The sequence below is a fragment of the Pithys albifrons genome, chromosome 21, assembly GCF_047495875.1.
Source record: "Pithys albifrons albifrons isolate INPA30051 chromosome 21, PitAlb_v1, whole genome shotgun sequence".
Taxonomy (NCBI): Eukaryota; Metazoa; Chordata; class Aves; order Passeriformes; family Thamnophilidae; genus Pithys; species Pithys albifrons.
Genome location: NC_092478.1, coordinates 11,900,057 through 11,957,936, shown reverse-complemented (window position 1 = coordinate 11,957,936; position 57,880 = coordinate 11,900,057). Strand labels below are relative to the sequence as shown.

Here is a 57,880-nt window from a genome sequence, read left to right as displayed (position 1 = left end):
CTGGAGGTTTTTAAACTGAGATTTGCCGTGGCACTGAGTGCCATGATCTGGTAAAGGGACTGGAGTTGGACCAAGGGTCGAACTTGATGATCTTGGAGGTCTTTTCTAACCCAATCAACTCTATGATTTTATGATTCTATGATTAAGTCATGGTGTAGGTGTTGAAGGGAGACATTTTGAAGAGTGAGTTCCACATGAGAGTGTCAGGGGAGATCTCATCCACGTGTACAAATAGCTGATGGGGGACTGTGGAGAAGATGGACCCAAGATCTTCTCATTTTTTGCCCACTGATATGACAACAGGCATTTGAAACAAAGTAATACAATGGACCTTCTGTTGTGACAGCAGAAATGAATGTCTGACTGTGAGAGTGAGGAAGCACTGACACAGGATGTGCAGAGTGGTTGTGGATTCTCCAGCCTTGAAGACAGTCAAAAACCATCTCACATCATCGAGGTAATCAGCTTTTCTGAGCAGGGGATTGGACCAGTTGACTCGCAGAGGTCCCTTCCAAATGAAACAATGCTCTGACTCCACAGTGGCAGAAATGAGGAAAGGCTAAGAGAAATGACACTTCTCAGTCTTCAAAGAAGAACCTAAAATTTCAGCTGTTTAATCTCAGAACACTTGACTTGAGGATAAAGTGAGGAGGAAGGCAGAGTAAACAAAATTCTTCCAGAATATAATGATAGAAAAAATGTCAATGGACATCATCTGCAACAAAGGAAATTTTTGCTGAAAATTAGGAATTGCTTTTAATTTTATTTCTCTGTTTTGCATATGAGGTTGGAGCAGGGATGTACATGGATCCCAGTATGAATGACACTCTGGGTGAAAAAACTGTTGATTAAAATACAACTCATTGATAGTGACACTGGAAGGAAAAGGGGGATAGCACAGGTATTGTCATGATCCTTCAGAGGCTGAAAAATTCTGTTTTGGATCATGAAGTGGATCTCGAGTTGGGGTTTGTCACAATCTCTGACACATCATGCTTGGGGTTTTCAGGGGATTTTCTTAGAAACAGGCAACTTTATTCATTGTTTCTATGTTGAGCAAAGTAACTTCTCTATTAAAAAGGGGTGTTTGCAGGCTCGGAGATCGACAGTTCATGAGGTGCTTTTGTTTGGGCAGGAGGAGAATTTTGCCCCTGACTGGGCTGTTGAAAAGGCAAAGTCAGGATCTGCAGGGCTTTAAGTGTGACTCATCGGGGATACAAGTACTGCATTTCAGAGGTGTGCTGAAGTCCAAGGACACTCCACTTCTCTAAGGCTCAGATCAAATACCTTTTTCTTTCCAAGAGAAGAACAAAGAAAAAGGAAAGATAAAAAAAGAACACACTGAAACCACTCTGGGAGTAAGGGATAAAGGAGACCAGGAGGGAGCTCTGAGCCCTTCAGCCTCTGTGCACAGGTCCTGCCAGAAAACCTGCTGCAGAACGTGGTCCTGCCAGGACTTTTTTCTAGTGTGGGCTCTCCACGGTGTCTCACCTTCCTTATAGGTTACATTCACTGGCTGTGGCTTGGAATCATCAAAGAATTATGGTGTGAATATTTACTCCACCATGAGCCTCCACAGGCTCTAGAAGACAACCTGCCTCACCATGGACTTCACCACAGCCCACAGAAATATATGAACTTTGGCACCTGGGGCAGCTCCTCTGCCTCCTTCATTACGGACCTTCCTGACTGCACAGTTGTTTCTCTCACATATTCCCCTGTCTCTCTTTCTGCCAATATTGCACAGCAGTTTTCCCCGTTTTTAAATCTCTGCCAGCATGGATGGTCTCTATGACAAGCAGTGAGCCCAGAGTGTCAAACCAAATGAGTCCTCTGGCTGTCGTGCCCCTTGCCCATTCTTGCAACCACGTGCCCTGAAGGAAAGTTCTGGAGTGCCCACGTGCCAGTGAAGGGGAAACGTGAGGGAACAGATGATGGGAACGAAGAGAGAAAACCGTGTGTCAGTGCAGCGAAACGCGCTGCAAAGCACTCCTGCTCCGGCCACCCAGGCCCGCAGCCTCGGCGGTGCAGAGCTCCGGCCACCGCCCCGCTCCCGCCGATCTCGTCTCCTCTCCGCATCCAGCCCGGACCGGGCGAGAGCCCGAGCGGCGCCGGCGCAGAGCTCAGCCCCGTGGCGGAGCTGGCGTGGCAGGAGGGGAGGGGAGAGGAGGCGGCGCGTCCGGAGCAGAGAGCCGGGGCTGGCGGGGACAGCGAGGAGCGGGCGGCGGAGCGGCGGGATGCGGCGGTGGCGGGGTGCGGGGCTGACGGCGCTGGCCGCGGTGCTGCTCGGTGCGCGGGCTGGTGGCGAGGGAGGGCAGAGGCCAGGGCTGGGGCTGGAATGGCCACGCATACCTTAGAGACTGACGTCCTATCTGGCTTCTTCACAGACCCCTGCCCCCGAACTGTCCTCGTGTCCACCTCCCCCCTCTTCTCCATAGAACATTTCGTCAGAAAACTCATCACTCCTCTTTGTCCAAAAGTCCCAGTTTCCTTGCTTTACTCTCTGTCTTGTACAAACTCGTGCAGTCAGTCCTTCCCCCTCCCTACTTTTCTCTGTCTTTCTTTGCTTTGTCCCACAGCCTTCCATTCTTCAGTGACTCCACCACTTATCCTGTCGTTCCCGCACTCATCTCTCCACCAAATACCAATGGCCACTTCCACTGCTACACACGTTGGTATCCTCTTACAGTTCTTCTCTGTACGATCCTGACAGTGTACATTGTCTCTGGATGGTCCTCGCTGCTTCTGTGGGATTTGTTCTGGGAAACAACACAGAGTGTAAAAAGCAATTCTTGTCTGTTTTTCCTCTTTATCTCCCCGGCAGTGTCTGCAGGCAGAGCCCAGGTACAGCAGGAGCCATCGGTGGAGGCCACTGAGGGCACCGGCATCTCCATCAAGTGATCACACCCCAATATACGAATCGGAGACTTCATCCATTTCTACCGTCAGCTCCCGGGCCGAAGCCCCGAACTCCTCGCATGGGCTGCTAAAGAGTCCAGAGAGGTGCGGGACCCAGCGGAGCTGATGTCGGTCTCGGCTGACCATCGTTGGACCATCCTATGGCTCTCTGAGCCCCGTGCTGGGGATGCGGCAGTGTATTACTGTGCTGTAGGAGACACGGGCAGAGGAGCCGGGGCTGCGGTCGGGCACGAACCGCCGCAGGCGGGGCCGGGCGGTGGGCGGGGGCACAGCGCGGGCCGGGCCAGCACGGTGCAAATCCTACCTGTGCTGACATTCACTGACACCATCGCCTCTGGAGCTTTCAGGGGATTTGCTTAGAAACAGACAGCTCTGTTTACTGTTTCTACGGCTGAGCAATGTAACCCCTCTATGAAAAGAGGGTGGGTGTTTCACTCCTACATAAAGCACAGGCTTGTGACAGCATTGCTGAGTGCCGGGTGACATATACAACACAACCCAGGTCTGGATATACTCAAGTCATCTGCACTGTGTATCCCTTACTGCTTCATAGTTCTCTGATCCACTTTGGCAAGGCACAGAGATCCACTGTTCATGAGGTGCTTTTGTTTGGGCAATAGGAGAATAATGTACCTGTCTGGAATGTTGAAAAGGACAGTCAGGGTCTGCAGGGCGTTGAGTGCCACTCACCTGGGATCTGAGCACTGCATCTCAGAGGAGTGCTGAAGAAGGTGTCAAGGCAGACACGGAAATGAAACCAAGTGCAGCCTATACAGAGAAAGTGTAACTGATGATGAGAGAGGAGACAAAAGCATCCAGGACAGACTTTCAGCGATGGGGTCAGCAAGGATCGTTGCACGATTCTCCTCTCAGTAGAAATGCAGAATCCTCATCTTCCTGGAAATGTCTTATTTCTGTTTGGAAGTTTAAAAAGAAAGCACCAGGTCAGTAGCCCATAGGAAGGTAAGCTAGATCCTGGTCTTATAGCTGGGAAGAATGTGACAATCTCAGGACCCTCCACTTCCATAGAAACCTTCTTTTACACTATGAGTAGATGCAGCACTTCCATGAGAATGCTCTTAGAAGAACCATAATTACTTACACCACTACTTACCTCATTGTAGATGTTTTGTAGTGAAAAAGCCATTTTAGAGGTAACCAAAATAAACAGCATGTTTTCTGTCTTGTCATGGGTGCCTGGAATCACTCTGGAGCTGATCTAGAGAAGGGGGTGGGAGGAAGGGTCTCCATCTGCCAAGACACCACCCCTTCATCTGCCCTTTCAGGTCGGTGGTGTGGAGATGTCCCAAGCCACACCTCTCGCAGGCAGCACTCTGCAGGATGCCCCCTGTGCTCCCTGGTTGTGTGTGGTGTTAACTACTGACCTCTCACCCTGTTCCTTGCTCATCCCTCAGCCCTTTTCCTATGGAATATGTTGTCCTTGCCACCTCCGGGTTTGGGACATCAGTAGCTCTGCTGGAGCCCCGTTCCTCTCACCTCGTGCATTTTTCCATGAGAGCAAGACACAGCCAGAGACCCTGAGCTGGTGCACAGCATGGCTCATCTCCTGTTCCTGGGGAGCTGGGAGAGAGGTGTTTGTTCCAGGCAGATGAAGAATGACAGATGAGAAGTGACAGAGACAGAGGAGTTTTCTGATCCCGACGAAAAATAACAATTTGCCCAGAGAGTTAAGGACACCACATGAAGATGGGAAACCTCAGAGGGGAAGCAGCCCCTGAGCTCCAAAAAGCCCAGCAGTGAGTGTGCAGCAGAGCAGGTGATTCGATCTGTGGAGGTGAGGAGTCCACATCAGGATGACCAGGAACAGACCCTTCTCATGAGTGAGGCCACAGAGTCAGGGAATGTTCAGAATGCCATTGGCTGAGGGAGACACAGGTGCTGCTACTGTGGGAGGGAGAAGCCTGGAAGGAATATGTCAGGCACCAAAACCCAAGTCGTTTCCCTGGCCCACTTCTTCCTTTCTTCCCCCAAGAGAGTCATTTTCAACAGCTCTGTTATCTCGAGGCTGGGAGGTGTTTTCTGACTCTCTCAGCAAACAACCAGGTTGGTCTCTCATGCAGCTTGAATATCCTACCCTTACTGTCTTCCTGGGCCAGCTGGTTACGTCCTGGCTTTTCATCAATGCACCCTTCTTCCACCCTGGAAATCCTCAACAGCCTTGACATACCCATGTGGGGAAACACCATTGAATAGAAGGAAAATGTTGTGAATTATCTGCTCATATTTATAGGTTTGCAAGGGTTCACTAAGAAGCTCTGACTTATCTAAAGGAAAAGGGAGGAGAGAAAAAGCAAACCTCCGGGATGGATGAGCAGGAGCATGGACACAACACAGCTCTCCTCGCAATCATGCTGTGCTGGAAGTTCTAAACTCCTGTCCAAAACCACTCTCACCTTACTGTCTCCAGATCTTAGGACTTAGCGACAGGGCAGGCAGCCTTCTCCACCATTGGTTTGTAGCCTGTTCAGTTTTGCTTCCCACAGTGTTTCGCTGTGGAGATGCTGACCTTCACTTTCTTCCAGGCATCATGGGGCAGACCACTGTCAGCCAGGAAGATGGACAAGTCATAGTGAAGGAGAGAGACGAGCCCCGGACCACCTGTACCTACCAAGACCAATGACTTTAATGCCTTACTCTGGTAGCAGCAGAGGCAAGGACGAGCCCCACAGCTGGTCTCGTATCAGGCAGCGCCTGGCCCCAGGCAGAGTGGCCGTATCCTACGTTGCTGAACACGTCGGGGAAATACAGTGTCCTGCAGGTGGAGGAAGTGGAGGTCTCTGACAGTGCCTTGTACCTCTGTGCTGTGCAAGACACCCTGGCACAGAGGGCTTCCTGGGCTGTGCAAGAAAACAGGGAAGGGAGGCGATGTGTCTGTGCAAGGCTCGGCTTGGGGGAAGGGACCCTCAGCTGCTCCCTGGCAGCGCTGCTTCGTCTGTACACTCAGAGATCTACAAGCTGAGATCCGGTTCCAGGAGAGGACAGTGTCAGTGATTGAGAGGAAGGAGAAGATGGCGAAAGTGTCTCAGGTTCACTCAGGTGCGGCCAATTCCTGAGTGGATCTTCTTGCCATGCCTTGTCGGTGGTGTCTGGCATAGGACAGAGCTGTCCATTGTTCCTGGCAATACAAAAGGATTGCGCCCGTCATGGGGGCGGAGCTGGTGACGCAGGAGAGGAGAGAAGGGAGAAAAGGAGAATCAGTGGAGAGGAGTGGTCCGTAGCAGCGTGCCGGGGTTGGCGGCGTGAGCGGCAGGATGCAGCGGTGGCGGGGCTCGGGGCTGGCGGCTCTGGCCGCGGTGCTGCTCGGTGCGCGGGGCTGGCGGCGAGAGAGGATGGGGGCTGGGGCCAGGTGTTCCCCAGGGACCCCTGTGCCAATCCTTCTTTCTCCTTCTTTAACGTCTCTTTCCCGCCTCCCTAACTCTCTACCATCTCTTGTTCCCCTTTCCAAATCCTCTGAGGCCTCACCCTCTGTTAGTAAGAACCTGCTTTTTTGTGTGCCTGTTTTCATACATCTTTCTTCTTCCCCTTCCATTTTTTTCATTACCCTGATCAGAACCCTCTGCTCTTCATCGTAAAAACTCTTCTCCCTGCCTACTCCTCATCCATCCGACCACATATCTGGACCCTTCTCTTCCTCTGATTGTTTCATATCTGTAGGGACAAGTTTAATAACCTGCATGTCTCCATTATTTCATACATCCCTCCATCCATACATCCAGTTATTGTTTTTATCAGTTCATCCCTCCATCCTTCACTGTAACACAACCAATCCTCCTGTCCCTTTTCCCTCTTGCTGTCCACCCCTCCATTCACTTGCCATGTCTAATCCTTCATGTATCAGTTTCAAATTCCCAGCTTCACCAGATTCCCTGTTCATCCCTCCCCAATTATTTCCCTCTGGCTCTGTCTCACTGACCCTGCTCCTGACTGTCTCTGTGGGAAAAGAGACATCAGAGCTGGGCAATCACTCTTGGCCTTTGGCTTTGTTTCTCCTTTCTCGGCAGTGGCTGCAAACCGAGCCCAGGTACAGCAGGAGCCCTCAGCAGAGACCACTGAGGGCATCAGCATCAATATCAACTGCTCCCACTCAAACACAGGGAAGACCGAATTGATCCAATGGTACCGTCAGCTCCCGGGCCGAGGTCCCGAATTCCTCGTGAGCGTTCACACAGGATCCAGAGAGCTGCCGGACAAATCGGGACACGTGTCAGTGTCACCAGACCGTCGCTGGAGCTCGCTGCGGCTGTACGGGCCCCGCTTTCGGGACGCGGCAGTGTATTTCTGTGCCCTGGGAGACACGGGCAGAGGAGCCGGGGCTGCGGCCGGGCACGAACCGCCGCGGGCGGGGCCGGGCGGGGGGCGGGGGCACAGCGCCGGCCGGGCCAGCAGGGGGCGCTGCCACCCCGCCCGCCGGGCCCGAAGCGGCTCCGCACCTCGTTCCGCGGCACAACCCGCGCAGACACCGCGGCCACCGAGTCCTCCCGCTGCAGCTCCCGCAGCGCTGGCACAGCGCGCCTCGCAGCGCCACAGAGGCGTCCCGCACGGCCCGGGGCTCCCCGGGTCCCGCTGCCTTCTCTGCCTCACACGGAACTGCTGCTGTCTGCCCTTGTGCCATCCATCGGCTTTGGGCCTCCGGCCGCGTGTATTGATGCTCTCGGCCTGGCTGGCAAAGCAAAGAGATGGTGCTTGAGAGCATCACTTGTGGGAGCTGCCAAAGCAGCTGCAGTGACCAGCCAGCATGGTCTACTGAATGGAGTGCTGTCAGCTCATGAGCAGTTTGTAGTGAGGCTTTCAGAGGTGACAAAGGAATCTCCATTTCTGTCCCTGCAGAAATGCCTCTGCCACGTACTGAAATGTGAATGAGAACGTCCAATCTCACTTGCACTGGTAAAGAGTGTATGGTTTGGATCCAGCCCGGGAATGGAATTCAGTTCTCTGAATGCTGTCCTCATCCTCGGATGTTCACAAACACCTGTGAGAGAGGATTCAGCAACTTGCAGGAGCAGTAGGACATCTGGGAGGGCAAATAATAAATATGTTTGAATACAGGAGCCTCTGAAATGTCTCCAGTGCTTTTCACACCCACCATCCATCTGAAACTGCTTGGTCCCACTTCCTTCATGTTTTTCACTTCTCCGACATCCTGAAAAGCAGATGCCAGGATTAAGCCATGGTGGCAGGAGGGAGACATGTCAAAAGCTGAGCTCCACATGAGGTTTACCTCCAGAGCCTTAACTCCAGAGACACGAATATCTCTCGGGACATGAGACTTTCAGCATCTTCAAGAACTCACTCACCTGGGCAAGTTCAGCACAGGCCACTGTCAAGGCATGTGAAAGGGGAGAGCGGCTGATTGTCTAAGGCTCAGAGTACGAACGTCCCTCTTCCTTTCCAAGGCAAGAACAAGGAAAAGAGAAAGTTACAAAGAAAGCGCCCGATGACGCCAGTGGGGGAGGGGAGTAAGCGATAAGGGACACAAGGAGGGAGCTCAGAGCTACTCAGTCTCTAATATTGATGGGTCATTAGGAAGCTGAGTTTGTAAATGAAAAGAAGTGACAAGAGGAAGGAGAGGAGAAAAAAAATGGAGGAGGATTCTGGCAGATTGGGGAACACTTCTCTAGGAATGCTGTGGGGGTGGGAATAAGGTGGGGTTGCGGTGGGGCAGTGACGGGGAGAAAAGAGGTGACTGCGGAGGAGGAAGGGGCGGCGACAGAGGGGGGAAAGGAAATAAGGGGGCACCTACACCAAGAGAAGGGCTAGTCAGTGCTCTTGTTGGGATGAGCCCTGTGCCTGAGCACTGCAGTTCCCTTCCCTTGCAATCTTACAAAATCCTTTCTTAACCATCCTTTTTTATCCATCCTTCCTTAATCATTTTTCTTTTGCATCCTTTCTTAACCATATGTTTTGCGGAATAAAACCCCTATAATCCAGTGAGGTTATAGAGAGGTACATTTATTCTGGCCCAGGACGCATGGGGGATAACTCCTCCAAAACATGCGCCCCTGGTTGTGTTAACAATGGGTTTATATGCAAGTGAGTTATACATATTTATTTTTCTTTCATGCATAAACATTATTTTCTTAGAGAAGGCAGGGTTATTATAATGAGTCTCAAGAACTGATTTCCATTTTCTCCACCTCAAGCCACTCCTTCTTGCACCTGTGCTGTTCATCCTGGTAATTTAGGGCAGTGGTCTTTGGGGGTCTTTAGGGATGAAGTAAGTCATCTCCCTCTTGTGAACTTTTTACCTTTTGTCCAGAACTGGTTCAAACCAGTCTTGTTGGCAACTTTGGCTGGTCTAATTGGACTTATCTTGTTCTTTTGACATGTTTTCTGATTTATCACGGAGTATCCTGGCTCTTTTAATTGGTTTGGGCCCCTTGGAATTGCACCTTCAAGGACAGTGAGTCAGTTTTGCTACATGTTACAGAGTGAACTAAGCAAATTCCATGATAAGTATAAAAGCATAAGTAAAATAAGAAAATAAGTATTATCATTAGTCCGAGGTAAATAAGCATAAGTAAAATAGGCATAAAGAAAATGAGCATAAGTAGAATAAGCATAAACAAAATAAGCGACATAAGCCCTAAGTAAAATAAACATAAGCTCCCCCTTCACCTCCCCCGCCATCAATATCTCCCTGGAGAAGTGTCTCTGCCACAGAATGGAAGGTGGGTGAGAATTCTCATTCCCAGCTGATTGGGTCAGGACTTCTTGATTTTGATCCCACCTGGGGTTGGAATTCAGCTGCAAAGCACCTGTGAGAGAGGATTCAGTGCCTTGCAGGAATACAAAACCTCTCTGAGATGGAACAATAAATACGTTGGAATACAGGGACATGTCCAATGACCTGAGTGCTTTTTTCCTTCCACCTTCCCTCTGAAACTGGTTGGTCCTTTGGCCAGTCTTTTCCTTTTCCATCCTGTTTGTCACCCCTCAGACATCACGAAATGCAGATGCCAGGATTTAACAACGATGCAGGATTTGCAGGGAGATGCTTCAAAATTGATCTCAACAGGTCGTTTCCCTCCAGAACCTTAACTAAAGAGATCAAATTCTCTCCTTGGACAGGAGACTTTCAGACCGTCCCAGAACTCATACAGCTGAGCACGTTCAGCAGAGGCCACTGTCAGGACATGTGAAAGAGGAGAGTGGCTGGTTCTCTATGACTCAGAACAAGTCCTGTTTCCTTCCAATGGCAAGAACAAGAGAAGGGGACAGGTATAAAGAAATGATTTCTGAGGGTGGCCTTGGTCACAGACACAGTGGAGAGAGTTAAGTGAGGGGCCACTGAGATGATGGAGAGACCGGAACAGCTCTTGTGTGGTGATGCCAGAGGAGTGACCTGGGACTGTTTAGCACAGAGGTGTGGCAGGGGAGGTCTTGTCCAGGTGTACAAATAGCTGATGGGAGACTCTAAAGAAAATGGATTCAAGATCTTCTCCTTAGTTCTCATTGACAGAACTACAGGAATCTGGAACAAAGTGAAACACAGGAGACTCTGTCTGAACATCAGGGGGAGAATGACTGACTGTCAGTGTGAGGAAGCACTGGGACAGGATGCCCGAAGTGGTTGTGGAGTTTTCAGCCTTGGAGGCATTCAAAAGCCATCTGGGCGTGGTCTGGGCAACCAGCTCTATGTGAGCCTTTCTGAGCAGGGGATTGGACCAGGTGACACCCAGGGGTCTCTTCCAAATTAAGCAATGCTCTGATTCTATGTTGTGAGACCTGAGGAGAGTCTGAGAGCAATGACCTTCCTCAGCCTTCATGTGTATGGCTAGGCTTCACGAACTAAGGTTTTTGGGAAGGGCTCTCCGCACGTGGGTGTGTCCTCCAAGCATGTACAGTGGATTCTTTAGGTGAGGCACAGCATGCACAGAACTGGCCCCACCCTTTACTCCTAAGGATCATCTGCCACGACCAAGCAAGCTTGGATGGTGACAGTGAAGCCCTCAGGACTAGAACCTACAGCACCCGGTATTCCCAGGAGATCTGCCATCCAAGCACTAACAGGGCCTGACCCTGCTTAGCTTCCGAGATCTGACAGGATCGGGTGTCAGGGTGGCATTTAACTGCCTTCCTCAGCCTTCAAATGAGAAGCTAAATGGAGAGTTGTTTAATCTTCTAACGGTTGATGAGGGAACGAGCAGAGGGAGAAAAATTCTTCCTCAATATAGTGGTAGAAGAAAAGTCAATGGACACAGTCTGGAACAAAGAAAATTTTTTCAGGAAATTGGGATTTACTCATTTTTGGACATGTTTTGTGCATTCTATTGGAGCATGGATGTAGAGGGAAACCAATATGAATGACACTCTGGCTGCATAAAGCATTGATTAAAATTCATTTCAGTTAGGGTGACACAAAAGGAAAAGGTGGATAGTACAGGTATTGCTATGAGCCTTGAGATGCTGAGAAATTCTAATTTTGGATCATGAGCTGGGGTTTGTCACATGGTGCAAATCCCACCTGTGCTGACATTCACTGTCATGTCTTCTTTGAAGCTTTCAGGGGATTTTCTTAGATATAGACTACTCTGTGTTCATCGTTTCTGTGTTGAGCAATGTAATTTCTCTGTTAAAAAGGGCGATTCCCTTCTAGACAAAGCACAAAAATCTGAAAGCCTTGCTGAGTGCCAAGTGGCATACACAGCACAGCAGCTCCTCTGCCTCCTTCCTTAAAGACCTCCCTGACTGCAGAGCTGTTCCTCTGACATATTCCCCTGTCTCTCTTTCTGCCAATATTGCACAGCAGTTTCCCCCGTTTTTAAATCTCTGCCAGCATGGATGGTCTCTATGACAAGCAGTGAGCCCAGAGTGTCAAACCAAATGAGTCCTCTGGCTGTCGTGCCCCTTGACCATTCTTGCATCCACGTGCCCTGAAGGAAAATTCTGGAGTGCCCACGTGCCAGTGAAGGGGAAACGTGAGGGAACAGATGATGGGGCCGAAGAGAGGAAACCGTGTGTCAGTGAAGCGAAACGCGCTGCAAAGCACTCCTGCTCCGGCCACCCAGGCCCGCAGCCTCGGCGGTGCAGAGCCCCGACCACCGCCCCGCTCCCGCCGATCGCGTCTCCTCTCCGCATCCAGCCCGGACCGGGCGAGAGGCCGAGCGGCGCCGGCGCAGGGCTCAGCCCCGTGGCGGAGCTGGCGTGGCAAGAGGGGAGGGGAGAGGAGGCGGCGCGTCCGGAGCAGAGAGCCGGGGCTGGCGGGGACAGCGAGGAGCGGGCGGCGGAGCGGCGGGATGCGGCGGTGGCGGGGCGCGGGACTGGCGGCGCTGGCCGCGGTGCTGCTCGGTGCGCGGGGCTGGCAGTGGGAGAAGGATGGGGGTCGCGGTCTTCGTGGGACGGGGACTGGGCTCGAGACTCGTGTCTGAACCTCCTGCGTCTTCTCGATCTTTACTTTTCGTTTGTCCCCACCTTCGCTGTCATAATTCCTTCCCTCCATGAAATCGTTCCCTCTCAGCTTTCCTGTCTTGCTTACTCCATTTATTTATGCATGCGTGCATCCATCTATCCATCCATCTATCCATCCACTTTTCACAGCCAATGTTTTCCTCACTCTCCTTTGCCCATCTTAACTCTGACTTTCCTTTGAAAGATTCCTTGTATTCTTGTCCACAATGAACCACTCGCCGAGAAAAATCTTTTCCCGTACTTTATTCTCAGAACATATCCCCTTCATCTCTGATCTCTTCTCCTCTCTCCACTGACATGGACTTTTCTGCAATGGAAATGTAATTCTTTCTCTCCCTGGCAGTGGCTGTGGGCAGAGCCCGGGTGCAACAGGAACCGTCCGCAGAGACCACCGAGGGCACCGCTATCACCATCAACTGCTCACATCCTGAAATCCAGACCAGCGATTGGATCATGTGGTACCATCAGCGCCCAGGCAGAGGTCCCGAATTCCTCGTGAGCGTTCGCACAGGATCCAGAGAGCTTCCGGACAAGTCGGGACAGGTGTCGGTGCCACCAGACCGTCGCTGGAGCTCGCTGCGGCTGTACGGGCCCCGCTTTCGGGACGCGGCAGTGTATTTCTGTGCCCTGGGAGACACGGGCAGAGGAGCCGGGGCTGCGGCCGGGCACGAACCGCCGCGGGCGGGGCCGGGCGGGGGCGGGGGCACAGCGCGGCCCGGGCCAGCAGGGGGCGCTGCCGCCGCCCCCCCCCCCCGTCGGGTCCGTTCAGGCCCTGCAGCCCCCGCGGCCCCACCCGTTCCCTCGCCCTGTCCCTGCTCCTCTCGGTCTGGCTTGTACCGGGAGAAATGTCTCAGCCACTGACTGGAAGCTTGATGAGAAGCTCCATTACCACCTGGATGGGTAAGGACTTAATTGTTTGGATCCCACCTGGGGCTGAAATTCTGTTCTCTGAATGCTGTTCCTCATCCTCAGCTGTCCATAAACACATGGGAGAGAGGATTCAGCAACTTGCAGGAGCAGTAGGACATCTAGGAGGGCAAAGAATAAATAGGTTGGAATATAGGAGTATTCCAAATGACCCGAGTGCTTTTTCACACCTCCATTCCATCTGAAACTGCCTGGTCCCTTTTCCTTCATGTTTGTCACTGCTCAGTCATCCTGAGAAATAGATGTCAGGATTTAGTGATGATGTAGGATTTGCAGATAGGCACTTCAAAAACTGAGCTCCTCATGAGGTTTCCCTGCAGACCCTTGATTCTAGCTCCTGTATAGGGACAGGAGCCTTTCGTGAGCAACTTTAGCAGAGTCCAGTGTCAGGGCATGGAAAAAGAGAGAGCAGCTCGTTATCTAATGCTCAGATCAAGTCCCTGTTCCTTTGAAAGAGAAAGAAAAAGAAAAGAGAAAGTTGTAAGCACAGCACACCATGACACCAATCTGGGAGTAAGTGATAAGGGACACAAGGAGAGAGCTCAGATCTCCTCAGCCCCTAATCGATGGGCCATTAGGAAGCTGCAGGTGCAGCTGTGAAGTGGCTGAGGATGAGCTTTGAAAATGGCAGGCAGTGACAAGAGGGTCATGAGGACAGGAGCTCTGAACAGGGTCCTGAGGCATCAGGGAATATTTATGACGTAATGCTCATGGGGTTGGTAGAAGGTGGGGCAAAGACGGTGTCCTAGCTCAGCAGGTGGACCAGCTATCACTGTGTGGGGGTGATCAAAGCTGTGTATTCTACCCCCTCTATTCATTCCCCAAGGACAATGGACCATTTGCAGCAGCTGCCCAGGGAGCCATTAGCAGCTTCACACCCAGCCTGGGGGGACATGGCTGCTAGTGGGTCATCAACAGTTCAACAATACCCCATGACTCCCAGAGTTAATTACCCATTGCGTGAGTCCCCGACCTGGGGAAGGGACTGGGTGCTCCCTGAGGGTACATAAGTGGTGGGTAAGACCTCCGGAGGCACTTGTCAGATCCAGAGGAGCAGCAGGACCTCGACAGGAGGAGATCACTGCTCTCTACCAGACTAGAGCCATCACCTGCACCAACAGGTTTCTCACTTCTTTTTGCTTTGGACTTGGGGGGAACCACACGGGTCTCAGCACAAGGGCTAACAAACCCCTTTGGGTTTGTACCCCAGGACACTGGGTTATACTGCTGGGTTTTGTGAGTAGAAAGCAATTTCCCTTTGTGTCAGTGTATTTATTGTAATATTATTATTAAATTTTAGCCTCTGACCTACAATCTCTCTCGTGGTGGGTTCTTTTCCCCTCCTGGTTCACCTTTAAACCAGCACAGAGGGGACTGGAAAGGAGCAAGGGGAGGCAAGAGAGGGGAGGAAAGGAAAGAGATATGCAGGGGCCGGTCAGTGCACTTGTTGGGATGAACCCTCCTCCTGAGCACCGCAGTCCCCTCCCCCTGCCATCCTGTGAAATCCTTTCTTAACTATCATTCTGTGTATCTTCACTCCCTTTCCCATTCATGTGTGCTGCAAGGTCTGAGTGTCAAGAACTGGAGACTGATGTGAAAGAGAGATCTGACTACCAGTAACTGGGAAAACAAGCAGGAGCAGTGGGAATTGTAGGCCTGTGTACCAACAAGTGGATGGAGCAGGGTGTGTGCTGTAAAATCCAAGTACCAGCAGCTGGAGAAGAGGCCACTGGTTGCAGGACGTGCCAGTCTGTGTGCCAGCAAGTGGAGGAACTGGGGTGTAGGCAAGGGCTGGGTGTCAGCAACCGGAGAAGGAAGAACATGTTGGAGAGGTCAAACATCTTTGCAGTCAGGAACTGCAGGGATGGCACTGATGTGTCTGTGTGGCAGGTCTACGGATCAGGTGTAAGACTGGAGGGAGCTCATATGTGTTGAGCTTTCCTCAGTGACAAAAGCCCAAGGGACATGTGTTGTTCTGGGTTCAGGAGGATTCCCACGCACAAAATAAAAGATAGTAAAACACAACTGAGGTAGCAAAGCAAGTTTATTAGTAAGCAAAGCAAATTTTGTCCTGTAACACGGTAATAATAGAAAAGCAAATGTATTTTGTTACTTTTGATAGAAAACAATACATAATGACTCCTGGAATCTTGACAAGCCGCTGAGCAGGAGAAGGAGATAGAGAGAGCATTGTACTCAGTAGGAGGGGTAGCAGGCAGTGCACCTTCAAGGCATCCCTTGGAACAAAATGATGCACATCTGGTCCTCCTCACCCCCTCAGCCCAGAACCACATCTTATATCCCCCTGTCTGGTGTGGAATTTTGCCAGCTGCAACATCAGCTTTTGCATGGCCAGAACAAAGGCTGAGGCTGCCTCAGCTCAGGATGCTGACTCTGGGCTTAGCAACAGCTTTATTCTCCATTGTTCCTTTGTCAAAAGTCGAGTTCCCACCAGTTTGATGTTATGTTAGTGTTTCTTTCTTCAAGGTTGAGTTCTTCACAGTGAAACTATGCAGTACTTTCTCTTGCCACATCAACGAGCACAATCATGGACCAAATCTGACAGGGACCTAGACATGACTCTGGTCCCTAAGACATGTGTGTGTCTGGGTAATCTGCTGGGATATCTCAGGCTGACCTGATTGGCAAGTAGGAGGAAACACTGTATATGAATCCTGAGAGGGAGGTGGGTAAGGGAGCCATGGCCCCACTGATGGATATTAGCCATGTTGATATTATCATTCCATGATAATATCTGAGAAATCTAAGGGTTTGGGAGGGATTGTGTGAGGAGTGAGGGATGTCAGGCATCTGTTTTCCAGTGAATTTATCCCTGACCTAATCAGGGAGAAGGAGGAGACCCAGGTGCTGACAAAAATGGCTGGGGTCCAAGACAAATCATCAGATGGGCTGAAGGCCCATGATGATTTTTGAGAGAAGTACCTATGAGGGTGTGCCTGTCATTCCTTAGAGTGAGGCTGGGTGTGTTTCACCAGGGAGCTGCATGTCACAGACACACTGGAGACAGTCAAGTGAGCAGCCACTGAAGTGGTGGAGAGATTAGAACATCTCTCGTATGGTGATCTCAGAGGAGAGACCTGAAACTGTTCAGCACAGAGAAGTGTTGGTGGAGATCTCATCCAGGTGTACAAATACCTGATGGCAGTCTTTAAAGAAGACAGACCCAAGATCTTCTCCTAGGTGCCCACTGAGAGAAGAAGAGGTACTTTACACAAAGTAAAACACAGGGTGCCCTTTCTGAACATCAGGAACCAATGTCTGACTGTGACTGTGAGGCACAGGATGCCCTGAGCACTTGTGGAGTTTCCAGCCTTGGAGGTATTTAAAAGTCATCTGGGCATGATCTGGGCAACTAGCTCTATGTGAGCTTTTCTGAGCAGGGGATTGAACAAGGGGACTCCCAGAGATCCCTTTCAAAGTAAACAATGTTCAGTTTCCATATTGTGAGACCTGAGGAGAGGTTGAGAACAGTGACCTTCCTCGGTCTTCAAATGAGAACCCAAAGTGGAGAGTTTAACCTTCTAACTCTTGACTGGAGGATGAAGAGAGGAGCATGTCAGAGGAAGCAAAATTCTTCCTGAACATTGTGATAGAAATAATGGCAATGGACACAGTTTGGAACAGGGGAAATTTACACTGGAAACGAGGGATTTATTTTGGTTTTACCTGTGAGGCTGGAGAATGAAAGGAGATGGATCCCTAGGAATGACACTCTGTCTGAGCAGGTATTGATTAAAATACCATTAACTGAGCATGACACAAGAAGGAAAAGAAGCATAGTACAGGTAACTGAATGGCCCTTCAGCTGCTGAATCCTAATTATGGATTATGAATTGGACCTTGAGTTGGAGTTTGTCACATGGCATGATTCCCATCAGCTAAGATTCGCTGATATCCTCATCTTTGAAGGTTTCAGAACATTTTCATAGAAACAGACAACTCCGTGTAGCATTTCTAATGCTAAGCAAAGTAACGTGTTTTAAAATAATCCTGGATGAAGCACACGCTTGTGACAGCGTTGTGGAGTGCCAAGTGATATACCCAGCACAGCACAGGTCTGTGCATACTCAAGTCAGCTGTGTGAGATGATGGATAAGGTTAAACCTAGAGGGAAATCAGAATTTTAAAGTAAAACACAACTCCCTGGACCAACTGATGCTGACTTGGTCCCCAGCAGAACAATAAACATCTGCTCAGAGGAACAAATGAGGGTATGAAACAAAGTGGAGACTTCATGGCCTCCCTCCATTGTAATGCCAACACAATGGGAGAACATTGTGATATTGAGACCATTCAGTTCCTGTCTGACAAGGGATAAGCAAAATGTTGTACTGCTGAAGCCAACAAGCATGTCAAACCCTCTACACGGGTGCCAAGCCATGACCACCCCTGTGATATAAGGTACACCAATCAGAAATAAGCAGTATTTATTTCTAGAGCCACTGAAACTCCACACAAACACAAAAAAAATACTATAAAAGTAAGTTAGTTTTTGGGGGTGTTCCAAGGAAGGTTGGGAAGGATTCCAGGCTGAAACAGACATGATTTAAAATTCAAGCAAACAGCATTTATTGAAGAGAAATAGCACACAAAAGACAAAACTGAGAAAAGGAAAGAAACAAATCCCAAGACAACTCCCACCCACTCATAAGTTACTTGCAATTACTGTACATACCGACCCCAATGTGCTCAGCATTCCCAGTATGACCAGCTGCTGCATCCTTGGGCTTCAGTGGGCTCAACACGCTTAGCAGACATTCCCACGGGAGGCAACGCTGTCCTTGGTGCCAACACACACCTCCACCTTGGAGCAGGAACTGTCTGACTTTTTATACACTCAGTCTGTGACGTCTATCTGGGCATATATGGTCACTCGATGCCCAGATAGAGGTCTGTGTCAGGAATTAAAACTGTTGGCATTTTGGTCTGTGTTTTTGCCAATGCCACCTGTGAACAGATTTATTCTTTTCCTGCCAAGTTCTAGGGAATAAAAGTTGATTCAGTGAAGGTCCTTTCCTTGAAGACAGACTTTGCATAAACTAAAGTTACTTGAATCTTTCCTATTGGCTTGAGAGCCTTAGGAGGAGATCTGAGGGGGGAGAGCAAGGAGAAAGAGAGAGCTGTGGGGGTCTGCAACCTCTTCCTGGGGAGTGGTGGCCTCACCTCCCCAGGCAGGCATCTCCAGCAGGCTCAATAAAAGGTGAGAGGGCTCGTGCTACTGGCGTTGGTGGTTCTTTCCCCAAAAAGACAGCAGGGATGCCTGTTGTCTGCCAATGCTTGGAGGATGTGGCCTCTGCCTTCAGTGGAGTGTTTGGAGTTGGTAAGACAATCTTATGTGAGTAACTCTGGTGACTGAGGTGCTTACACATTCGGGCTCAATGCTTTAGTCTCCCTCCTTCTCTCTCCCATCTCTTTGGGTTCCTGCTACTCTGTCACTCCTGTTAATAGTGTTTTTTCTGAACTCTCTACGTTGCTCAGCCTCACTTTACCAGCAACTGCAAAACCCACCCTCTTACAAGGTCTACAGTCCCTCTCCCCATTATGTAACTGGAAAACCCCCTCTGCCTGTGCGGTGTATGTCGAAGGTCTCTCTTTTGGGGTCAGTCATTGCTACTTCATCCTTCTCCTCTTCTTTTCTCCTTCATGTGTCCTTGACTGGCTGTTGGCAAGCAGCCAAGCTACCAAACAGTCTCAGTGTACACAAGATGTTTCTCCTTCAAAGCCAAAGTCCCAATCACAAGGGGTTTTTTCTCTAACTTGGCACATGGCAAGGCCAGGCACGGACCAGAATAATAGCATCTCATCACACATGAATAGAGGGGGAAAACAGGAAACAATCTCTGCTGAAACTGCTGGGATCAGTCAAAAGGCTGAGTCCACCTTCTCCCCCCTCAGAGGGACATCTTGATTGAGAAATATATGCATATTAAATGCTGCTTTTAAGACTAAAGTTTTTGCTTGTGCTTACCCTGTAGCGTACTAGTAAATTGTTTTATATTAGACCTCATGCTTGCTTAATAAATGTTTCCATAGCTTGTTTTCAAACACATTTTTGCAGCAGACATTGTCATCAACAACCTCCAAAACTTATTAATCTGCCAAAATTTGTGTTAATAAAGAGTGTTACTCCATTAACCGTTAAAGTGAGTCCTTGCAGTGGAAGGAAGTGAGTTTCTGGCAGCAGAAAACACCCTGGCAGGACCCACTGAGCATTCTTCACTCTGTTGAGCTCTTCCTAAGAGGGTGGTTGAAGTATTGTCTGACCTTGTGAATCTGTTGGTGAAGGGTCTCATTATGAGATGCTAACAGACTGTCAAACACCAGGGTCTGGACTTTCCAGTGGTATCTACAAGTGAAAATCTAAACTCCCACCTTTCACGTGATAAGCTGAAATGTGTATCCCTAACTTCTCCTGATCAATCATCTTCTGGATTCTCTGATCCACTACAAGAAGTCACAGAGATTCACTGGTTCATCCAGTCCTTTTATTTTGGCAGGGGGAGAATTCTGCCCCTGCCTTGGATGTTCAAAAGGAACAGTCAGGGTCTGTAGGGTTTTCAGTGTCACTAATCAGGGATCTTATCACTAAATCTCAAAGGTGCACTAGGCCTCAGGACCCTCCACTTCTCTAAAACCTTATTTTACACCATGAGAAGATGCAGCACTTCCATGAGAATGCTCTTGTAAGAACCTGTCCTAGTTCAGCAAGCTGGGACCAGTTTATCACTGTGTGGACGTGACCAAAGCTGTGTATTCTAAAACCTTCTATGCCATTTTCCCATGACTGTTAATGCCATTTGCAGCAGCTGGCCAAGGCACACCTGACCCCTCAGGATGTAAGCTGGGTGTTAAAGAAGCCTGTTAGATGAGATCTGTGATAACTCCCCTCCAAGAAGTCATTAGCATCTTCACATCCAGCCTGAGGGAGTGTGTCTGCTAATGGGCCATTAATGATTCTAAAAATACCCCATGACTCACAGAGTGAGATCACCCATTGTGGAACTCCCCGCCCTGGGGTAGGTACTGGGTGCTCCCATCTGAACCTGAGGATGTATGATCTCGGGATCTGGAGACTTCTGGTACCACTCTTTGGATCCAGAGTAGGACCAGAACCTCGACAGGAGACCATTGCTCTTGACCAGACTGCAACCACCACTATTGACCAGACTACAACCATCGTCTGCACCAACAGGTTTCTCACTTCCTTTTACTTTGGACTCGGCGGGAACCATGTGGATCTCAGCACAGGGGCCAACAAACCCTACTGTGTTTGTGCCCCAGGGTGCTGGGTTATACTTCTGGGGTTTGTGGTTTAAAATCAATTTCTCTTTGTACCATTGCATTTATTATAATATTGTTATTAAATTTTAACTCTGACTTTTGTGTTGGGTTCATTTCTCCTGCCAGTTTACCTTTAAACCAGCACAGAACCATTAGCGGTACTTGTATAATTTTTCACCTCATTGTAGATGTTTTCTCGGGCCAAATCCACTTTAGAAGTAAGCAAATTGAACAGTGTATTTTCAGTGATGAGATGGGTGCCTGGGATCACCCTGGAGTTCATCTAGAGAAGGGGATGGGAGAAAGTGTATCCATCTACCAAGACCCCATCCCTTCATCTGCCCTTTCAGGTCAGTGGTGTAGAGATGTCCCAGCCTTACCACTCGCAGGCAGCACTCTGCTGGGTGCCCCGTGTGCTCCCTGGTTGCATGTGGGCTTGCCTACTGACCCCTCATCCTGTTCCTTGCTCATCCCTCAGCCCTTTCCCTATGGAATATATTGCCTGGGTTTGTGACATCCAGCAGCTCTGCTGGAGCCCCTTTCCTCTCTCACACTGTGCATTTTCCCACCAGAACAAGACACAGGCAGACACCCTGGGCTGCTGCAAAGCAGGCCTTCTCTCCTGTTCCTGGAGACCTGGGAGAGAGGCGTTTGTCCCAGGAAGATGAAGAATAATAGGGGAGAAGAACAGAGAGAGAGAGGAGTCTTCTGTTCCCTGAGGAAATAGAAAAGAGCCTGGAGAGCTGAGCATACCGCAAGAAGATGAGAAACCTCAGTGGGGAAGAAGTCCCTGAGCTCCCCAAAGCCAGAGTGTGTGCAGCAGAGCAGGAGATTCCAGCTGTGGAGGAATATCACTGCGAGATATTCCAGGGATACCACCCACTACTCTAACCCTGAACAGCACAGACCAGCAGGTTCCCAGCGACAGAAGGAGCCTGAGTGCAGTTGAGTGGTGACGGCTACAGATGTGCCCGGGGAAGAGGCACAGAAATGCAGCCTCTGCCTCCTGAGCCCTCCATTTCTTGCCCCTCCAAAACTCAATGCCTGCTGATGATTTCGGGCCCCAAAAGGCTGGTTTCACTCGAGCTTGGATTCTCGGTTTAACTCAGTGTAAACAACACTGGCAGTGCCTCAGAATGGCTGGCAGCCCCTCCGTCTCCCCTCCCCAGCTGCGATGCAGCTGCTCTCAGAGGTTAGAAGGAGGAGGATTACCTTATGGGAAGGAAGATAGACTCAGGAATCCTGCCCACTGTGTGCTGCCAGTAACTGAGTGAATCTGGTTCCGATGCCGCGTCGGTGGTATCTGGGACGGGACAAAGCTGTCTCTTGTCCCTGGCAACGCCAAACGGATTTGTGCCACTTGGTGTTCTGGTGCGGTGTGAGGCGGAGGCTGAGCCCGACTCGGGGCGGAGCTGGCGGGGGAACGGAGAGGAGAGAATGGGAGGGGAGGAGTGGAGGAGTCCCGAGCAGAGAGCCGGGGCTGGCGAGGACAGCGAGGCGCGGGCGGCGGAGCGGCGGAATGCGGCGGTGGCGGGGCGCGGGGCTGGCGGCGCTGGCTGCGCTGCTGCTCGGTGCGCGGGGCTGGCAGAGCGGGAGGCTGGAGGCCGGCGGGCGGCTTTTGGGGACCAGGGATGGACCCACGACTCGCCTCTGAGCCTACTGCTTCTTCTCTATCCCTATTTTCCTTTTTGTCCCCCCCCGCCTTTGCCATCATACTTTCTTCCCTCCAAGAAATCATTCCCTCACAGCTCTCCTTTCTTTGTTGCTCCTTTTCTTTATGCAGCTACCACTCCCTCCCTCCATCTATCCATCCCTCCCTCACAGGCAATCTCTTTCCCCTCTTTTTCTCTCTGAGCTTTCTTCCAAACGTCTCTCATATTCTTATCCGCAGTTAAAGACTCCTGGAGAAATGGTGTATCCGTACTTTATTCTCAGCACATATCCCCGTCATCTCTGATCTGTAATCCTCTCTTCGCTCTCCCTAAATGGCATTTTCTGCTGATAAAGGTAATTTTGTTTCTTCCCGGCAGTGGCTGCGGGCAGAGCCCAGGTGCAGCAGGAGCCGTCCGCAGAGACCACCGAGGGCACCGCTATCACCATCAACTGCTCACACCGCAGCATCCAGTTAAATGAGTACATCGAATGGTACCGTCAGCTCCCCGGCCGAAGCCCCGAATTTCTCGCACGGGCTTCTAAAGGGTCCAAACCGCTGCGGGACCCAGCGGGGCTGATGTCGGTCTCGGCTGACGGTCGCTGGAGCTCGCTGCGGCTGTACGGGCCCCGCTTTCGGGACGCGGCAGTGTATTTCTGTGCCCTGGGAGACACGGGCAGAGGAGCCGGGGCTGCGGCCGGGCACGAACCGCCGCGGGCGGGGCCGGGCGGGGGGCGGGGGCACAGCGCCGGCCGGGCCAGCAGGGGGCGCTGCCGCCCCCCCCCCCCCGTCGAGTCCGTTCAGGCCCCGCAGCCCCCGCGGCCCCCCCGTTCCCTCGCCCTGCCCCTGCTCCCCACCAAACATCCCATGTCTTTCACAGTCCCCACATACTTCTTCACTGCATTCAGTAAGGAGTCTAGTCTACCTGCAGGCAGGAAAACTGCTGAGTTTATCATACGGTCACCTTACAATTTTGGTGGCTGTCATCCCCGGACAAGGGGTCAGTCATCACACCCGAATCGCTAGTGAGGAGACTGTAGCAAAGAATGCTGAGCTGAGAGTCCTCCTGTCAAGGAGAAGCCATGTGTCTGTGTCTGGCCATGGATGTTTGCAGGAGGTGCTGTTCCCAGAGGTGTTCCCTTTAAGGGCTTCATGTGTGGTTGGAGGAGAAGGGAGAGAAAGCCCTTGTGGGGAATAGAGAGTCAAACACCTGGATCTCGGTGGTTTTGCCTGCAAAGGGGGTCTGCCTCCAGGCCACACACTAGGGGGTGCAGACTTCGGTCTCTGGGCAGTACATGGCAGGTGAAGTTCATCATGGACACTACTCCCATTCTGGGAGCTGATTGGGCGGGTTGTGAACTTCAGGAGGAGCAAAAGGCAGGAAAGCTGCCCACAGCCTCCTATTGCTTGACAGGCTGCTTGGTCTCCTCCTTCAGGCTTCTCCATGAAATTCCAGGTACCCCAGGCCCCTTTGGCACTGAACCTGGAGCTGAGGGCCATCGCTTCTCACCAGCCTGTTTTTGCTTGAGAGCATGCTTAGAGCACCTTCTGACTCTCAGGTCTGTGAGGAGCTCAGCTGTGGCCTGACTGCCCAGACATGAACCTCCCAATGCTGAAAATCATTCCTCGGGCCCTTGCAAATCTGAAACACAGTAAGAATCACAGTTTGGTGTTTGTCCTTGGGCTGGCACGTTAACAACTTCAATTTCTCTCTCCATAGAAGCACCTCATGGCAGAGGAATGGAGGGAGTTCCAGTCATGCTTGACTCAGAAGACTCTCATTCAGAAGACACTAATTCCCTCCTATCAGCTATTTTCATACATTACCAAGATCTCCCATGAACCTTGTCTTCCCTAGGCTGAACACTGTCAGCACTCTCAGCCCATCTTCATAGGAAAGATGCTCCAGTTCCTGCACCCCGTTTTTGGGCTCACTCTGACATTTTTCTTGTACTGGGCAACCCAGGACTGGAGGCAGCAGTGATGACCTCACCAGCACTCAGAACACAGGAAGGATCAGATCCCTTGTCCTGCTGCTAATGTTTTCCACTTCTCTGGGATGCAGACAACTTAAGTGACTCCGAGGTGGGAAACAAGTTCACCCAAAGAGAAGGTGACCAGGGCAGGAAGATCACCAGGAGCTGCAGAAAGTCTGACCTTCACTTTCTTCCAGGCACCATGGGGCAGACCACTGTCAGCCAGGAAGATGGACAAGTCATAGTGAAGGAGAGAGACGAGCCCCGGACCACCTGTATCTACCAAGACCAATGACTTTAATGCCTTACTCTGGTAGCAGCAGAGGCAAGGACGAGCCCCACAGCTGGTCTCGTATCAGGCAGCGCCTGGCCCCAGGCAGAGCGGCCGTATCCCACGTTGCTGAACACGTCGGGGAAATACAGTGTCCTGCAGGTGGAGGAAGTGGGGGTCTCTGACAGTGCCTTGTACCTCTGTGCTGTGCAAGACACCCTGGCACAGAGGGCTTCCTGGGCTGTGCAAGAAAACAGGGAAGGGAGGCGATGTGTCTGTGCAAGGCTCGGCTTGGGGGAAGGGACCCTCAGCTGCTCCCTGGCAGCGCTACTTCGCCTGTACACTCAGAGATCTACAAGCTGAGATCCGGTTCCAGGAGAGGACAGTGTCAGTGATTGAGAGGAAGGAGAAGATGGTGAAAGTGTCTCAGGTTCACTCAGGTGCGGCCAATTCCTGAGTGGATCTTCTTGCCTTGCCTTGTCGGTGGTGTCTGGCCTAGGACAGAGCTGTCCATTGTTCCTGGCAGTACAAAAGGACTGCGCCCGTCATGGGGGCGGAGCTGGTGACGCAGGAGAGGAGAGAAGGGAGAAAAGGAGAACCAGTGGAGGGGAGTGGTCCGTAGCAGCGTGCCGGGGTTGGCGGCGTGAGCGGCAGGATGCAGCGGTGGCGGGGCTCGGGGCTGGCGGCTCTGGCCGCGGTGCTGCTCGGTGCGCGGGGCTGGCGGCGAGAGAGGATGGGGGCTGGGGCCAGGTGTTCCCCAGGGACCCCTGTGCCAATCCTTCTTTCTCCTTCTTTAACGTCTCTTTCCCCCCTCCCTAACTCTCTACTATCTCTTGTTCCCCTTTCCAAATCCTCCGAGGCCTCACCCTCTGTTAGTAAGAACCTGCTTTTTTGTGTGCCTCTTTTTCATGCATCTTTCTTCTTCCCCTTCCATTTTTTTCATTACCCTGATCAGAACCCTCTGCTCTTCATCGTAAAAACTCTTCTCCCTGCCTACTCCTCATCCATCCGACCACATATCTGGACCCTTCCCTTCCTCTGATTGTTTCATATCTGTAGGGACAAGTTTAATAACCTGCATGTCTCCATTATTTCATACATCCCTCCATCCATACATCCAGTTATTGTTTTTATCAGTTCATCCCTCCATCCTTCACTGTAACACAACCAATCCTCCTGTCCCTTTTCCCTCTTGCTGTCCACCCCTCCATTCACTTGCCATGTCTAATCCTTCATGTATCAGTTTCAAATTCCCAGCTTCACCAGATTCCCTGTTCATCCCTCCCCATTTATTTCCCTCTGGCTCTGTCTCACTGGCCCTGCTCCTGACTGTCTCTGTGGGAAAAGAGACATCAGAGCTGGGCAATCACTCTTGGCCTTTGGCTTTGTTTCTCCTTTCTCGGCAGTGGCTGCAAACCAAGCCCAGGTGCAGCAGGAGCCCTCAGCAGAGACCACTGAGGGCATCAGCATCAATATCAACTGCTCCCACTCAAACAAAGGGAGGAATGAATTCATCCAATGGTACCGTCAGCTCCCGGGCCGAGGTCCCGAATTCCTCGTGAGCGTTCACACAGGATCCAGAGAGCTGCCGGACAAGTCGGGACAGGTGTCAGTGTCACAAGACAGCCGCTGGAGCTCGCTGCGGCTGTACGGGCCCCGCTTTCGGGACGCGGCAGTGTATTTCTGTGCCCTGGGAGGCACGGGCAGAGGAGCCGGGGCTGCGGCCGGGCACGAACCGCCGCGGGCGGGGCCGGGCGGGGGGCGGGGGCACAGCGCCGGCCGGGCCAGCAGGGGGCGCTGCCACCCCGCCCGCCGGGCCCGAAGCGGCTCCGCACCTCGTTCCGCGGCACAACCCGCGCAGACACCGCGGCCACCGAGTCCTCCCGCTGCAGCTCCCGCAGCGCTGGCACAGCGCGCCTCGCAGCGCCACAGAGGCGTCCCGCACGGCCCGGGGCTCCCCGGGTCCCGCTGCCTTCTCTGCCTCACACGGAACTGCTGCTGTCTGCCCTTGTGCCATCCATCGGCTTTGGGCCTCCGGCCGCGTGTATTGATGCTCTCGGCCTGGCTGGCAAAGCAAAGAGATGGTGCTTGAGAGCATCACTTGTGGGAGCTGCCAAAGCAGCTGCAGTGACCAGCCAGCATGGTCTACTGAATGGAGTGCTGTCAGCTCATGAGCAGTTTGTAGTGAGGCTTTCAGAGGTGACAAAGGAATCTCCATTTCTGTCCCTGCAGAAATGCCTCTGCCACGTACTGAAATGTGAATGAGAACGTCCAATCTCACTTGCACTGGTAAAGAGTGTATGGTTTGGATCCAGCCCGGGAATGGAATTCAGTTCTCTGAATGCTGTCCTCATCCTCGGATGTTCACAAACACCTGTGAGAGAGGATTCAGCAACTTGCAGGAGCAGTAGGACATCTGGGAGGGCAAATAATAAATATGTTTGAATACAGGAGCCTCTGAAATGTCTCCAGTGCTTTTCACACCCACCATCCATCTGAAACTGCTTGGTCCCTTTTCCTTCATGTTTTTCACTTCTCCGACATCCTGAAAAGCAGATGCCAGGATTAAGCCATGGTGGCAGGAGGGAGACATGTCAAAAGCTGAGCTCCACATGAGGTTTACCTCCAGAGCCTTAACTCTAGAGACACGAATATCACTCGGGACATGAGACTTTCAGCATCTTCAAGAACTCACTCACCTGGGCAAGTTCAGCACAGGCCACTGTCAAGGCATGTGAAAGGGGAGAGCGGCTGATTGTCTAAGGCTCAGAGTACGAACGTCCCTCTTCCTTTCCAAGGCAAGAACAAGGAAAAGAGAAAGTTACAAAGAAAGCGCCCGATGACACCAGTGGGGGAGGGGAGTAAGCGATAAGGGACACAAGGAGGGAGCTCAGAGCTACTCAGTCTCTAATATTGATGGGTCATTAGGAAGCTGAGTTTGTAAATGAAAAGAAGTGACAAGAGGAAGAAGAGGAGAAAAACATGGAGGAGGATTCTGGCAGATTGGGGAACACTTCTCTAGGAATGCTGGGGGGATTGGGAATAAGGTGGGGTTGCGGTGGGGCAGTGACGGGGAGAAAAGAGGTGACTGCGGAGGAGGAAGGGGCGGCGACAGAGTGGGGAAAGGAAATAAGAGGGCACCTACACCAAGAGAAGGGCTGGTCAGTGCTCTTGTTGGGATGAGCCCTGTGCCTGAGCACTGCAGTTCCCTTCCCTTGCAATCTTACAAAATCCTTTCTTAACCATCCTTATTATCCATCCTTCCTTAAGCATTTTTCTTATGCATCCTTTCTTAACCATATGTTTTGTGGAATAAAACCCCTATAATCCAGTGAGGTTATAGAGAGGTACGTTTATTCTGGCCCAGGATGCATGGGGGATAACTCCTCCAAAACATGCGCCCCTGGCTGTGTTAACAATGGGTTTATATGCAAGTGAGTTATACATATTTATTTTTCTTTCATGCATAAACATTATTTTCTTAGAGAAGGCAGGGTTATTATAATGAGTCTCAAGAACTGATTTCCATTTTCTCCACCTCAAGCCACTCCTTCTTGCACCTGTGCTGTTCATCCTAGTAATTTAGGGTAGTGGTCTTTGGGGGTCTTTAGGGATGAAGTAAGTCATCTCCCTCTTGTGAACTTTTTAAGTTTTGTCCAGAACTGGTTCAAACCAGTCTTGTTGGCAACTTTGGCTGGTCTAATTGGACTTATCTTGTTCTTTTGACATGTTTTCAGATTTATCATGGAGTATCCTGGCTCTATTAATTGGTTTGGGCCCCTTGGTATTGCACCTTCAAGGACAGTGAGTCAGTTTTGCTACATGTTACAGAGTGAACTAAGCAAATTCCATGATAAGTATAAAAGCATAAGTAAAATAAGAAAATAAGTATTATCATTAGTCCGAGGTAAATAAGCATAAGTAAAATAGGCATAAAGAAAATGAGCATAAGTAGAATAAGCATAAACAAAATAAGCGACATAAGCCCTAAGTAAAATAAACATAAGCTCCCCCTTCACCTCCCCCGCCATCAATATCTCCCTGGAGAAGTGTCTCTGCCACAGAATGGAAGGTGGGTGAGAATTCTCATTCCCAGCTGATTGGGTCAGGACTTCTTGATTTTGATCCCACCTGGGGTTGGAATTCAGCTGCAAAGCACCTGTGAGAGAGGATTCAGTGCCTTGCAGGAATACAAAACCTCTCTGAGATGGAACAATAAATACGTTGGAATATAGGGACATGTCCAATGACCTGAGTGCTTTTTCCCATCCACCTTCCCTCTGAAACTGGTTGGTCCTTTGGCCAGTCTTTTCCTTTTCCATCCTGTTTGTCACCCCTCAGACATCATGAAATGCAGATGCCAGGATTTAACAACGATGCAGGATTTGCAGGGAGATGCTTCAAAATTGATCTCAACAGGTCGTTTCCCTCCAGAACCTTAACTAAAGAGATCAAATTCTCTCCTTGGACAGGAGACTTTCAGAATGTCCCAGAACTCATACAGCTGAGCACGTTCAGCAGAGGCCACTGTCAGGACATGTGAAAGAGGAGAGCGGCTGGTTCTCTAAGACTCAGAACAAGTCCCATTTCCTTTCAATGGCAAGAACAAGAGAAGGGGACAGGGATAAAGAAATGATTTCTGAGGGTGGCCTTGGTCACAGACACAGTGGAGAGAGTTAAGTGAGGGGCCACTGAGATGATGGAGAGACCGGAACAGCTCTTGTGTGGTGATGCCAGAGGAGTGACCTGGGACTGTTTAGCACAGAGGTGTGGCAGGGGAGGTCTTGTCCAGGTGTTCAAATAGCTGATGGGAGACTCTAAGGAAGATGGATTCAAGATCTTCTCCTTAGTTCTCATTGACAGAACCACAAGAATCTGGAACAAAGTGAAACACAGGAGACTCTGTCTGAACATCAGGGGGAGAATGACTGACTGTCAGTGTGAGGAAGCACTGGGACGGGATGCCTGAAGTGGTTGTGGAGTTTTCAGCCTTGGAGGCATTCCAGTTTTCAGCCTTGGGGCATGGTCTGGGCAACCAGCTCTATGTGAGCCTTTCTGAGCAGGGGATTGGACCAGGTGACACCCAGGGGTCCCTTCCAAATTAAACAATGCTCTGATTCTATGATGCGAGACCTGAGGAGAGTCTGAGATCAACGACCTTCCTCAGCCTTCATGTGTATGGCTAGGCTTCGTGAACTAAGGTTTTTGGGAAGGGCTCTCCGCACGTGGGTGTGTCCTCCAAGCATGTACAGTGGATTCTTTAGGTGAGGCACAGCATGCACAGAACTGGCCCCACCCTTTACTCCTAAGGATCATCTGCCACGACCAAGCAAGCTTGGATGGTGACAGTGAAGCCCTCAGGACTAGAACCTACAGCACCCGGTATTCCCAGGAGATCTGCCATCCAAGCAATAACAGGGCCTGACCCTGCTTAGCTTCCGAGATCTGACAGGATCGGGTGTCAGGGTGGCATTTAACTGCCTTCCTCAGCCTTCAAATGAGAAGCTAAATGGAGAGTTGTTTAATCTTCTAACGGTTGATGAGGGAACGAGCAGAGGGAGAAAAATTCTTCCTTAATATAGTGGTAGAAGAAAAGTCAATGGACACAGTCTGGAACAAAGAAAATTTTTTCAGGAAATTATGATTTACTCATTTTTGGACATGTTTTGTGCATTCTGTTGGAGCATGGATGTAGAGGGAAACCAATATGAATGACACTCTGGCTGCATAACGTATTGATTAAAATTCATTTCAGTTAGGGTGACACAAAAGGAAAAGGTGGATAGTACAGGTATTGCTATGAGCCTTGAGATGCTGAGAAATTCTAATTTTGAATCATGGGCTGGGGTTTGTCACACGGTGCAAATCCCACCTGTGCTGACATTCACTGTCATGTCTTCTTTGAAGCTTTCAGGGGATTTTCTTAGATATAGACTACTCTGTGTTCATCGTTTCTGTGTTGAGCAATGTAAGTTCTCTGTTAAAAAGAGCGATTCTCTTCTAGATAAAGCACAAAAATCTGACAGCCTTGCTGAGTGCCAAGTGGCATACACAGCACAGCAGCTCCTCTGCCTCCGTCCTTAAAGACCTCCCTGACTGCAGAGCTGTTCCTCTGACTTATTCCCCTGTCTCTCTTTCTGCCAACATTGCACAGCAGTTTTCCCCGTTTTTAAATCTCTGCCAGCATGGATGGTCTCTATGACAAGCAATGAGCCCAGAGTGTCAAACCAAATGAGTCCTCTCCTGTCGTGCCCCTTGACCATTCTTGCATCCACGTGTCCTGAAGGAAAATTCTGGAGTGCCCACGTGCCAGTGAAGGGGAAACGTGAGGGAACAGATGATGGGAACGAAGAGAGAAAACCGTGTGTCAGTGCAGCGAAACGCGCTGCAAAGCACTCCTGCTCCGGCCACCCAGGCCCGCAGCCTCGGCGGTGCAGAGCCCCGACCACCGCCCCGCTCCCGCCGATCGCGTCTCCTCTCCGCATCCAGCCCGGACTGGGCGAGAGCCCGAGCGGCGCCGGCGCAGGGCTCAGCCCCGTGGCGGAGCTGGCGTGGCAAGAGGAGAGGGGAGAGGAGGCGGCGCGTCCGGAGCAGAGAGCCGGGGCTGGCGGGGACAGCGAGGAGCGGGCGGCGGAGCGGCGGGATGCGGCGGTGGCGGGGCGCGGGGCTGGCGGCGCTGGCCGCGGTGCTGCTCGGTGCGCGGGGCTGGCAGTGGGAAGAAGGATGGGGGTCGCGGTCTTCGTGGGACGGGGACTGGGCTCGAGACTCGTGTCTGAACCTCCTGCGTCTTCTCGATCTTTACTTTTCGTTTGTCCCCACCTTCGCTGTCATAATTTCTTCCCTCCATGAAATCGTTCCCTCTCAGCTTTCCTGTCTTGCTTACTCCATTTATTTATGCATGCGTGCATCCATCTATCCATCCATCTATCCATCCACTTTTCACAGCCAATGTTTTCCTCACTCTCCTTTGCCCATCTTAACTCTGACTTTCCTTTGAAAGATTCCTTGTATTCTTGTCCACAATGAACCACTCCCCAAGAAAAATCTTTTCCCGTACTTTATTCTCAGAACATATCCCCTTCATCTCTGATCTCTTCTCCTCTCTCCACTGACATGGACTTTTCTGCAATGGAAATGTAATTCTTTCTCTCCCTGGCAGTGGCTGTGGGCAGAGCCCGGGTGCAACAGGAGCCGTCCGCAGAGACCACCGAGGGCACCGCTATCACCATCAACTGCTCACATCCTGAAATCCAGGCCAGCGATTGGATCATGTGGTACCATCAGCGCCCAGGCAGAGGTCCCGAATTCCTCGTGAGCGTTCGCACAGGATCCAGAGAGCTTCCGGACAAGTCGGGACAGGTGTCGGTGCCACCAGACCGTCGCTGGAGCTCGCTGCGGCTGTACGGGCCCCGCTTTCGGGACGGGGCAGTGTATTTCTGTGCCCTGAGAGACACGGGCAGAGGAGCCGGGGCTGCGGCCGGGCACGAACCGCCGCGGGCGGGGCCGGGCGGGGGCGGGGGCACAGCGCGGCCCGGGCCAGCAGGGGGCGCTGCCGCCCCCTGCCCCCCCTGTCGGGTCCGTTGAGGCCCCGCAGCCCCCGCGGCCCCGCCCGTTCCCTCGCCCTGTCCCTGCTCCTCTCGGTCTGGCTTGTACCGGGAGAAATGTCTCAGCCACTGACTGGAAGCTTGATGAGAAGCTCCATTACCACCTGGATGGGTAAGGACTTAATTGTTTGGATCCCACCTGGGGCTGAAATTCTGTTCTCTGAATGCTGTTCCTCATCCTCAGCTGTCCATAAACACATGGGAGAGAGGATTCAGCAACTTGCAGGTGCAGTAGGACATCTAGGAGGGCAAAGAATAAATAGGTTGGAATATAGGAGTATTCCAAATGACCCGAGTGCTTTTTCACACCTCCATTCCATCTGAAACTGCCTGGTCCCTTTTCCTTCATGTTTGTCACTGCTCAGTCATCCTGAAAAATAGATGTCAGGATTTAGTGATGATGTAGGATTTGCAGATAGGCACTTCAAAAACTGAGCTCCTCATGAGGTTTCCCTGCAGACCCTTGATTCTAGCTCCTGTATAGGGACAGGAGCCTTTCGTGAGCAACTTTAGCAGAGTCCAGTGTCAGGGCATGGGAAAAGAGAGAGCAGCTCGTTATCTAATGCTCAGATCAAGTCCCTGTTCCTTTGAAAGAGAAAGAAAAAGAAAAGAGAAAGTTGTAAGCACAGCACACCATGACACCAATCTGGGAGTAAGTGATAAGGGACACAAGGAGAGAGCTCAGATCTCCTCAGCCCCTAACCGATGGGCCATTAGGAAGCTGCGGGTGCAGCTGTGAAGTGGCTGAGGATGAGCTTTGAAAATGGCAGGAAGCGACAAGAGGGTCATGAGGATAGGAGCTCTGAACAGGGTCCTGAGGCATCAGGGAATATTTATGACGTAATGCTCATGGGGTTGGTAGAAGGTGGGGCAAAGACGGTGTCCTAGCTCAGCAGGTGGACCAGCTATCACTGTGTGGGGGTGATCAAAGCTGTGTATTCTACCCCCTCTATTCATTCCCCAAGGACAATGGACCATTTGCAGCAGCTGCCCAGGGAGCCATTAGCAGCTTCACACCCAGCCTGGGGGGACATGGCTGCTAATGGGCCATCAACAGTTCAACAATACCCCATGACTCCCAGAGTTAATTACCCATTGCGTGAGTCCCAGCCCTGGGGCAGGGACTGGGCGCTCCCTGAGGGTACATAAGTGGTGGGTAAGACCTCGGGAGGCACTTGTCAGATCCAGAGGAGCAGCAGGACCTCGACAGGAGGAGATCACTGCTCTCTACCAGACTAGAGCCATCACTTGCACCAACAGGTTTCTCACTTCTTTTTGCTTTGGACTTGGAGGGAACCACACGGGTCTCAGCACAAGGGCTAACAAACCCCTTTGGGTTTGTACCCCAGGACACTGGGTTATACTGCTGGGTTTTGTGAGTAGAAAGCAATTTCTCTTTGTGTCAGTGTATTTATTGTAATATTATTATTAAATTTTAGCCTCTGACCTACAATCTCTCTCGTGGTGGGTTCTTTTCCCCTCCTGGTTCACCTTTAAACCAGCACAGAGGGGACTGGAAAGGAGCAAGGGGAGGCAAGAGAGGGGAGGAAAGGAAAGAGATATGCAGGGGCCGGTCAGTGCACTTGTTGGGATGAACCCTCCTCCTGAGCACCGCAGTCCCCTCCCCCTGCCATCCTGTGAAATCCTTTCTTAACTATCATTCTGTGTATCTTCACTCCCTTTCCCATTCATGTGTGCTGCAAGGTCTGAGTGTCAAGAACTGGAGACTGATGTGAAAGAGAGATCTGACTACCAGTAACTGGGAAAACAAGCAGGAGCAGTGGGAATTGTAGGCCTGTGTACCAACAAGTGGATGGAGCAGGGTGTGTGCTGTAAAATCCAAGTACCAGCAGCTGGAGAAGAGGCCACTGGTTGCAGGACGTGCCAGTCTGTGTGCCAGCAAGTGGAGGAACTGGGGTGTAGGCAAGGGCTGGGTGTCAGCAACCGGAGAAGGAAGAACATGTTGGAGAGGTCAAACATCTTTGCAGTCAGGAACTGCAGGGATGGCACTGATGTGTCTGTGTGGCAGGTCTACGGATCAGGTGTAAGACTGGAGGGAGCTCATATGTGTTGAGCTTTCCTCAGTGACAGAAGCCCAAGGGACATGTGTTGTTCTGGGTTCAGGAGGATTCCCACGCACAAAATAAAAGATAGTAAAACACAACTGAGGTAGCAAAGCAAGTTTATTAGTAAGCAAAGCAAATTTTGTCCTGTAACACGGTAATAATAGAAAAGCAAATGTATTTTGTTACTTTTGATAGAAAACAATACATAATGACTCCTGGAATCTTGACAAGCCGCTGAGCAGGAGAAGGAGATGGAGCATTGTACTCAGTAGGAGGGGCAGCAGGCAGTGCACCTTCAAGGCATCCATTGGAACAAAATGATGCACATCTGGTCCTCCTCACCCCCTCAGCCCAGAACCACATCTTATATCCCCCTGTCTGGTGTGGAATTTTGCCAGCCGCAACATCAGCTCTTGCATGGCCAGAACAAAGGCTGAGGCTGCCTCAGCTCAGGATGCTGACTCTGGGCTTAGCAACAGCTTTATTCTCCATTGTTCCTTTGTCAAAAGTCGAGTTCCCACCAGTTTGATGTTATGTTAGTGTTTCTTTCTTCAAGGTTGAGTTCTTCACAGTGAAACTATGCAGTACTTTCTCTTGCCACATCAACGAGCACAATCATGGACCAAATCTGACAGGGACCTAGACATGACTCTGGTCCCTAAGACATGTGTGTGTCTGGGTAATCTGCTGGGATATCTCAGGCTGACCTGATTGGCAAGTAGGAGGAAACACTGTATATGAATCCTGAGAGGGAGGTGGGTAAGGGAGCCATGGCCCCACTGATGGATATTAGCCATGTTGATATTATCATTCCATGATAATATCTGAGAAATCTAAGGGTTTGGGAGGGATTGTGTGAGGAGTGAGGGATGTCAGGCATCTGTTTTCCAGTGAATTTATCCCTGACCTAATCAGGGAGAAGGAGGAGACCCAGGTGCTGACAAAAATGGCTGGGGTCCAAGACAAATCATCAGATGGGCTGAAGGCCCATGATGATTTTTGAGAGAAGTACCTATGAGGGTGTGCCTGTCATTCCTTAGAGTGAGGCTGGGTGTGTTTCACCAGGGAGCTGCATGTCACAGACACACTGGAGACAGTCAAGTGAGCAGCCACTGAAGTGGTGGAGAGATTAGAACATCTCTCGTATGGTGATCTCAGAGGAGAGACCTGAAACTGTTCAGCACAGAGAAGTGTTGGTGGAGATCTCATCCAGGTGTACAAATACCTGATGGCAGTCTCTAAAGAAGACAGACCCAAGATCTTCTCCTAGGTGCCCACTGAGAGAAGAAGAGGTACTTTACACAAAGTAAAACACAGGGTGCCCTTTCTGAACATCAGGAACCAATGTCTGACTGTGACTGTGAGGCACAGGATGCCCTGAGCACTTGTGGAGTTTCCAGCCTTGGAGGTATTTAAAAGTCATCTGGGCATGATCTGGGCAACTAGCTCTATGTGAGCTTTTCTGAGCAGGGGATTGAACAAGGGGACTCCCAGAGATCCCTTTCAAAGTAAACAATGTTCAGTTTCCATATTGTGAGACCTGAGGAGAGGTTGAGAACAGTGACCTTCCTCGGTCTTCAAATGAGAACCCAAAGTGGAGAGTTTAACCTTCTAACTCTTGACTGGAGGATGAAGAGAGGAGCATGTCAGAGGAAGCAAAATTCTTCCTGAACATTGTGATAGAAATAATGGCAATGGACACAGTTTGGAACAGGGGAAATTTACACTGGAAACGAGGGATTTATTTTGGTTTTACCTGTGAGGCTGGAGAACGAAAGGAGATGGATCCCTAGGAATGACACTCTGTCTGAGCAGGTATTGATTAAAATACCATTAACTGAGCATGACACAAGAAGGAAAAGAAGCATAGTACAGGTAACTGAATGGCCCTTCAGCTGCTGAATCCTAATTATGGATTATGAATTGGACCTTGAGTTGGAGTTTGTCACATGGCATGATTCCCATCAGCTAAGATTCGCTGATATCCTCTTCTTTGAAGGTTTCAGAACATTTTCATAGAAACAGACAACTCCGTGTAGCATTTCTAATGCTAAGCAAAGTAACGTGTTTTAAAATAATCCTGGATGAAGCACACGCTTGTGACAGCGTTGTGGAGTGCCAAGTGATATACCCAGCACAGCACAGATCTGTGCATACTCAAGTCAGCTGTGTGAGATGATGGATAAGGCTAAACCTAGAGAGAAATCAGAATTTTAAAGTAAAACACAACTCCCTGGACCAACTGATGCTGACTTGGTCCCCAGCAGAACAATAAACATCTGCTCAGAGGAACAAATGAGGGTATGAAACAAAGTGGAGACTTCATGGCCTCCCTCCATTGTAATGCCAACACAATGGGAGAACATTGTGATATTGAGACCATTCGGTTCCTGTCTGACAAGGGATAAGCAACATGTTCTACTGCTGAAGCCAACAAGCATGTCAAACCCTCTACACGGGTGCCAAGCCATGACCACCCCTGTGATATAAGGTACACCAATCAGAAATAAGCAGTATTTATTTCTAGAGCCAATGAAACTCCACACAAACACAAAAAAAATACTATAAAAGTAAGTTAGTTTTTGGGGGTGTTCCAAGGAAGGTTGGGAAGGATTCCAGGCTGAAACCAGACATGATTTAAAATTCAAGCAAACAGCATTTATTGAAGAGAAATAGCACACAAAAGACAAAACTGAGAAAAGGAAAGAAACAAATCCAAAGACAACTCCCACCCACTCATAAGTTACTTGCAATTACTGTACATACCGACCCCAATGTGCTCAGCATTCCCAGTATGACCAGCTGCTGCATCCTTGGGCTTCAGTGGGCTCAACACGCTTAGCAGACATTCCCACGGGAGGCAACGCTGTCCTTGGTGCCAACACACACCTCCACCTTGGAGCAGGAACTGTCTGACTTTTTATACACTCAGTCTGTGACGTCTATCTGGGCATATATGGTCACTCGATGCCCAGATAGAGGTCTGTGTCAGGAATTAAAACTGTTGGCATTTTGGTCTGTGTTTTTGCCAATGCCACCTGTGAACAGATTTATCCTTTTCCTGCCAAGTTCTAGGGAATAAAAGTTGATTCAGTGAAGGTCTTGTCCTTGAAGACAGACTTTGCATAAACTAAAGTTACTTGAGTCTTTCCTATTGGCTTGAGAGCCTTAGGAGGAGATCTGAGGGGGGAGAGCAAGGAGAAAGAGAGAGCTGTAGGGGTCTGCAACCTCTTCCTGGGGAGTGGTGGCCTCACCTCCCCAGGCAGGCATCTCCAGCAGGCTCAATAAAAGGTGAGAGGGCTCGTGCTACTGGCATTGGTGGTTCTTTCCCCAAAAAGACAGCAGGGATGCCTGTTGTCTGCCAATGCTTGGAGGATGTGGCCTCTGCCTTCAGTGGAGTGTTTGGAGTTGGTAAGACAATCTTATGTGAGTAACTCTGGTGACTGAGGTGCTTACACATTCGGGCTCAATGCTTTAGTCTCCCTCCTTCTCTCTCCCATCTCTTTGGGTTCCTGCTACTCTGTCACTCCTGTTAATAGTGTTTTTTCTGAACTCTCTACGTTGCTCAGCCTCACTTTACCAGCAACTGCAAAACCCACCCTCTTACAAGGTCTACAGTCCCTCTCCCCATTATGTAACTGGAAAACCCCCTCTGCCTGTGCGGTGTATGTCGAAGGTCTCTCTTTTGGGGTCAGTCATTGCTACTTCATCCTTCTCCTCTTCTTTTCTCCTTCATGTGTCCTTGACTGGCTGTTGGCAAGCAGCCAAGCTACCAAACAGTCTCAGTGTACACAAGATGTTTCTCCTTCAAAGCCAAAGTCCCAATCACAAGGGGTTTTTTCTCTAACTTGGCACATGGCAAGGCCAGGCACGGACCAGAATAATAGCATCTCATCACACATGAATAGAGGGGGAAAACAGGAAACAATCTCTGCTGAAACTGCTGGGATCAGTCAAAAGGCTGAGTCCACCTTCTCCCCCCTCAGAGGGACATCTTGATTGAGAAATATATGCATATTAAATGCTGCTTTTAAGACTAAAGTTTTTGCTTGTGCTTACCCTGTAGCGTACTAGTAAATTGTTTTATATTAGACCTCATGCTTGCTTAATAAATGTTTCCATAGTTTGTTTTCAAACACATTTTTGCAGCAGACATTGTCATCAACAACCTCCAAAACTTATTAATCTGCCAAAATTTGTGTTAATAAAGAGTGTTACTCCATTAACCGTTAAAGTGAGTCCTTGCAGTGGAAGGAAGTGAGTTTCTGGCAGCAGAAAACACCCTGGCAGGACCCACTGAGCATTCTTCACTCTGTTGAGCTCTTCCTAAGAGGGTGGTTGAAGTATTGTCTGACCCTGTGAATCTGTTGGTGAAGGGTCTCATTATGAGATGCTAACAGACTGTCAAACACCAGGGTCTGGACTTTCCAGTGGTATCTACAAGTGAAAATCTAAACTCCCACCTTTCACGTGATAAGCTGAAATGTGTATCCCTAACTTCTCCTGATCAATCATCTTCTGGATTCTCTGATCCACTACAAGAAGTCACAGAGATTCACTGGTTCATCCAGTCCTTTTATTTTGGCAGGGGGAGAATTCTGCCCCTGCCTTGGATGTTCAAAAGGAACAGTCAGGGTCTGTAGGGTTTTCAGTGTCACTAATCAGGGATCTTATCACTAAATCTCAAAGGTGCACTAGGCCTCAGGACCCTCCACTTCTCTAAAACCTTATTTTACACCATGAGAAGATGCAGCACTTCCATGAGAATGCTCTTGTAAGAACCTGTCCTAGTTCAGCAAGCTGGGACCAGTTTATCACTGTGTGGACGTGACCAAAGCTGTGTATTCTAAAACCTTCTATGCCATTTTCCCATGACTGTTAATGCCATTTGCAGCAGCTGGCCAAGGCACACCTGACCCCTCAGGATGTAAGCTGGGTGTTAAAGAAGCCTGTTAGATGAGATCTGTGATAACTCCCCTCCAAGAAGTCATTAGCATCTTCACATCCAGCCTGAGGGAGTGTGTCTGCTAATGGGCCATTAATGATTCTAAAAATACCCCATGACTCACAGAGTGAGATCACCCATTGTGGAACTCCCCGCCCTGGGGTAGGTACTGGGTGCTCCCATCTGAACCTGAGGATGTATGATCTCGGGATCTGGAGACTTCTGGTACCACTCTTTGGATCCAGAGTAGGACCAGAACCTCGACAGGAGACCATTGCTCTTGACCAGACTGCAACCACCACTATTGACCAGACTACAACCATCGTCTGCACCAACAGGTTTCTCACTTCCTTTTACTTTGGACTCGGCGGGAACCATGTGGATCTCAGCACAGGGGCCAACAAACCCTACTGTGTTTGTGCCCCAGGGTGCTGGGTTATACTTCTGGGGTTTGTGGTTTAAAATCAATTTCTCTTTGTACCATTGCATTTATTATAATATTGTTATTAAATTTTAACTCTGACTTTTGTGTTGGGTTCATTTCTCCTGCCAGTTTACCTTTAAACCAGCACAGAACCATTAGCGGTACTTGTATAATTTTTCACCTCATTGTAGATGTTTTCTCGGGCCAAATCCACTTTAGAAGTAAGCAAATTGAACAGTGTATTTTCAGTGATGAGATGGGTGCCTGGGATCACCCTGGAGTTCATCTAGAGAAGGGGATGGGAGAAAGTGTATCCATCTGCCAAGACCCCATCCCTTCATCTGCCCTTTCAGGTCAGTGGTGTAGAGATGTCCCAGCCTTACCACTCGCAGGCAGCACTCTGCTGGGTGCCCCGTGTGCTCCCTGGTTGCATGTGGGCTTGCCTACTGACCCCTCATCCTGTTCCTTGCTCATCCCTCAGCCCTTTCCCTATGGAATATATTGCCTGGGTTTGTGACATCCAGCAGCTCTGCTGGAGCCCCTTTCCTCTCTCACACTGTGCATTTTCCCACCAGAACAAGACACAGGCAGACACCCTGGGCTGCTGCAAAGCAGGCCTTCTCTCCTGTTCCTGGAGACCTGGGAGAGAGGCGTTTGTCCCAGGAAGATGAAGAATAATAGGGGAGAAGAACAGAGAGAGAGAGGAGTCTTCTGTTCCCTGAGGAAATAGAAAAGAGCCTGGAGAGCTGAGCATACCGCAAGAAGATGAGAAACCTCAGTGGGGAAGAAGTCCCTGAGCTCCCCAAAGCCAGAGTGTGTGCAGCAGAGCAGGAGATTCCAGCTGTGGAGGAATATCACTGCGAGATATTCCAGGGATACCACCCACTACTCTAACCCTGAACAGCACAGACCAGCAGGTTCCCAGCGACAGAAGGAGCCTGAGTGCAGTTGAGTGGTGACGGCTACAGATGTGCCCGGGGAAGAGGCACAGAAATGCAGCCTCTGCCTCCTGAGCCCTCCATTTCTTGCCCCTCCAAAACTCAATGCCTGCTGATGATTTCGGGCCCCAAAAGGCTGGTTTCACTCGAGCTTGGATTCTCGGTTTAACTCAGTGTAAACAACACTGGCAGTGCCTCAGAATGGCTGGCAGCCCCTCCGTCTCCCCTCCCCAGCTGCGATGCAGCTGCTCTCAGAGGTTAGAAGGAGGAGGATTACCTTATGGGAAGGAAGATAGACTCAGGAATCCTGCCCACTGTGTGCTGCCAGTAACTGAGTGAATCTGGTTCCGATGCCGCGTCGGTGGTATCAGGGACGGGACAAAGCTGTCTCTTGTCCCTGGCAACGCCAAACGGATTTGTGCCACTTGGTGTTCTGGTGCGGTGTGAGGCGGAGGCTGAGCCCGACTCGGGGCGGAGCTGGCGGGGGAACGGAGAGGAGAGAATGGGAGGGGAGGAGTGGAGGAGTCCCGAGCAGAGAGCCGGGGCTGGCGAGGACAGCGAGGCGCGGGCGGCGGAGCGGCGGGATGTGGCGGTGGCGGGGCGCGGGGCTGGCGGCGCTGGCTGCGCTGCTGCTCGGTGCGCGGGGCTGGCAGAGCGGGAGGCTGGAGGCCGGCGGGCGGCTTTTGGGGACCAGGGATGGACCCACGACTCGCCTCTGAGCCTACTGCTTCTTCTCTATCCCTATTTTCCTTTTTGTCCCCCCCCCCCCTTTGCCATCATACTTTCTTCCCTCCAAGAAATCATTCCCTCACAGCTCTCCTTTCTTTGTTGCTCCTTTTCTTTATGCAGCTACCACTCTCTCCCTCCCTCCCTCCCTCCCTCCATCTATCCATCCCTCCCTCACAGCCAATCTCTTTCACCTCTTTTTCTCTCTGAGTTTTCTTCCAAACGTCTCTCATATTCTTATCCGCAATTAAAGACTCTTGGAGAAATGGTGTATCCGTACTTTATTCTCAGCACATATCCCCGTCATCTCTGATCTGTAATCCTCTCTTCGCTCTCCCTGAATGGCATTTTCTGCTGATAAAAGTAATTTTGTTTCTTCCCGGCAGTGGCTGCGGGCAGAGCCCAGGTGCAGCAGGAGACGTCCGCAGAGACCACCGAGGGCACCGCTATCACCATCAACTGCTCACACCGCAGCATCCAGTTAAATGAATACATCGAATGGTACCGTCAGCTCCCCGGCCGAAGCCCCGAATTTCTCGCACGGGCTTCTAAAGGGTCCAAACCGCTGCGGGACCCAGCGGGGCTGATGTCGGTCTCGGCTGACGGTCGCTGGAGCTCGCTGCGGCTGTACGGGCCCCGCTTTCGGGACGCGGCAGTGTATTTCTGTGCCCTGGGAGACACGGGCAGAGGAGCCGGGGCTGCGGCCGGGCACGAACCGCCGCGGGCGGGGCCGGGCGGGGGGCGGGGGCACAGCGCCGGCCGGGCCAGCAGGGGGCGCTGCCGCCCCCCCCCCCCCCCCCCCCCGTCGAGTCCGTTCAGGCCCCGCAGCCCCCGCGGCCCCGCCCGTTCCCTCGCCCTGCCCCTGCTCCCCACCAAACATCCCATGTCTTTCACAGTCCCCACATACTTCTTCACTGCATTCAGTAAGGAATCTAGTCTACCTGCAGGCAGGAAAACTGCTGAGTTTATCATACGGTCACCTTACAATTTTGGTGGCTGTCATCCCCGGACAAGGGGTCAGTCATCACACCCGAATCGCTAGTGAGGAGATTGTAGCAAGGAATGCTGAGCTGAGAGTCCTCCTGTCAAGGAGAAGCCATGTGTCTGTGTCTGGCCATGGATGTTTGCAGGAGGTGCTGTTCCCAGAGGTGTTCCCTTTAAGGGCTTCATGTGTGGTTGGAGGAGAAGGGAGAGAAAGCCCTTGTGGGGAATAGAGAGTCAAACACCTGGATCTCGGTGGTTTTGCCTGCAAAGGGGGTCTGCCTCCAGGCCACACACTAGGGGGTGCAGGCTTCGGTCTCTGGGCAGTACATGGCAGGTGAAGTTCATCACGGACACTCCTCCCATTCTGGGAGCTGATTGGGCGGGTTGTGAACTTCAGGAGGAGCAAAAGGCAGGAAAACTGCCCACAGCCTCCTATTGCTTGACAGGCTGCTTGGTCTCCTCCTTCAGGCTTCTCCATGAAATTCCAGGTACCCCAGGCCCCTTTGGCACTGAACCTGGAGCTGAGGGGCATCGCTTCTCGCCAGCCTGTGTTTGCTTGAGAGCATGCTTAGAGCACCTTCTGACTCTGAGGTCTGTGAGGAGCTCAGCTGTGGCCTGACTGCCCAGACATGAACCTCCCAATGCTGAAAATCATCCCTCGGGCCCTTGCAAATCTGAAACACAGTAAGAATCACAGTTTGGTGTTTGTCCTTGGACGGGCACGTTAACAACTTCAATTTCTCTCTCCATAGAAGCACCTCATGGCAGAGGAATGGAGGGAGTTCCAGTCATGCTTGACTCAGAAGACTCTCATTCAGAAGACACTAATTCCCTCCTATCAGCTATTTTCATACATTACCAAGATCTCCCATGAACCTTGTCTTCCCTAGGCTGAACACTGTCAGCACTCTCAGCCCATCTTCATAGGAAAGATGCTCCAGTTCCTGCACCCCGTTTTTGGGCTCACTCTGACATTTTTCTTGTACTGGGCAACCCAGGACTGGAGGCAGCAGTGATGACCTCACCAGCACTCAGTACACAGGAAGGATCAGATCCCTTGTCCTGCTGCTAATGTTTTCCACTTCTCTGGGATGCAGACAACTTAAGTGATTCTGAGGTGGGAAACAAGTTCACCCAAAGAGAAGGTGACCAGGGCAGGAAGATCACCAGGAGCTGCAGAAAGTCTGACCTTCACTTTCTTCCAGGCACCATGGGGCAGACCACTGTCAGCCAGGAAGATGGACAAGTCATTGTGAAGGAGAGAGACGAGCCCCGGACCACCTGTACCTACCAGACCAATGACTTTAATGCCTTACTCTGGTAGCAGCAGAGGCAAGGACGAGCCCCACAGCTGGTCTCGTATCAGGCAGCGCCTGGCCCCAGGCAGAGTGGCCGTATCCCACGTTGCTGAACACGTCGGGGAAATAGTGTCCTGCAGGTGGAGGAAGTGGAGGTCTCTGACAGTGCCTTGTACCTCTGTGCTGTGCAAGACACCCTGGCACAGAGGGCTTCCTGGGCTGTGCAAGAAAACAGGGAAGGGAGGCGATGTGTCTGTGCAAGGCTCGGCTTGGGGGAAGGGACCCTCAGCTGCTCCCTGGCCTGTACACTCAGAGATCTACAAGCTGAGATCCGGTTCCAGGAGAGGACAGTGTCAGTGATTGAGAGGAAGGAGAAGATGGTGAAAGTGTCTCAGGTTCACTCAGGTGCTGCCAATTCCTGAGTGGATCTTCTTGCCATGCCTTGTCGGTGATGTCTGGCATAGGACAGAGCTGTCCATTGTTCCTGGCAGTACAAAAGGACTGCGCCCGTCATGGGGGCGGAGCTGGTGACGCAGGAGAGGAGAGAAGGGAGAAAAGGAGAATCAGTGGAGGGGAGTGGTCCGTAGCAGCGTGCCGGGGTTGGCGGCGTGAGCGGCAGGATGCAGCGGTGGCGGGGCTCGGGGCTGGCGGCTCTGGCCGCGGTGCTGCTCGGTGCGCGGGGCTGGCGGCGAGAGAGGATGGGGGCTGGGGCCAGGTGTTCCCCAGGGACCCCTGTGCCAATCCTTCTTTCTCCTTCTTTAACGTCTCTTTCCCCCCTCCCTAACTCTCTACCATCTCTTGTTCCCCTTTCCAAATCCTCCGAGGCCTCACCCTCTGTTAGTAAGAACCTGCTTTTTTGTGTGCCTGTTTTCATGCATCTTTCTTCTTCCCCTTCCATTTTTTTCATTACCCTGATCAGAACCCTCTGCTCTTCATCGTAAAAACTCTTCTCCCTGCCTACTCCTCATCCATCCGACCACATATCTGGACCCTTCCCTTCCTCTGATTGTTTCATATCTGTAGGGACAAGTTTAATAACCTGCATGTCTCCATTATTTCATACATCCCTCCATCCATACATCCAGTTATTGTTTTTATCAGTTCATCCCTCCATCCTTCACTGTAACACAACCAATCCTCCTGTCCCTTTTCCCTCTTGCTGTCCACCCCTCCATTCACTTGCCATGTCTAATCCTTCATGTATCAGTTTCAAATTCCCAGCTTCACCAGATTCCCTGTTCATCCCTCCCCATTTATTTCCCTCTGGCTCTGTCTCACTGGCCCTGCTCCTGACTGTCTCTGTGGGAAAAGAGACATCAGAGCTGGGCAATCACTCTTGGCCTTTGGCTTTGTTTCTCCTTTCTCGGCAGTGGCTGCAAACCAAGCCCAGGTGCAGCAGGAGCCCTCAGCAGAGACCACTGAGGGCATCAGCATCAATATCAACTGCTCCCACTCAAACAAAGGGAGGAATGAATTCATCCAATGGTACCGTCAGCTCCCGGGCCGAGGTCCCGAATTCCTCGTGAGCGTTCACACAGGATCCAGAGAGCTGCCGGACAAGTCGGGACAGGTGTCAGTGTCACAAGACAGCCGCTGGAGCTCGCTGCGGCTGTACGGGCCCCGCTTTCGGGACGCGGCAGTGTATTTCTGTGCCCTGGGAGGCACGGGCAGAGGAGCCGGGGCTGCGGCCGGGCACGAACCGCCGCGGGCGGGGCCGGGCGGGGGGCGGGGGCACAGCGCCGGCCGGGCCAGCAGGGGGCGCTGCCACCCCGCCCGCCGGGCCCGAAGCGGCTCCGCACCTCGTTCCGCGGCACAACCCGCGCAGACACCGCGGCCACCGAGTCCTCCCGCTGCAGCTCCCGCAGCGCTGGCACAGCGCGCCTCGCAGCGCCACAGAGGCGTCCCGCACGGCCCGGGGCTCCCCGGGTCCCGCTGCCTTCTCTGCCTCACACGGAACTGCTGCTGCCTACCCTTGTGCCATCCATCGGCTTTGGGCCTCCGGCCGCGTGTATTGATGCTCTCGGCCTGGCTGGCAAAGCAAAGAGATGGTGCTTGAGAGCATCACTTGTGGGAGCTGCCAAAGCAGCTGCAGTGACCAGCCAGCATGGTCTACTGAATGGAGTGCTGTCAGCTCATGAGCAGTTTGTAGTGAGGCTTTCAGAGGTGACAAAGGAATCTCCATTTCTGTCCCTGCAGAAATGCCTCTGCCACGTACTGAAATGTGAATGAGAACGTCCAATCTCACTTGCACTGGTAAAGAGTGTATGGTTTGGATCCAGCCCGGGAATGGAATTCAGTTCTCTGAATGCTGTCCTCATCCTCGGATGTTCACAAACACCTGTGAGAGAGGATTCAGCAACTTGCAGGAGCAGTAGGACATCTGGGAGGGCAAATAATAAATATGTTTGAATACAGGAGCCTCTGAAATGTCTCCAGTGCTTTTCACACCCACCATCCATCTGAAACTGCTTGGTCCCTTTTCCTTCATGTTTTTCACTTCTCCGACATCCTGAAAAGCAGATGCCAGGATTAAGCCATGGTGGCAGGAGGGAGACATGTCAAAAGCTGAGCTCCACATGAGGTTTACCTCCAGAGCCTTAACTCTAGAGACACGAATATCTCTCGGGACATGAGACTTTCAGCATCTTCAAGAACTCACTCACCTGGGCAAGTTCAGCACAGGCCACTGTCAAGGCATGTGAAAGGGGAGAGCGGCTGATTGTCTAAGGCTCAGAGTACGACCGTCCCTTTTCCTTTCCAAGGCAAGAACAAGGAAAAGAGAAAGTTACAAAGAAAGCGCCCGATGACACCAGTGGGGGAGGGGAGTAAGCGATAAGGGACACAAGGAGGGAGCTCAGAGCTACTCAGTCTCTAATATTGATGGGTCATTAGGAAGCTGAGTTTGTAAATGAAAAGAAGTGACAAGAGGAAGAAGAGGAGAAAAAAATGGAGGAGGATTCTGGCAGATTGGGGAACACTTCTCTAGGAATGCTGGAGGGGTCGTAATAAGGTGGGGTTGCGGTGGGGCAGTGACGGGGAGAAAAGCGGTGACTGCGGAGGAGGAAGAGGCGGCGACAGAGTGGGGAAAGGAAATAAGGGGGCACCTACACCAAGAGAAGGGCTGATCAGTGCTCTTGTTGGGATGAGCCCTGTGCCTGAGCACTGCAGTTCCCTTCCCTTGCAATCTTACAAAATCCTTTCTTAACCATCCTTTTTATCCATCCTTCCTTAATCATTTTTCCTTTGCATCCTTTCTTAACCATATGTTTTGCGGAATAAAACCCCTATAATCCAGTGAGGTTATAGAGAGGTACGTTTATTCTGGCCCAGGACGCATGGGGGATAACTCCTCCAAAACATGCGCCCCTGGTTGTGTTAACAATGGGTTTATATGCAAGTGAGTTATACATATTTATTTTTCTTTCATCCATAAACATTATTTTCTTAGAGAAGGTAGGGTTATTATAATGAGTCTCAAGAACTGATTTCCATTTTCTCCGCCTCAAGCCACTCCTTCTTGCACCTGTGCTGTTCATCCTGGTAATTTAGGGCAGTGGTCTTTGGGGGTCTTTAGGGATGAAGTAAGTCATCTCCCTCTTGTGAACTTTTTACCTTTTGTCCAGAACTGGTTCAAACCAGTCTTGTTGGCAACTTTGGCTGGTCTAATTGGACTTATCTTGTTCTTTTGACATGTTTTCTGATTTATCATGGAGTATCCTGGCTCTATTAATTGGTTTGGGCCCCTTGGTATTGCACCTTCAAGGACAGTGAGTCAGTTTTGCTACATGTTACAGAGTGAACTAAGCAAATTCCATGATAAGTATAAAAGCATAAGTAAAATAAGAAAATAAGTATTATCATTAGTCTGAGGTAAATAAGCATAAGTAAAATAGGCATAAAGAAAATGAGCATAAGTAGAATAAGCATAAACAAAATAAGCGACATAAGCCCTAAGTAAAACAAACATAAGCTCCCCCTTCACCACCACCCCACCCCATCAATATGTCCCTGGAGAAGTGTCTCTACCACGGAATGGAAGGTGGGTGAGAATTCTCATTCCCAGCTGATTGGGTCAGGACTTCTTGATTTTGATCCCACCTGAGGTTGGAATTCAGCTGCAAAGCACCTGTGAGAGAGGATTCAGTGCCTTGCAGGAATACAAAACCTCTCTGAGATGGAACAATAAATACGTTGGAATATAGGGACATGTCCAATGACCTGAGTGCTTTTTCCCATCCACCTTCCCTCTGAAACTGGTTGGTCCTTTGGCCAGTCTTTTCCTTTTCCATCCTGTTTGTCACCCCTCAGACATCATGAAATGCAGATGCCAGGATTTAACAACGATGCAGGATTTGCAGGGAGATGCTTCAAAATTGATCTCAACAGGTCGTTTCCCTCCAGAACCTTAACTAAAGAGATCAAATTCTCTCCTTGGACAGGAGACTTTCAGACCGTCCCAGAACTCATACAGCTGAGCACGTTCAGCAGAGGCCACTGTCAGGACATGTGAAAGAGGAGAGTGGCTGGTTCTCTAAGACTCAGAACAAGTCCCGTTTCATTTCAATGGCAAGAACAAGAGAAGGGGACAGGGATAAAGAAATGATTTCTGAGGGTGGCCTTGGTCACAGACACAGTGGAGAGAGTTAAGTGAGGGGCCACTGAGATGATGGAGAGACCGGAACAGCTCTTGTGTGATGATGCCAGAGGAGTGACCTGGGACTATTTAGCACAGAGGTGTGGCAGGGGAGGTCTTGTCCAGGTGTACAAATAGCTGATGGGAGACTCTAAAGAAGATGGATTCAAGATTGTCTCTTTAGTTCTCATTGACAGAACCACAAGAATCTGGAACAAAGTGAAACACAGGAGACTCTGTCTGAACATCAGGGGGAGAATGACTGACTGTCAGTGTGAGGAAGCACTGGGACAGGATGCCCGAAGTGGTTGTGGAGTTTTCAGCCTTGGAGGCATTCCAGTTTTCAGCCTTGGGGCATGGTCTGGGCAACCAGCTCTATGTGAGCCTTTCTGAGCAGGGGATTGGACCAGGTGACACCCAGGGGTCCCTTCCAAATTAAACAATGCTCTGATTCTATGTTGTGAGACCTGAGGAGAGTCTGAGATCAACGACCTTCCTCAGCCTTCATGTGTATGGCTAGGCTTCGCGAACTAAGGTTTTTGGGAAGGGCTCTCCGCACGTGGGTGTGTCCTCCAAGCCTGTACAGTGGATTCTTTAGGTGAGGCACAGCATGCACAGAACTGGCCCCACCCTTTACTCATAAGGTTCATCTGCCACGACCAAGCAAGCTTGGATGGTGACAGTGAAGCCCTCAGGACTAGAACCCACAGAACCCAGTATTCCCAGGAGATCTGCCATCCAAGCACTAACAGGGCCTGACCCTGCTTAGCTTCCGAGATCTGACAGGATCGGGTGTCAGGGTGGCATTTAACTGCCTTCCTCAGCCTTCAAATGAGAAGCTAAATGGAGAGTTGTTTAATCTTCTAACGGTTGATGAGGGAACGAGCAGAGGGAGAAAAATTCTTCCTTAATATAGTGGTAGAAGAAAAGTCAATGGACACAGTCTGGAACAAAGAAAATTTTTTCAGGAAATTGGGATTTACTCATTTTTGGACATGTTTTGTGCATTCTATTGGAGCATGGATGTAGAGGGAAACCAATATGAATGACACTCTGGCTGCATAACGTATTGATTAAAATTCATTTCAGTTAGGGTGATACAAAAGGAAAAGGTGGATAGTACAGGTTTTGTGCATTCTGTTGGAGCATGGATGTAGAGGGAAACCAATATGAATGACACTCTGGCTGCATAACGTATTGATTAAAATTCATTTCAGTTAGGGTGATACAAAAGGAAAAGGTGGATAGTACAGGTTTTGTGCATTCTGTTGGAGCATGGATGTAGAGGGAAACCAATATGAATGACACTCTGGCTGCATAACGTATTGATTAAAATTCATTTCAGTTAGGGTGACACAAAAGGAAAAGGTGGATAGTACAGTTATTGCTATGAGCCTTGAGATGCTGAGAAATTCTAATTTTGAATCATGGGCTGGGGTTTGTCACACGGTGCAAATCCCACCTGTGCTGACATTCACTGTCATGTCTTCTTTGAAGCTTTCAGGGGATTTTCTTAGATATAGACTACTCTGTGTTCATCGTTTCTGTGTTGAAGAATGTAATTTCTCTGTTAAAAAGAGCGATTCTCTTCTAGATAAAGCACAAAAATCTGACAGCCTTGCTGAGTGCCAAGTGGCATACACAGCACAGCAGCTCCTCTGCCTCCTTCCTTAAAGACCTCCCTGACTGCAGAGCTGTTCCTCTGACTTATTCCCCTGTCTCTCTTTCTGCCAATATTGCACAGCAGTTTTCCCCGTTTTTAAATCTCTGCCAGCATGGATGGTCTCTATGACAAGCAGTGAGCCCAGAGTGTCAAACCAAATGAGTCCTCTGGCTGTCGTGCCCCTTGACCATTCTTGCATCCACGTGTCCTGAAGGAAAATTCTGGAGTGCCCACGTGCCAGTGAAGGGGAAACGTGAGGGAACAGATGATGGGAACGAAGAGAGAAAACCGTGTGTCAGTGCAGCGAAACGCGCTGCAAAGCACTCCTGCCCCGGCCACCCAGGCCCGCAGCCTCGGCGGTGCAGAGCCCCGACCACCGCCCCGCTCCCGCCGATCGCGTCTCCTCTCCGCATCCAGCCCGGACTGGGCGAGAGCCCGAGCGGCGCCGGCGCAGGGCTCAGCCCCGTGGCGGAGCTGGCGTGGCAAGAGGGGAGGGGAGAGGAGGCGGCGCGTCCGGAGCAGAGAGCCGGGGCTGGCGGGGACAGCGAGGAGCGGGCGGCGGAGCGGCGGGATGCGGCGGTGGCGGGGCGCGGGGCTGGCGGCGCTGGCCGCGGTGCTGCTCGGTACGCGGGGCTGGCAGTGGGAAGAAGGATGGGGGTCGCGATCTTCGTGGGACGGGAACTGGGCTCGAGACTCGTGTCTGAACCTCCTGTGTCTTCTCGATCTTTACTTTTTGTTTGTCCCCACCTTCGCTGTCATAATTTCTTCCCTCCATGAAATCATTCCCTCCCAGCTTTCCTGTCTTGCTTACTCCATTTATTTATGCATGCGTGCATCCATCTATCCATCCATCTATCCATCCACTTTTCACAGCCAATGTTTTCCTCACTCTCCTTTGCCCATCTTAACTCTGACTTTCCTTTGAAAGATTCCTTGTATTCTTGTCCACAATGAACCACTCCCCGAGAAAAATCTTTTCCCGTACTTTATTCTCAGAACATATCCCCTTCATCTCTGATCTCTTCTCCTCTCTCCACTGACATGGACTTTTCTGCAATGGAAATGTAATTCTTTCTCTCCCTGGCAGTGGCTGTGGGCAGAGCCCGGGTGCAACAGGAGCCGTCCGCAGAGACCACCGAGGGCACCGCTATCACCATCAACTGCTCACATCCTGAAATCCAGGCCAGCGATTGGATCATGTGGTACCATCAGCGCCCAGGCAGAGGTCCCGAATTCCTCGTGAGCGTTCGCACAGGATCCAGAGAGCTTCCGGACAAGTCGGGACAGGTGTCGGTGCCACCAGACCGTCGCTGGAGCTCGCTGCGGCTGTACGGGCCCCGCTTTCGGGACGGGGCAGTGTATTTCTGTGCCCTGAGAGACACGGGCAGAGGAGCCGGGGCTGCGGCCGGGCACGAACCGCCGCGGGCGGGGCCGGGCGGGGGCGGGGGCACAGCGCGGCCCGGGCCAGCAGGGGGCGCTGCCACCGCCCCCCCCGTCGGGTCCGTTCAGGCCCCGCAGCCCCCGCGGCCCCACCCGTTCCCTCGCCCTGTCCCTGCTCCTCTCGGTCTGGCTTGTACCGGGAGAAATGTCTCAGCCACTGACTGGAAGCTTGATGAGAAGCTCCATTACCACCTGGATGGGTAAGGACTTAATTGTTTGGATCCCACCTGGGGCTGAAATTCTGTTCTCTGAATGCTGTTCCTCATCCTCAGCTGTCCATAAACACATGGGAGAGAGGATTCAGCAACTTGCAGGAGCAGTAGGACATCTAGGAGGGCAAAGAATAAATAGGTTGGAATATAGGAGTATTCCAAATGACCCGAGTGCTTTTTCACACCTCCATTCCATCTGAAACTGCCTGGTCCCTTTTCCTTCATGTTTGTCACTGCTCAGTAATCCTGAAAAATAGATGTCAGGATTTAGTGATGATGTAGGATTTGCAGATAGGCACTTCAAAAACTGAGCTCCTCATGAGCTTGCCCAGCAGACCCTTGATTCTAGCTCCTGTATAGGGACAGGAGCCTTTCAGGATCTTCAGGAACTAACCCATCTGAACAACTTTAGCAGAGTCCAGTGTCAGGGCATGAGAAAAGAGAGAGCAGCTCGTTATCTAATGCTCAGATCAAGTCCCTGTTCCTTTGAAAGAGAAAGAAAAAGAAAAGAGAAAGTTGTAAGCACAGCACACCATGACACCAATCTGGGAGTAAGTGATAAGGGACACAAGGAGGGAGCTCAGATCTCCTCAGCCCCTAACCGATGGGCCATTAGGAAGCTGCGGGTGTGGCTGTGCAGTGGCTCAGGATGAGCTTTGAAAATGGCAGGAAGTGACAAGAGGGTCATGAGGATAGGAGCTCTGAACAGGGTCCTGAGGCATCAGGGAATATTTATGACGTAATGCTCATGGGGTTGGTAGAAGGTGGGGCAAAGATGGTGTCCTAGCTCAGCAGGTGGACCAGCTATCACTGTGTGGGGGTGATCAAAGCTGTGTATTCTACCCCCTCTATTCATTCCCCAAGGACAATGGACCATTTGCAGCAGCTGCCCAGGGAGCCATTAGCAGCTTCACACCCAGCCTGGGGGGACATGGCTGCTAATGGGCCATCAACAGTTCAACAATACCCCATGACTCCCAGAGTTAATTACCCATTGCGTGAGTCCCAGCCCTGGGGCAGGGACTGGGTGCTCCCTGAGGGTACATAAGTGGTGGGTAAGACCTCCGGAGGCACTTGTCAGATCCAGAGGAGCAGCAGGACCTCGACAGGAGGAGATCACTGCTCTCTACCAGACTAGAGCCATCACCTGCACCAACAGGTTTCTCACTTCTTTTTGCTTTGGACTTGGGGGGAACCACACGGGTCTCAGCACAAGGGCTAACAAACCCCTTTGGGTTTGTACCCCAGGACACTGGGTTATACTGCTGGGTTTTGTGAGTAGAAAGCAATTTCCCTTTGTGTCAGTGTATTTATTGTAATATTATTATTAAATTTTAGCCTCTGACCTACAATCTCTCTCGTGGTGAGTTCTTTTCCCCTCCTGGTTCACCTTTAAACCAGCACAGAGGGGACTGGAAAGGAGCAAGGGGAGGCAAGAGAGGGGAGGAAAGGAAAGAGATATGCAGGGGCCGGTCAGTGCACTTGTTGGGATGAACCCTCCTCCTGAGCACCGCAGTCCCCTCCCCCTGCCATCCTGTGAAATCCTTTCTTAACTATCATTCTGTGTATCTTCACTCCCTTTCCCATTCATGTGTGCTGCAAGGTCTGAGTGTCAAGAACTGGAGACTGATGTGAAAGAGAGATCTGACTACCAGTAACTGGGAAAACAAGCAGGAGCAGTGGGAATTGTAGGCCTGTGTACCAACAAGTGGATGGAGCAGGGTGTGTGCTGTAAAATCCAAGTACCAGCAGCTGGAGAAGAGGCCACTGGTTGCAGGACGTGCCAGTCTGTGTGCCAGCAAGTGGAGGAACTGGGGTGTAGGCAAGGGCTGGGTGTCAGCAACCGGAGAAGGAAGAACATGTTGGAGAGGTCAAACATCTTTGCAGTCAGGAACTGCAGGGATGGCACTGATGTGTCTGTGTGGCAGGTCTACGGATCAGGTGTAAGACTGGAGGGAGCTCATATGTGTTGAGCTTTCCTCAGTGACAGAAGCCCAAGGGACATGTGTTGTTCTGGGTTCAGGAGGATTCCCACGCACAAAATAAAAGATAGTAAAACACAACTGAGGTAGCAAAGCAAGTTTATTAGTAAGCAAAGCAAATTTTGTCCTGTAACACGGTAATAATAGAAAAGCAAATGTATTTTGTTACTTTTGATAGAAAACAATACATAATGACTCCTGGAATCTTGACAAGCCGCTGAGCAGGAGAAGGAGATAGAGCATTGTACTCAGTAGGAGGGGTAGCAGGCAGTGCACCTTCAAGGCATCCCTTGGAACAAAATGATGTACATCTGGTCCTCCTCACCCCCTCAGCCCAGAACCACATCTTATATCCCCCTGTCTGGTGTGGAATTTTGCCAGCTGCAACATCAGCTTTTGCATGGCCAGAACAAAGGCTGAGGCTGCCTCAGCTCAGGATGCTGACTCTGGGCTTAGCAACAGCTTTATTCTCCATTGTTCCTTTGTCAAAAGTCGAGTTCCCACTAGTTTGATGTTATGTTAGTGTTTCATTCTTCAAGGTTGAGTTCTTCACAGTGAAACTATGCAGTACTTTCTCTTGCCACATCAACGAGCACAATCATGGACCAAATCTGACAGGGACCTAGACATGACTCTGGTCCCTAAGACATGTGTGTGTCTGGGTAATCTGCTGGGATATCTCAGGCTGACCTGATGGGCAAGTAGGAGGAAACACTGTATGTGAATCCTGAGAGGGAGGTGAGTAAGGGAGCCATGGCCCCACTGATGGATATTAGCCATGTTGATATTATCATTCCATGATAATATCTGAGAAATCTAAGGGTTTGGGAGGGATTGTGTGAGGAGTGAGGGATGTCAGGCATCTGTTTTCCAGTGAATTTATCCCTGACCTAATCAGGGAGAAGGAGGAGACCCAGGTGCTGACAAAAATGGCTGGGGTCCAAGACAAATCATCAGATGGGCTGAAGGCCCATGATGATTTTTGAGAGAAGTACCTATGAGGGTGTGCCTGTCATTCCTTAGAGTGAGGCTGGGTGTGTTTCACCAGGGAGCTGCATGTCACAGACACACTGGAGACAGTCAAGTGAGCAGCCACTGAAGTGGTGGAGAGATTAGAACATCTCTCGTATGGTGATCTCAGAGGAGAGACCTGAAACTGTTCAGCACAGAGAAGTGTTGGTGGAGATCTCATCCAGGTGTACAAATACCTGATGGCAGTCTTTAAAGAAGACAGACCCAAGATCTTCTCCTAGGTGCCCACTGAGAGAAGAAGAGGTACTTTACACAAAGTAAAACACAGGGTGCCCTTTCTGAACATCAGGAACCAATGTCTGACTGTGACTGTGAGGCACAGGATGCCCTGAGCACTTGTGGAGTTTCCAGCCTTGGAGGTATTTAAAAGTCATCTGGGCATGATCTGGGCAACTAGCTCTATGTGAGCTTTTCTGAGCAGGGGATTGAACAAGGGGACTCCCAGAGATCCCTTTCAAAGTAAACAATGTTCAGTTTCCATATTGTGAGACCTGAGGAGAGGTTGAGAACAGTGACCTTCCTCGGTCTTCAAATGAGAACCCAAAGTGGAGAGTTTAACCTTCTAACTCTTGACTGGAGGATGAAGAGAGGAGCATGTCAGAGGAAGCAAAATTCTTCCTGAACATTGTGATAGAAATAATGGCAATGGACACAGTTTGGAACAGGGGAAATTTACACTGGAAACGAGGGATTTATTTTGGTTTTACCTGTGAGGCTGGAGAATGAAAGGAGATGGATCCCTAGGAATGACACTCTGTCTGAGCAGGTATTGATTAAAATACCATTAACTGGGCATGACACAAGAAGGAAAAGAAGCATAGTACAGGTAACTGAATGGCCCTTCAGCTGCTGAATCCTAATTATGGATTATGAATTGGACCTTGAGTTGGAGTTTGTCACATGGCATGATTCCCATCAGCTAAGATTCGCTGATATCCTCATCTTTGAAGGTTTCAGAACATTTTCTTAGAAACAGACAACTCCGTGTAGCATTTCTAATGCTAAGCAAAGTAACGTGTTTTAAAATAATCCTGGATGAAGCACACGCTTGTGACAGCGTTGTGGAGTGCCAAGTGATATACCCAGCACAGCACAGGTCTGTGCATACTCAAGTCAGCTGTGTGAGATGATGGATAAGGCTAAACCTAGAGAGAAATCAGAATTTTAAAGTAAAACACAACTCCCTGGACCAACTGATGCTGACTTGGTCCCCAGCAGAACAATAAACATCTGCTCAGAGGAACAAATGAGGGTATGAAACAAAGTGGAGACTACATGGCCTCCCTCCATTGTAATGCCAACACAATGGGAGAACATTGTGATATTGAGACCATTCGGTTCCTGTCTGACAAGGGATAAGCAAAATGTTCTACTGCTGAAGCCAACAAGCATGTCAAACCCTCTACACGGGTGCCAAGCCATGACCACCCCTGTGATATAAGGTACACCAATCAGAAATAAGCAGTATTTATTTCTAGAGCCACTGAAACTCCACACAAACACAAAAAATACTATAAAAGTAAGTTAGTTTTTGGGGGTGTTCCAAGGAAGGTCGGGAAGGATTCCAGGCTGAAACAGACATGATTTAAAATTCAAGCAAACAGCATTTATTGAAGAGAAATAGCACACAAAAGACAAAACTGAGAAAAGGAAAGAAACAAATCCCAAGACAACTCCCACCCACTCATAAGTTACTTGCAATTACTGTACATACCGACCCCAATGTGCTCAGCATTCCCAGTATGACCAGCTGCTGCATCCTTGGGCTTCAGTGGGCTCAACACGCTTAGCAGACATTCCCACGGGAGGCAACGCTGTCCTTGGTGCCAACACACACCTCCACCTTGGAGCAGGAACTGTCTGACTTTTTATACACTCAGTCTGTGACGTCTATCTGGGCATATATGGTCACTCGATGCCCAGATAGAGGTCTGTGTCAGGAATTAAAACTGTTGGCATTTTGGTCTGTGTTTTTGCCAATGCCACCTGTGAACAGATTTATCCTTTTCCTGCCAAGTTCTAGGGAATAAAAGTTGATTCAGTGAAGGTCCTTTCCTTGAAGACAGACTTTGCATAAACTAAAGTTACTTGAGTCTTTCCTATTGGCTTGAGAGCCTTAGGAGGAGATCTGAGGGGGGAGAGCAAGGAGAAAGAGAGAGCTGTGGGGGTCTGCAACCTCTTCCTGGGGAGTGGTGGCCTCACCTCCCCAGGCAGGCATCTCCAGCAGGCTCAATAAAAGGTGAGAGGGCTCGTGCTACTGGCGTTGGTGGTTCTTTCCCCAAAAGGACAGCAGGGATGCCTGTTGTCTGCCAATGCTTGGAGGATGTGGCCTCTGCCTTCAGTGGAGTGTTTGGAGTTGGTAAGACAATCTTATGTGAGTAACTCTGGTGACTGAGGTGCTTACACATTCGGGCTCAATGCTTTAGTCTCACTCCTTCTCTCTCCCATCTCTTTGGGTTCCTGCTACTCTGTCACTCCTGTTAATAGTGTTTTTTCTGAACTCTCTACGTTGCTCAGCCTCACTTTACCAGCAACTGCAAAACCCACCCTCTTACAAGGTCTACAGTCCCCCTCCCCATTATGTAACTGGAAAACCCCCTCTGCCTGTGCGGTGTATATCGAAGGTCTCTCTTTTGGGGTCAGTCATTGCTACTTCATCCTTCTCCTCTTCTTTTCTCCTTCATGTGTCCTTGACTGGCTGTTGGCAAGCAGCCAAGCTACCAAACAGTCTCAGTGTACACAAGATGTTTCTCCTTCAAAGCCAAAGTCCCAATCACAAGGGGTTTTTTCTCTAACTTGGCACATGGCAAGGCCAGGCACGGACCAAAATAATAGTATCTCATCACACATGAATAGAGGGGGAAAACAGGAAACAATCTCTGCTGAAACTGCTGGGATCAGTCAAAAGGCTGAGTCCACCTTCTCCCCCCTCAGAGGGACATCTTGATTGAGAAATATATGCATATTAAATGCTGCTTTTAAGACTAAAGTTTTTGCTTGTGCTTACCCTGTAGCGTACTAGTAAATTGTTTTATATTAGACCTCATGCTTGCTTAATAAATGTTTCCATAGCTTGTTTTCAAACACATTTTTGCAGCAGACATTGTCATCAACAACCTCCAAAACTTATTAATCTGCCAAAATTTGTGTTAATAAAGAGTGTTATTCCATTAACTGTTAAAGTGAATCCTTGCAGTGGAAGGAAGTGTGTTTCTGGCAGCAGAAAACACCCTGGCAGGACCCACTGAGCATTCTTCACTCTGTTGAGCTCTTCCTAAGAGGGTGGTTGAAGTATTGTCTGACCTTGTGAATCTGTTGGTGAAGGGTCTCATTATGAGATGCTAACAGACTGTCAAACACCAGGGTCTGGACTTTCCAGTGGTATCTACAAGTGAAAATCTAAACTCCCACCTTTCACGTGATAAGCTGAAATGTGTATCCCTAACTTCTCCTGATCA

At 50.5% G+C, this 57,880-nt stretch overlaps 5 protein-coding genes and 3 gene segments (V, D, J or C); all 8 read left to right on the top strand.

The window, feature by feature from the left end:
• The first annotated feature begins 6,134 nt into the window (after window positions 1-6,134).
• LOC139681754 (uncharacterized) lies at window positions 6,135-7,627 on the top strand. Its single transcript, XM_071575397.1, has 2 exons — window positions 6,135-6,243; window positions 6,942-7,627. Exons 1-2 carry the CDS (start codon window positions 6,192-6,194, stop codon window positions 7,625-7,627), a joined length of 738 nt encoding a protein of 245 aa, XP_071431498.1. The 5' UTR covers window positions 6,135-6,191.
• A 4,499-nt stretch (window positions 7,628-12,126) lies between these two features.
• Window positions 12,127-14,583, top strand: LOC139681562 (T cell receptor alpha variable 4-like). The segment is given in 2 exon segments: window positions 12,127-12,228; window positions 12,692-14,583. Coding segments are annotated over 2 exon segments (570 nt in total).
• Window positions 14,584-22,057: 7,474 nt separating this feature from the next.
• Window positions 22,058-24,499, top strand: LOC139681753 (uncharacterized). Its single transcript, XM_071575396.1, has 3 exons — window positions 22,058-22,148; window positions 22,608-23,135; window positions 24,294-24,499. Exons 1-3 carry the CDS (start codon window positions 22,097-22,099, stop codon window positions 24,497-24,499), a joined length of 786 nt encoding a protein of 261 aa, XP_071431497.1. The 5' UTR covers window positions 22,058-22,096.
• Window positions 23,855-26,676, top strand: LOC139681561 (uncharacterized). 2 transcript variants are annotated; one of them, XM_071575020.1, is made up of 2 exons: window positions 23,855-24,915; window positions 25,882-26,676. In XM_071575020.1, the coding sequence occupies exons 1-2, from the start codon at window positions 24,888-24,890 to the stop codon at window positions 26,565-26,567; spliced, it is 714 nt and encodes a 237-aa protein (XP_071431121.1). In that variant the 5' UTR covers window positions 23,855-24,887; the 3' UTR covers window positions 26,568-26,676. The 2 variants fall into 2 exon arrangements, with proteins under 2 accessions (XP_071431121.1, XP_071431120.1); XM_071575019.1 differs by lacking the exon at window positions 23,855-24,915 and adding an exon at window positions 25,103-25,182.
• A 4,411-nt stretch (window positions 26,677-31,087) lies between these two features.
• On the top strand, window positions 31,088-32,059 carry LOC139681749 (T cell receptor alpha variable 26-2-like). The segment is given in 2 exon segments: window positions 31,088-31,170; window positions 31,635-32,059. Coding segments are annotated over 2 exon segments (477 nt in total).
• An 8,939-nt stretch (window positions 32,060-40,998) lies between these two features.
• Window positions 40,999-43,486, top strand: LOC139681748 (uncharacterized). The gene is made up of 3 exons (XM_071575390.1): window positions 40,999-41,088; window positions 41,565-42,101; window positions 43,368-43,486. Exons 1-3 carry the CDS (start codon window positions 41,037-41,039, stop codon window positions 43,484-43,486), a joined length of 708 nt encoding a protein of 235 aa, XP_071431491.1. The 5' UTR covers window positions 40,999-41,036.
• A 423-nt stretch (window positions 43,487-43,909) lies between these two features.
• Window positions 43,910-45,625, top strand: LOC139681557 (uncharacterized). Its single transcript, XM_071575016.1, has 2 exons — window positions 43,910-44,132; window positions 44,831-45,625. The coding sequence occupies exons 1-2, from the start codon at window positions 44,081-44,083 to the stop codon at window positions 45,514-45,516; spliced, it is 738 nt and encodes a 245-aa protein (XP_071431117.1). The 5' UTR covers window positions 43,910-44,080; the 3' UTR covers window positions 45,517-45,625.
• A 4,671-nt stretch (window positions 45,626-50,296) lies between these two features.
• Window positions 50,297-52,754, top strand: LOC139681558 (T cell receptor alpha variable 3-like). The segment is given in 2 exon segments: window positions 50,297-50,379; window positions 50,844-52,754. Coding segments are annotated over 2 exon segments (609 nt in total).
• Window positions 52,755-57,880: the final 5,126 nt, after the last annotated feature.

Coding starts and splice junctions, on each gene's coding strand:
- LOC139681754 (XM_071575397.1), top strand. CDS start 6,192: ATGCAGCGGTGGCGGGGCTCGGGGCTGGCGGCTCTGGCCGCGGTGCTG. Junction 6,244..6,941: donor TCTGGCCGCGGTGCTGCTCG/GTGCGCGGGGCT, acceptor CTTTCTCGGCAG/TGGCTGCAAACCGAGCCCAG.
- LOC139681753 (XM_071575396.1), top strand. CDS start 22,097: ATGCGGCGGTGGCGGGGCGCGGGGCTGGCGGCGCTGGCTGCGCTGCTG. Junction 22,149..22,607: donor GCTGGCTGCGCTGCTGCTCG/GTGCGCGGGGCT, acceptor TCTTCCCGGCAG/TGGCTGCGGGCAGAGCCCAG. Junction 23,136..24,293: donor ATACTTCTTCACTGCATTCA/GTAAGGAGTCTA, acceptor TCTGGGATGCAG/ACAACTTAAGTGACTCCGAG.
- LOC139681561 (XM_071575019.1), top strand. CDS start 25,131: ATGCAGCGGTGGCGGGGCTCGGGGCTGGCGGCTCTGGCCGCGGTGCTG. Junction 25,183..25,881: donor TCTGGCCGCGGTGCTGCTCG/GTGCGCGGGGCT, acceptor CTTTCTCGGCAG/TGGCTGCAAACCAAGCCCAG.
- LOC139681748 (XM_071575390.1), top strand. CDS start 41,037: ATGTGGCGGTGGCGGGGCGCGGGGCTGGCGGCGCTGGCTGCGCTGCTG. Junction 41,089..41,564: donor GCTGGCTGCGCTGCTGCTCG/GTGCGCGGGGCT, acceptor TCTTCCCGGCAG/TGGCTGCGGGCAGAGCCCAG. Junction 42,102..43,367: donor ATACTTCTTCACTGCATTCA/GTAAGGAATCTA, acceptor ACTTTCTTCCAG/GCACCATGGGGCAGACCACT.
- LOC139681557 (XM_071575016.1), top strand. CDS start 44,081: ATGCAGCGGTGGCGGGGCTCGGGGCTGGCGGCTCTGGCCGCGGTGCTG. Junction 44,133..44,830: donor TCTGGCCGCGGTGCTGCTCG/GTGCGCGGGGCT, acceptor CTTTCTCGGCAG/TGGCTGCAAACCAAGCCCAG.